The sequence below is a fragment of the Microcaecilia unicolor genome, chromosome 14 (assembly GCF_901765095.1).
Source record: "Microcaecilia unicolor chromosome 14, aMicUni1.1, whole genome shotgun sequence".
NCBI classification, from domain to species: domain Eukaryota; kingdom Metazoa; phylum Chordata; class Amphibia; order Gymnophiona; family Siphonopidae; genus Microcaecilia; species Microcaecilia unicolor.
The window spans coordinates 24,301,861-24,373,949 of NC_044044.1; the positions used below are offsets into that span (position 1 = coordinate 24,301,861).

The window sequence follows — 72,089 nt, forward strand, 5'->3', positions numbered from 1 at the left end:
AGGTCCATCACAGCAGTATGCAGGTACCTGGAGCAGTTGTAGTGGGTGCAGTGTACTTCAGGCAGGCGGACCCAGGTCCATCCCCCACCTGTTAAACTTGTGGTAGTAAATGTGATCCCTCCAAAACCCACCGGAAACCCACTGTACCCACATGTAGGTACCCCCTTCACCACTTAGGGCTATGAGAGTGGTGTACAGTTGTGGGTTTTGGGTTTTGGGGGGGGTTGGGGGGCAAAGCACCCAAGGTAAGGGAGCTATGCACCTGGGATCTTTTTCTGAAGTCCACTGCAGTGCCCCCTAGGGTGCCCGGTTGGTGTCCTGGCATGTCAGGGGGACCAATGCACTACGAATGCTGGCTTCTCCCATGACCAAATGGCTTGGATTTGGTCGTTTCAGAGATGGGCATCCTCGGTTTCCATTATCGCTGAAAACCGGGGATGACCATCTCAAAAAAGACCAAATCAAAAATGACCTAAGGACGACCATCTCTAAGGTCGCCCATCTTGTTTTGATAATACGGGTTGCCCCGCCCCTTTACAGGGCCGTCCTGCGAGGATGCCCTCATGAAAACATGGCGCCCCGTTCGATTATGCCCCTCTTTGTAAAAGGTCCCCTAAATGATTGACAAGAACTAGGACGATCAGGTAGCAATGACCAACTCAATGTGTCAGTGGTGGTGCCGAGTTTCACGATGTAGAACATCCATAACCAGGAGAGAGTACCAAATATATGGAAAGGAGAGGAGCATCCTCAGAAAATTAAACACCCACGTGGTGGTCACGGGTAAAACATTGCACTTCATTCATTGGGCCTCTCACTCACAGTGGTAATTTTTTATGTGCAAGCTTAGGGGAGGTTGGGTGACAGAGCCGGTGGTGGGGGGTGGGGCTAGTGTTGGGCAGACGTCTACGGTCTGTGCCGTGAAAATGGCGGATACTAATCAAGAAAAAATAAATAAGAATAGATCTATATTTTTATATCTGAAATTTCTATTTATTACTATAGTGTTTCTATCTAACTCATGTGAATGTTATCAAGCATTTCTTATGCATATACAAATTATTCTCCACAATACAATGGTAGATCCGTAGGCAAATAACAACTATTTAGGTTTAAGATTTATTAATAATTGTTATTTGCCTACGGATCTACCATTGTATTGTGGAGAATAATTTGTATATGCATAAGAAATGCTTGATAACATTCACATGAGTTAGATAGAAACACTGAAGTAATAAAGAGTGGAGGAGTGGCCTAGTGGTTAGGGTGGTGGACTTTGGTCCTGGGGAACTGAGGAACTGAGTTCGATTCCCAGCACAGGCAGCTCCTTGTGACTCTGGGCAAGTCACTTAACCCTCCATTGCCCGCCGCATTGAGCCTGCCATGAGTGGGAAAGTGCGTGGTACAAATATAATAAAAATAAATAGAAATTTCAGATATAAAAATATAGATCTATTCTTATTTATTTTTTGTTATATATCTCTGGAGGAATAGTGTAAAATAATTGTCCCTCTTCTTAGTTAATTTCTATCCAGATACAAATCAAGGTAAGGTATACACGAAAAGTAGCACATATGAGTTTATTTTGTTGGGCAGACTGGATGGACCATGCAGGTCTTTTTCTGCCGTCATCTACTATGTTACTATATAGTGAAACTGTGCCCCACTTGTGCAAATAATATAAATGCACTGCAAATAACCAACTGAGCCCTGCGCTGGTCGTAAAACCAAACGCTAAGGGCTCCGATGATAATATCGCTCAATTGTCATGGAGAAAAGACTGCTCTTCCCTGTAGATATAACAAAGCGCCCAACGCCGCGGGTTTCAGATAAACTTTCTTCAGGCCTAGGGCTGTCTCTCCTTTGGATTTGCCACCAGCCAGTTTCCAAGGGCAGGTTCTGCTCGCTGGACTGATTAAAGCTGGGGATACTGTGGAGACTAGGGATGGGCAAGTGGAAAATGTTCATCTTTTTTTTAGGGTTTTTTTTTTGGTCCATAAAGAATGTGGTTACGAATGTTCATGCTTCTTCAACAGTGTGCACCACCCCCTCAATTCTATATATGGCAATAAAAATGGCACACCCAATTAGTGTGTACAATTTAATTACATAGGGGGCCTTTTACTAAGGCATGTGGAGGGGCATAATCGAACGGGGCTGGCCATCTATATGGGCAGACATCTCTAAGGTTGGCCCCAGAAAGCAGCATACTCAACCGTATTATCGAAACAAGATGGCCGGCCATCTTTCATTTCGATAATACAGTTGGGGCTGGCCAAATTGGCCGGCATTAGAGATCACTGCCATTGGTTTTTGCCGATAATGGAAACTAATGGCGGCCATCTCAAACCCGGCCAAATCCAAGGCATTTGGTCGTGGGAGGAGCCAGCATTTGTAGTGCACTGGGCCCCCTCACATGCCAGGACACCAACCGGGCACCCTAGGGGGCACTGCAATGGACTTCAAAAATTGCTCCCAGGTGCATAGCTCCCTTACCTTGTGTGCTGAGCCCCGCAAATCCTCCCAAAAACCCACTCCCCACAACTATACACCATTACCATAGCCCTTATGGGTGAAGGGGGGCACCTACATGTGGGTACAGTGGGTTTGGGGGGGGGGTTGGAGGGCTCAACATTTACCACCACAAGTGTAACAGGTAGGGGGGGGGGTGGGCCTGGATCCACCTGCCTGAAGTGCACTGCACCCACTAAAAACTGTTCCAGGGACCTGCATACTGCTGTGATGGAGCTGGGTATGACATTTCAGGCTGGCATAGAGGCTGTAAAAAATAATTTTTAATTTTTTTGGGGTGGGAGGGGGTCGGTGACCACTGGGGGAGTAAGGGGAGGTGATCCCCTATTCCATCCGGTGGTCTTCTGGTCATTTGTGGCACTTTTTGGAGGCTTGGTCCTAAAAATAAATGGACCAAGTGAAGCCTGCCAAGTGCTCATTAGAGCCGGCCTTCTTTTTTCCATTATCCGCCGAAGCCGGCCATCTCGTAACCACGTCCCTGTCCCGCCTTCCATACCCTGCCGAAATGCCCCCTTTAACTTTGGCCAGCTCTGCGACGGAAAGCAGTAGAAGCCGGCCAAAATTCGCTTTCAATTATACCGATTTGGCCGGGTTCAGGAGATGGCCAGCCATCTCTCGATTTGTGTCGGAAGATGGCCGGCGATCTCCTTCGAAAATGAGCAGGGTAAGCACCTATGCGTATACATTGCATATCAAATTAGAGCTACTGCCCGGCTACCATGTGCCCTGGGTTGTAATTCTAATTTTGATGCATGCCCAAAACGCGCGGCAGAAAATAATTTCTATTTCTACTGTGTGGCGCTAACTGGGCAGTAATTGGCAATGTACACATGCTGACGATTGTCACCCAGTTAACAAGTGAGACCTTACCACTAAGTCAATGGGTGGCGGTAAGGTCTCAGGCCAAAAATGGACATGCTCTGGTTTTTATTTTGCCGCACGTCCATTTTTGGGAAAAAAGGCCTGTTTTGCAGGCGTGCTGAAAAATGGACCTGCGTGCATCCAATAAACACACCTACACCAGTGGAGGCCATTTTTTGGCGCACCTTAGTAAAATAACCCCATAATGAACCAATGAGCACAGATAATCGGTTGTGAAAATTTAATTATTGGTGCTAATTGGCAATCCAATAATGTAAATGGTGTGTCTATGGCAATGAGGGTACGTGAGGTGGGGTGACTGTTTGTGTCAGGACTAAGAAGGCGGATGTTGTGTACACAGCATTAGTGTGGGTGGAGGGGTCTGTTCTGAGGAGAGTATCTGGAGCAATGGAAAGGGGACGTCTGAGGTGGGTACACTAGGAATGTATGTTGGGTGAGCAGTTCAAGACCATCCATTCCCATCTCACCCATCATCCCTCCTCATTCCTTCCCCCCACTATGGGTAGATAAAGCCTTCCTTCAGAGCTGGGTACTAGGAAGAGGTGGACACGGCACCAGGAGTTGATGTTCTTAAGTGCTTCTCTTGGATAGGCTGATTGAAGAATGAGATTAGAGGAGCAGAGCTGATGTGGAAACACTATACTCTCCTCCATTTAACACCTCCCCATTCATATCCCACCCCCTAAAATTGGGCACAGACAATCCCTTCCAATGACTAGTATCTAGATCTTTGTCAAATTCTCTTTATATGAACAAGCCACTTTAAAACAAAATTAATAATAATTTAATTTCTAGCTTCGTTTTCTTTGCTTTATGTGGTCCACCGGTCTTATCAACCTCTGTAGTGATTGTGGTTTGAATAAAACTCAGCAAATCAGTACTTTCTGCTTTTGTTTTTAATAGGTATGAAGAAGAGCAGTAAGTATGGGGCCAGGAAATCAAACTAGAGTGACCGAGTTCGTTATCGTTGGATTTACCCTCGGCCCTCATCTACAGCTAGCGACGTTTGCGCTCTTCCTTCTCATCTACCTGCTGTCTCTTTTTGGGAACCTTGTTATTATTGCTCTGACATTGTTGGACTACAGATTTCATACACCCATGTATTTCTTCCTGAGTAATTTGGCCTTTCTGGACATTTGGTTCATTTCATCCACTGTCCCCAAAATGCTGGTTAACCTTGTGACCGAGGATAAGGCTATTTCTTTTAGTGGCTGCATTCTGCAAATGTATTTCTACTTAGCCATGGGCAGCATGGAGTTTTTTATGGTAGCCATCATGTCGGTTGACCGTTACGTTGCCATCTGCCAGCCATTGCGCTACAACAACATTATGAATCAGAAAAGCTGTGTCCTGATGATGTTGGGCTGCTGGATCGGAGGGTTTCTAGATTTTATTTTGCCCACATTCATGGTGCTCCGGTTAACGTTTTGCGGCCCCAATGCCATCAACCATTTTTTTTGTGATAACTCCGCTTTAGTTCGTCTTGCATGCTCCGAGACCCAGAAAGTTGAACTGATGTTTTTTGGCATTGCTTCCCTTGTGATCCTGAGCACCTTACTTTTAACCATCGTCTCATATGTTTATATTGTGATCACAATTTTGAGAATCCCTTCTGCCACGGGGAGAAGAAAAGCATTCTCCACGTGTGCCTCCCACTTTACCGTAGTTACCATCGTCTTTGGCAGCTGTATCTTCATTTACGTGAGGCCAGCTGAGAGCTCCTCATTGGATCTTACGAAAGGGGTGGCTCTGCTGAACAGCGTGATAACACCTTTCCTGAATCCCTTTATCTATACACTGAGGAACAAGAAAGTCATAAATGTTTTGAAGGAAACTATGAATAAGGCTGGGTCTGTTGACAGATAAGTTATGCAGAAAGTGCAAGGAATTATATCTCAATGTTATATGGATCATACGTGTTTTACATAGGAATAGATGGGTGTCTCTAATGTTTAGCGCATGCTTATTTCTGGCATTCGCTAATAACGCTAGCTTGCCTTTGTAAAAGGGACCCTTAGTTAGTCAGGGAAAGAGCGAAGTTAAATGATTTTTGCTTTCTATAAGATACATTATTCTCAAGAACATCCTATTTACATAGTAACATAATAAGTAACGGCAGATAAAGACCTGAACGGTCCAGCCAGTATCCCAACAATTCAACATTAAATCAACAATAAACATGATTATTCCATGGAATCTATGCAGGTTGCAAAGAACAAATTATAAAGAAACTTCGGACTGCTCAAAATACAGCAGCCAGGCTTATATTTGGAAAAACGTGTTTTGAAAGTGCCAAACCCCTCCGAGAAAAACTGCATTGGCTCCCAATCAAAGAACGTATAACTTTCAAAATCTGCATTCTGGTTCATAAAATTATCTACGGCAATGCCCCAGGCTACATGGTAGACCTCATAGACCTACCAACCAGAAACACAACAAGATCAGCGCGAACATACCTAAATCTTTACTACCCAAGGAGCAAAGGCCTCAAATACAAATCAACGTATGCATCCAGCTTTTCCTATTTAAGCGCACAACTATGGAACGCTCTGCCAAAAACAGTAAAAACAACGTTCGACCACCGCAATTTCCAGAAAGAACTAAAAACAAACCTGTTCTGGAAGACATATCCCACCGATCCAACATAAAAGACTTGAGTATCTGCAACACAACAAAACAAAGATCGTATTGGACACACCCAATTTCCCCCTTCCTCCCTAAGCTCCCCATTATATCAACCATACATGAACCCTATTCTAATGCAATAACACCTTGTATTTGTTCATACCGGAACTGGCGAACACCATTATGGTACTCTGTAAGCCACATTGAGCCTGCAAATAGGTGGGAAAATGTGGGATACAAATGTAACAAACAAATAAATAAATAAATAAAATATATACTTGATCATGGTCCTTCTTTGGTGTTTCTGGGATATAGACTGTAGACGTCCACCCGGCTCTGTCCTTATGTACCAATTACTCAAGTTGCCATCAAAGCTCACTCCAGCCTGTCCAAATCCATCTTATCATTTGCAGGACACAGACCATAAAAGCCTGCCCGGCATTGTCCTCACGTTCCAAATTACTGGAGTTTTTGTCGAAGCTCTTTCCAGCCCATCCTAAACTGGATTTCTATATGTTTATGAATATTGCATCCTGAGAGCAATCTACAGTAGGTAAGACAATATCCATGTGAAAGATAACACAATCTGTTAAACCTCTACAGTGATTCATTCTGAAAACTTAAAATGTTATGGTCATAATCTCTACTGTAGATGAATGTTTTTGGACAATTGTTAAGTTGATTCAATAAAAGCTAATACAACTTGTAAAGAATTCGTTAAAATGACATACCCACTTTAGCCTAAGGAATGGACAGATCTTTTTAACAAAACATGTTGTGTCTTGTCTTATATTTATCATAATGAAGACCATAAGCCTTGGATAAAATCTCACAAAATAAAATGACTGAAAATTTTACGTTACCGCAGAGAATATGTTTTGTAACCTGTTGGGCAAAACAAGCTAAATGTTGAATTAATTCTCCAGCACCATCTATTTCCTTGGGTACTGATTACAACTGCTCCCACATCCCTTTCTACCAATCCTACACTCCATTTTCTTGTCTTACGTGAACTCGGATCTTCTCAATTCTACTCCTTCTACTTCTCAAGGGCACAAAGTCCCAGAAGTTAATATTCAGTACGGTTTAAGCAGGTAATGCAATTCAATATTGACCCTGACCTCCCTGGCAGAATCACGGCAATGCCAGGACAGTCTGGGAGTCAGGGCAGACCCAGAACATTTTTGGGCACTGTCAATATTCAGTGCTAGTTCCCCCATACCTAACTGGGCAGGAGGGACCCACCTAATAATTTAATTTCTAGCTTTGTTTTCTTTGCTTTATGTGGTTCACCAGTCTTATCAACCTCTGTAGTAACCACTGGCAACCACATAACTTCCAAGCCTGCTGATTGCCTGGATATTCAAAGCTGCTGCCTGGACATGGCCTAGCATTAACTTTCCAGGTCAAATTCAGCTTCAAAATCACTGGGATGAATGTCTCCCAGCTAGATGTTTGATAACCAAATCATCCAAGCTAGCTTGGTTCTTAGACCTCATTCATCTGATAAATATTTATTGTGTATTATGCAAACAGGACCTGTTTGCATCCTTCACTGAGAATCAGTCCATAACCCTTATCATTCATTTTTTATTTCCCTTCCTCTTCTATCTTGAGCACTAACACTATTTCACTTGCTCTCCTTAAGAAGCAGGTTAAAAAGGGCATAAAATGTATCAAGAGAGTCTGATAGGTACGAACGGGGAGAGGGATCTTGGGGTGATAGTATCTGAGGATTTGAAGGTGACGAAACAGTGTGACAAGGTGGTGGCTGTATCTAGAAGGTTGTTGGGCTGTATAGAGAGAAGTGTGACCAGCAGAAGAAAGGGAGTGTTGATGCCCCTGTTGGTGAGGCCCCATCTGCAGTATTGTGTTCAGTTTTGGAGGCCGTATCTTGCTAAGGATGTAAAAAGAATCGAAGCGGTGCAAAGAAAAGCTACGAGAATGGTATGGGATTTGCGTTACAAGACGTACGAGGAGAGACTTGCTGACCTGAACATGTATACCCTGGAGGAAAGGAGAAACAGGGGTGATATGATACAGACGTTCAAATATTTGAAAGGTATTAATCCGCAAACGAACCTTTTCCGGAGATACGAAGGCGGTAGAACGAGAGGACATGAAATGAGATTGAAGGGGGGCAGACTCAAGAAAAATGTCAGGAAGTATTTTTTCACGGAGAGAGTGGTGGATGCTTGGAATGCCCTCCCGCAGGAGGTGGTGTTGATGAAAACGGTAACAGAATTCAAACATGTGTGGGATAAACATAAAGGAATCCTGTTCAGAAGAAATGGATCCTCAGGAGCTTAGCCAAGATTGGATAACAGAGCCGGTAGTGGGAGGCGAGGCTGGTGGTTGGGAGGCGGGGATAGTGCTGGGCAGACTTATATGGTCTGTGCCAGAGCCGATGGTGGGAGGCGGGGATAGTGCTGGGCAGACTTGTACGGTCTGTGCCCTGAAAATGACAGGTACAAATCAAGGTAAGGTATACACAAAAAAGTGGCACATTTCTTGGGCAGACTGGATGGACCGTGCAGGTCTTTTTCTGCCGTCATCTACTATGTTATATCTATATCTCTCTTATGACCTCCTCTGAACTTATCTCTACAGTTCATCTACTGGAACACTTCAGAACGTGCCCAGTCAGCTCAGCACCACTTTCTGATCCCGTCGTTCCTGAGGGAAAGATACTTGCTATTGGGTAATAAACAGATGACCTGATTGTGAGCCTTAGAGAGTATTGACCCAATTAGTTTCTGATAAGTGTTCATTCGAAAGTGTTTAAAGTTCATTCTAAGCTTACTTAGCTTTTATTCATGACCTTTAACTCTTGGTTATTTCCATTTTTTTTTATTTTTGGTTACAGCATTTTCTTGTAAATAAGAAAGCTTCATTGTTATTGTATTTAGCACTTGTGTTTCATTGTCTGACAGAATATCTGGGAGGGGTGAGAACTCGGATTGGCCCAAGTAGTGGGGATGTGAGACTAAGATCATCCCAGAGTGCTTCATCTAAATATTCTTTGCATGTCCCTACACTGTCCCATAGGAAAACAAAACAAGCATGATAAATACATTTTAATATACACAGTTACCAGATGTTCTTGCTTTAAATACAATATCTTATTTTAGTGGTGAATTTCTTCACACAACAAAGTACAAGATAATGTCCAGGGAGCTGGTATTCATTAGGAAGCAATTATGAAAAGCCTTCTTAAAAAAAAAACTACAACACTCCATTCCCTCATAGGATCTTAGAGCAGAAAACTCATGACCAAAATTGGTGCTGTGCGAATATGTAAACATAAGTATTGCCCTACTGGGACAAACCGAAAGTCCATCAAGCCCAGCATCCTGTTTCCAACAGTGGCCAATCCAGGTTACAAGTACCTGGCAAGATCCCCAAACAGTACAATACATTTTATGCAGCTTATCCTAGAAATAAGCAATTGATTCCCCCAAGTCCATTTTAATAATGGCATATGAACTTTTCTTTTAGGAAGCTATCCAAACCTTTTTTTAAACCCCGCTAAGCTAACTGCTTTTACTACATCATCTGGCAACAAATTCCAGAGTTTAATCACACATTGAGTGAAGAAATATTTTTTCTGATTTGTTTAAAATGTACTACTTTGTAGCTTCGTTGAGTGCCCCCTAGTCCTAAAATGTTTAGAAAGAGTAAACAAGCGATTCACGTCTACTCATTCCACTCCACTCATTATTTTATAGACCTCGATCATATCTCCACTCTTCCTCAACCCTCCAACACTGTAATATATTTTTTGGGTGGGAGGGAAGGGGAGGGGATGGAAGGAGGGCAGGAATTCCCTCACTTATCATCAATAGCTCTTCTAGAAACTGATTTAATCACAGGCAAGACATTTATCCTATTCTTGTCTATGAGCAAAGATACTTAAGGTGCCTCTGCCTTTCCAAAGCATGCTGTCAACTGTGAGACAGCACCTCCTTGATAGGTGAAGCAAAGAGGAAATTGCCTGTATGTTTCACATATCATCATGGATTGGTCCTCACCAGTCTCTCTCTCTACTCATACACCTGCCCCCAACTTCATCCAGTCTCATTCTCTCATACTTCCCTCCTGCAAGTTTTCACCCAGTCTGTCTCTCTCTCATACACCAGCCTTCACTCAATCTCTCTTTCTGTCATACCCCTCAGTCTTGACTCAGTCTTCTCAAATGTCCCAGCCTCTCTCCTAAGTCCCCTAGCCTTCACCTAGTGTCTCATATCTCCTCCCCCACCCCACCCCACCAGCCTTTCACCATATTTCTCTCTTGCTCTCATCCTCATAGCAGTCACTTCCAAGCAACTTACGCACTTGGGAATCTGCTACCTACTGTTTTATCTTTGATATTCACTCAGCTGTGTCTCTCAGCTCTGCACCATGATTTGACTCTCCATAAACTGGAGCCACGTGATGTAGGAAGTTCAGGAAGTCTCACGGTTTCAAGTCCCATGAGACCTGAAAGAGTAAGACTTACTGAACTTCCTGCACCGTGTGGCTCAAGTTTATAGAGAGACAAATTGCAGTGAAGGGCTAGAAGCAGTGGCGTTCCTAGGGGGGGGGGGGCGGTGGATGCGGTCCGCCCTGGGTGCACGCCGCCGGGGGGGGGGGGGGGGGTGCCACGCACGCCTGTCCTCCGTTGTTCCATGCTTCTTCTCTGCCCCGGAACAGGTTATTTCCTGTTCCGGGGCAGAGAAGAAGCATGGAACAACGGAGGACAGGCGCGCGGCACCCCCCCCCCCCCCCGGTGGCGTCCACCCGGCGGGGTGGTTCCTTCCCGGGGGTGTCCTTTCGCCGGGGGGGGGGGGATCCACGCTGCATCGGGGGGGGGGGGGAGCTGTACCCGGGGGAGGGCGGGGTGCATCGGCGATCCGCCCCGGGTGCCAACCCCCCTAGGAACGCCACTGGCTAGAAGACACAGTTTGTGAGGTACCATTGGAAAAGAAGCAAAATAAAAAATAGATTTGGGGGTATGAAATCCTAGGCACCAGAGTGCAATTTATTGGCATCTTAGTGATCTGGCACCTTTGATTTATTGAGCCCTTATGTAAGAGAAGAAAATGGAGAATAGGATGGGGAAAAAAAATCTAGTTGGATTTTAGGTGGGGAGCAAAGTTATATATGTAAATTATAGAATATTATAAGTTGCACATTTCTTTTAACAATTTAGATGTGACCGTTTAACTACTTCTATAGTTGGTGTAAGTTCTCATGCCTAAATATAGGCCTGTTATACTCGTATTTTATAAAATAGACCCTACATTTTTTTTTTAAATAAATTTGGTGCCTAAATATAGGTGCACTGCCAGGATCATGGAATTCTTGCACAGATGATGTGTTTTTATGAGGTGCTTGGAGTGGAGGAGTGGCCTAGTGGTTAGGGTGGTGGACTTTGGTCTTGGGGAACTGAGGAACTGAGTTCGATTCCCGGCACAGGCAGCTCCTTGTGACTCTGGGCAAGTCACTTAACCCTCCATTGCCCCATGTAAGCCGCATTGAGCCTGCCATGAGTGGGAAAGCACAGGGTACAAATGTAACAAAAATAAAATAGATACTATTGGAGATTCTACATGGAATGTTGCTACTCTTTGAGATTCTACATATTCCACTAGCAACATTCCATGTAGAAGGCTGCGCAGGCTTCTGTTTCTGTGAGTCTGACGTCCTGCACGTACGTGCAGGACGTCAGACTCACAGAAGCAGAAGCCTGCGCGGCCACATTGGTGATCTGCAAGGGCCGACTTCTACATGGAATGTTGCTAGTGGAATAGCAACATCCCATGTAGAATCTCAAATAGTAGCAACAGTGGAGGTGTGGCCTAGTGGTTAGGGTGGTGGACGCTGGTCCTGGGGAACTGAGAAACTGAGTTCAATTCCCACTTCAGGCACAGGCAGCTCCTTGTGACTCTGGGCAAGTCACTTAACCCTCCATTGCCCCATGTAAGCCACACTGAGCCTGTCATGAGTGGGAAAGCGCGGGGTACAAATGTAACAAACAAACAAAAAAAAGCTATTTGGAAGTGGGTCTAGAGTTTCTAGGAGTAACTTGGGTATGACAGTGAGGTGATCATTTAGGTACCCTTGGACTTTTGTCTACTCCTTGGTTAATGAGGGTTCTACTTTTCTCTCTCACACAGTACTGGGATCTGCTAGGCTTAGGCACAAGATCACAACAGTGTACAGTAAAAATGTATAACATTGGCACGCTCATATCCCATTTGCCTCCTTCCATTGCATTCCAACTTATACAAGTGGCAAAAAGATTGGCTGTAACTTTATTTTACATAACTTTAAACAATAGCAGTAATACAACATCAGCAACTACATTCAAATTTTCCCTGTCCACACAGCTAGATGGTACCGTACTAACTGCCTCTTTTATCCCACCACTTATTTAGCTCTCTATCCACCCCCCATAGACACGTCCTACGGTGCTGTTGGGTCGTACTCCTTCTTGTGATGGAGCAAAAAAACTTTCTTGACTAGTTCAATCACATCTTTGCCTTCAAGTCTATGAAATGGACTATTTGACATGATGTGGACCAATACATCAAGAAGGCATTTCAACTTATTAGAATGATTATTTTCATTCAACTCAGTTGCTGACATAACACCTCTAACCATTCATGATAAGTTGTCCTTCGACCTGTGTCTCTAGTTCCATGCTGTCTTCTTGGTTGTAATCAATAAGTTTTCTTGCATCTTTAAGAATATCTTTGTCACTGTTTCTCTCAAGATAACCTTGATGTTATTGTTCCTTAGAGTATAGATTAATGGATTTAGGAGAGGAGTTATCACACTATTCAAGATGGCCACCACTTTGGTGAGATCCAATAATGAGCTCTGTGGTGGTCTCACATAGATGAAAATGCAGCTTCCATAGATTATACTCACAACTGTAAAGTGCGAGGCACATGTGGAGAATGCCTTTCTCCTCCCTGAGGCTGAAGGGATCCTTAGAATAGAAGTGATAATATAAGCATAAGAGATAACAGTTATAAGTAAGGAGCTTAGGATTACAGTGGAAGCAATGCTGGAAAACAGGAGTTCAAACCACCGGGAGGTGGAACACATGAGCTTAATCACTGCAGAGTAGTCACAGAAAAAATGGTTGATGCTATTGGAACCGCAGAATGGTATCATAGGAATCAATGACACAGGAATAAGAAAGCATGAAAACCCCCCGATCCAACAACCCAATGCGAATTGGATGCAGCGCCTTTGTGTCATTATGACATTGTAGTGTAGCGGGTGACAAATGGCTACATAACGATCTACTGACATGGCACCCAAAAGAAGGAATTCTGTGCTACCTAGGGACAAGTAGAAATACATTTGGAGAATGCAGCCGGTGAAGAATATAATATTATTACCTTCTGCAAGGCAGATCAGCATTTTTAGAACAGTGGAGGAAATAAACCAGATGTCCTGAAAGGCCAAGTTACTAAGGAGCACATACATCGGTGTATGCAGTCTATGGTCTAGATATACTATTAATATAATGATAATGTTGAACACTAGTGATGATATGTAAATTATTAGAATGATTGTAAGTAATAATGATACTTGTAGTCTAGAGCGAAGAGCGAATCCTTGAATAATGAAGTAACTCACTGTACTCTGATTTCCCATCTCCATGCCTGCTTTGACCTTGATGCCTAGAGGAAAGTAATACAATAGAAAAAAAAAGGTGATATCATGAAATAATGGACTGCACTACGTAGAAGATTGTTTTCTGTTATACCTTCTTTTGAAGAACATCAAAAGTAACTGAGGATTAATGTAAGACTGATGTCTGAATAAGAAGTCTTTGAATCAGTACTTCTAGTCTTATGAGTGGTTTTCTCTACTACTACTTATCACTTCTATAGTGCTACAAGGCATACGCAGTGCTGTACACCAAACAAGAAAAAGACAGTCCCTGCTCAAAGAGCTTATAATCTAAATAGGACAGGCAAACAGACAGAACAACTAAGAGGTAAGGGAATTAAAGAGGTGGGGGATAAAAGGGTACAGGGCAAGTGAGTAGTGGTTAGGAGTCAAAAGCAGCGTTAAAGAGGTGGGCTTTTAGCCTGGATTTGAAAACGGCCATGGACGGGGCTAGACGTACAAGCTCGGGAATTCTAGTCCAGGCGTGAGGTGTCCGTGAAGGACTATCTGGTGCATTTTACAACACTGCAAAACACACAAATAAATATAAAATCATTCAAATAATAAATAAAAATATATTATAAATACTGTATATAAAAATAGTACAAAAACAATAATAATAAGTTCCAACCCAGTATTATTAAACAAAAAGCTGCAAAGCTGTTCGTCAGAAATCACAAAACGAAGGGCTCTTTTATTAAAATGTGTTAACAAATGGGATTTGCACATTTTAACGCTGGACTGTCCCTCATGCTATGGCCATTTGTAAAAGGGCCCCCAATGTTTCGTTTGAGTCCTAAAAACATGTTGATTATTTGAAAGTACTAGTGAAGCATAGATAATAAAGATTAAAGAGAAGGTTTTGTAGTTATCATAATGCTCCCGTAGCAATAATGTGAGAAAGCTGTCGGTCCTCCTGAGCTACAATTAATCTGCAAGAAACCTACCTAGGTTGGACAAAATGGGGCTCATATACCCAATTCTGCCAGTAGCAGCAAATCACCCACCCTAATGCCAAAATCCCAAGCACTCCAAACACAGAGAGAAGGTGGGCAACGGCTGCCAATGCAAGCCAAGGAAGCACAGATGTATTCCTACCCTCAGTACTCCTTCCGAATTAGCCAACAACTACCAGCAAGAGCTACCACAGCATAAAGCTAAGATGTTCTGTTCAGCCCCATTATTCATCCTCAGCTGAATCTGGGGCTTCAATTTATAGAATATTGTAAGTTACATGCACCCCTGCTGCACTTAAGGGTTCAGACCAGCTCTATGACTGGTGTAAGTATGAGTCCCTAAATGTTATATCTATAACCAGTTATGCTTGTATTCTGTAACCTAACCTAGACACCTAGGTATTTTTTATCAAAGAGATGTTCCTATCTTGCAAAAGTGAAAAATATGGTACCAGTATAAGAAGCAGGGTATTTTGTTAAGGAGTGTACCAAATACTGTAGCTTTCCATTTAGGTGACCCAAGGCAGCGTGATTTATAATATTTGTCCACGATTATAAGATGAAATCAAATATAAGCCACACCTACTTTCCATGCGCTTTAGAATGAGTAAAAGTGTGTGTCTTAGAATCAAGGAACTATGGTAATATAATCTTTGTAACAGAGGTAACATAACCACATACTTGACCTTATTAAACAGTTGAGTCTGCCTCAAAAAACACATTGATCATAAATGTTTTGATATGCGACAACATAGTAAACCACAAATATTATTCGTGTTTATGTCTACTCACCAAGTGCAAGCTTAAATCAAGTTTACTTTTCAATCAAAGCTTATCAATGTCAATTTTCTTCGAGATTCTTTGGGATTTATCGAAGGAGGCAGACCTGAAAGCAGCATTCCAAAACGATGAACATTTGCATTATTTCAGGAACGAAATAAAAGTCAATACTAACAAGAAAAGGGAACCTGTCATCCTGAATGGTTTGACCAAAAAATTGATTTGCCTACAAATATTACTTCTACATGGACTATATTCTTCCAAACTCTTCATTTTGGAGGAACTTTGTACATGTTCTTTGGAGTCAAAACATGTTTTTGCTGTTTCCTTGCTCCAGTATTTCTCCCAAACTTTAGCAAGAAAACTTCGAGTCAAACAGATTCCACCAAGAAGTGGCATCTATGGAAGTGTGGGTGGGATGTGCAGAGAGAGGTGAAGATTGAAATGGATAATGGTTTATGAGACCTTTCTCTGAAAACATGTATTCTCTAGGAACAAATTATCAAAGGACTAACCTTCTGAAAGACTGCAACACTCCATCACCTCTTGGAAGACGCCAACTCATGGCCAAAAGTGAGAGTGAAAATATAAACATGCACTTCCCTTTGGTGCTCCTTGGAGGATCAACTCAGATTTGCCAAATGTACTTAACATTTCACTATTATTATCAAAAAATAATTGGATTGATATTCAAAGTGATGTAACCAGGCAGGGGAAGCTCTTGCTTGGTTAAGTGTCAGTAGTCAGCCCAGAAGTAGATTTTTAAGGATTGTGCTGATGAATAGCACTAGTGTAGCAGTAGAAGCTGAGACCTGGAAGTTATCCAGGCATCACTGATATTCATAAGAACATAAAAGTAGCCATACTAGGTCATAGTAACACAGTAACATAGTAGATGACGGCAGAAGAAGACCTGCACGGTCCATCCAGCCTGCCCAAGAAGATAAATTAATATGTGTTACTTTTTTATTTGTACTGTCCTCTTCAGGGCACAGACCGTATAAGTCTGGCCAGCCCTATCCCCGCCTCCCAACCACAAACCCCGCCTCCCACCTCCAGCTCTGGCACAGACTGTATAAGTCTGCCCAGCACTATCCTCGCCTCCCAACTACCAGTCCCGCCTCCCACCACCAGCTCTGGCACAGATCGTACAAGTCTGCCCAGCACTATCCTCGCCTCCCAACTACCAGTCCCGCCTCCCACCACCAGCTCTGGCACAGACCGTATAAGTCTGGCCAGCCCTATCCCCGCCTCCCAACCACCAACCCTGCCTCCCACCACCAGCTCTGGCACAGACCGTATAAATCTGCCCAGCACTATCCCTACCTCCCACCACCGGCTCTGGCACAGACCGTATAAGTCTGCCCAGCACTATCCCCACCGCCCAACCACCAGCCCCGGCACAGACCGTATAAGTCTGCCCAGCACTAGCCCCGCCTCCCAACCACCAGCTCTGCCACCCATTCTAGGCTAAGCTCCTGAGGATCCCTTTCTTCTGCACAGGATTCCTTTATGTTTATCCCACGCATGTTTAAATTCACACCAAAGGCCCATCTAGCCCAGTATCCCGTTTTCCAGACAGTGGCCAAACCAGGTCACAGTATGTTGGTGCTTGGATAGCTAATTGGGCATGTTGGACTTCACCAATAATTCCCACCAAATGAAAATGAATTGTTGGATTGTTGTGATCTAGGAGCTCTATGAAGCCTTTTTCCTTCCAGAATTTTAGGGGATTGCATTAAGTTTGCCCCTTGCCTTACGCAGAACTACATTTGTGTATAAGACATTTTCATTTGGTGGGAATTTTTTTTGGAGTGAAGAATCTAGCGATTTTACATTTCCACACTCTATTGATTTTTTGCTTTAGTGGACTTCACAAAAAGTCATCCCAACTAACCATGATTAACTATTTAGGTAGATCAATGAGTGTTAGTTGTACTTATATAATATCTGGGAACCACCAGAGACCTGGATATTCTGTGACAATGCCTAGATAATTTCTAGAACTGAATTCTGAGGCCTGATTCTGCCTACTATGGTCAATGTTGTCAAAAAAGCTGACTGCTGCGGGGATTTCTCCCACTGGAAAGAATATCTAACCGAATGGGTGTTTGCCAAATCTCTAGAACTCACAGTGTGAACTGCTTAGCATGTACATTCCTTGAGGACAAGACCGTAAATGATCTTTGTAGAACATAGCACACCTTTTATATGTTATGGGGCTCATTTTCAAAATAACGACAACAACAAAAAAACATTCAAAAAGCATCATAAGGTGGCAGAAGGATGTTTTTCTCTCAAAACCATCCAAGTTGTAATTTTTGACACCCCAGTTTTGGGTGTTTTGCTCCACAGTTTGTCCAGATTTTAACTGGGCATGTTTTAGGTGAGCCAGTTGATACAGTGTATCTAGATTTTCAGATAACTTTTGATATAGTTCCTCATGAGAGACTCCTGAGAAAATTAAAGAGTTGCAGAATAGGAGGCAAGGTTCTGGTGTGGATTACGAAATGGTTATTGGACAGAAAACACAGGGTAGGGTTAAATGGTCATTTCTCTCAATGGAGGAGGGTGAACAATGGAGTGATGAAGGGATCTGTACTGGGTCCAGTGCTGTTTAACATATTTATAAACGATATGAAAATCAGAACGTCGAGTGAGGTGATTAAATCTGAAGATGACACAAAACTATTCAAGGTTGTTAAAACACATGCAGACTGTGAAATATGGCAGGAAGACCTTGGGAAATTGGAAGACTGGCAGCTGAAATTTAATGTGGACAAATGCAAGGTGATGCACATTTGGAAAGAATAATCCAAATCATTGTTATCCAATGCTAGAGTCCACCTTGGGGGGTCAGCAACCAAGAAAAAAGATCTAGATGTTGATAATACACTGAAATCGTCTGTTCAATGTGTGGTGGTGGCCAAAAGAGCAAACAGGATGCTAGGAATTATTAGGAAAGGGATAGTGAATAAGACCAAACATACTATAATTCCTTTGCATTGCTCCATGGTGCAACCTCACCTTCAGTACTGCGTTCAGTTCTGGTCACCGTATCTCAAAAAAGATATAGCAGAATTAGAAAAGGTTCAAAGAAGAGCAACCAAAATGATAAAGGGGATGGAACGCCTCTCAGACGAGGAGAGGCTAAAGAGGTTAGGGTTTTTCATCTTGGAAAAGAGATGGATGAAGGGAAATATGATTGAGGTCTGCAAAATCCTGAGTGGTGTAGAACAAGGAGAAGTAAATTGATTTTTTACTTGTTCCAGAAGTACAAAGACTAGGGGACACTCGAAGAAGTTACATGGAAATACTTTTAAAACAAATAGGTGGAAATATTTTTTCACTCAATGGAAAGTTAAGCTCTGGAACTCTTTGACGGAAGATATAGTAACAGCGGTTAGCGTATCTGGGTTTAAAAAAAAGGTTTGGACACATTCCTGGAGGAAAAGGTCATAGCCTGCTATTGAGATAGACATGGGGAAGCAACTGCTTGGCGTGAGATTGGTAGCATGGAGTGTTGCCATGATTTGGGTTTCTGCCAGGTACTTGAGACCTGGCTTAGCCACTATTGGAAACAGGATACTGGGCTAGATGAACCATTGGTCTGACCCATTATGGCTACTCTTATGTTCTTATGGGACATGGGTGGCACCAAAATACAGATTTTTTCTACAGTATCTGAACAAAAAAATAAAAATAAAAATGTATCATTATAATACTATAACATATGTGCTAATGGGCTATTTACATTGTAGAAATCCTATTAGAAAACCTCCACACATGAAAATAGTGATCTTTATTTGTGTAAAGAACACCCATCCTACTCCCCTTTTACAAAGCCACGCTAGTGGCTGCCGAACGGCAATGCTGACATAGTTCATTCATTTTGAATGGGCTGTGACTATATTACTGCACCGGCAGCCGACAGCCACTAGCATGGCTTTGTAAAAGGCAGTGGGGGGGGGGGGGGGGGGGGGGGGGAGGGGTTTAATAAACTAATACAACAGTTGAAAAAAGTTTTTTTGATCCCCTTCCTACTCCTAGATCCTGTCACACCTTATTACTCCCTGTCTCCCAGATCCATACGGAACCCCAAATATTACCCTAGGCTTATAGTAAATATTCCCTCTAAGTTATAAAGGAGCCTTCAACCCAGATTACTACCATCGGAAGGAGTGCATGAATATTGTGTTTTTACATTTTTGCAGGTTATCTGCAAATACTGCTGAACTTGCCCCGCTGCTCATAAATGAAATCATAATGTCGATGGAACGACTTCCCTATGAGGAAAGGCTAAAGCGGCTAGGGCTCTTCAACCTGGAGAAGAGTCGACTGAGGGGAGATATGATAGAGGTTTATAAAATAATGAGTAGAGTGGAATGGGTAGACATGAATCGCTTGTTTACTCTTTCCAAAAATACTAGGGCATGCAAAGAAGCTAATAAGGAGTAAATTTAAAATTAACTGGAGAAATATATTTCTTCACTCAACAAATAATTCAGAAGCCCTTTTACAAAGGTATGTAAGGGCCTACGCACATCCAGCATGCAGCAAATCAGCATTACCGCCCAGTTACCGTGTGGTCTGGGCGGTAATTCTGAATTTGGCGTGTACTGAAAACAAACAGTAGAAAATAATTTTCTACTTTCTACCATGGGGGCATTCTCAGTGGTAATCAGTAGTTGACATGCACTGGATGATTACCGTTTGGATAAAGTGAATGGGTGGTGTTAAGGGCTCAGGCCATAAATAGATGCACGCTGGTTTTCATTTTGCCGCATATCCATTTCCAGGCCCCAAAAAAGCCCTCTTTTTTCCAGACATGCTGGAGAAATGGTCCAGTGCATGTCCAATACAAGTACTGTGAGAGGGTAGGTGAAAGGGGATCCAGGAAGGCACGCAGAAGGGGGGTGCAGGCAGCAACGGGGCAGACTTCATGTGCACAACACCCACATTCAGAAAACTGCACTACCGGAGGCAGAGAGGTTGGCCGGGTTAAGGAAGAAGAGGAGGAACTACCAGTCCCAGAATCCCTCTCTGCCCCACCCGGCTGTGCAAGAGTTAGGGGAGGAGATAGAAGATTGGGAAATGGTCTCTGAGGAAGGTGATGAGTGCCAGCTGGAGAGGTTGGGGGCGGGGGAAGTTGAAGAGGAGGATAAAATGGAGGTTACTGAAGGACTAGAGGAGGAACAGATGGAGATTGGAGCTCTGGCTCAAACCCAAAAAGCTGCTGTAAGAGGGTGGTTAGCTGTGCCTTGGAGAGACTGGTGGAAGACCAGAGGAGAGAGACTGAGGCGCTGGGAGAGATCTCTACTAAAGAGGAAACAGGTGCAGCCCCTGGGAGAGAAAGAGGGCTGGGCACAATTGAAACCCCAGTCTGAACCAGGTGGGACCAAAGCTGTGTAGCTGTGCTGTAAAAAGACTATGTAAAGTGTTTCATACTGAAAAGGTCTGGGCCTGCAACCTACCAAGCTATTGTGTTTTCTTTCTGATAATGTACTGTTCCCTAAAAGAAGTAATTTTGGCTAAAGTGAAGTTATATGGACTGTTTAAAACCCTGAATGAGACTTTGGCAGCAAACCTTAACAACCTGAGAGTAAGGTGTTTTCCTTTTGTGTCTATGCTGAATGGAAGCAAGAAAATAAAGGTGTTTTTTTTTTTTTATAAAGGTTTTGCCTTGATTGAGCCTCTGTGGAAACAATAGAGAGAGGAGGAAGTCCTGCAAGCTCTCGGGGGGGGGGGGGGGGTCTGGCGCTGAGTTCCCAGAGCAGGCCAAGGTGGTGTGGAGCGAGGCAACAGTCGGGTGAAGAAGGCAGCTAAGCAGGGTTGAGCCCGGCTGGGTCCTGGAAGGGGGACCCAGCTACAGTACCCACACTACCACAGATATAGATATATAAATATGTCTACATAACAGCTCTAAAATGGTGCAATAGGATAGACATACAGACAGATAGATAATACATCCTCATGTACCATTTTAGACTTGTTTTATATAAATAAAATACATCCTATCTCCTGCGGTGCTGGTTATTAATGCAATCAAAATAATCACCCAATGGGATATTCTTATATAACTAACCATCATCATGAGAATTAATTTAGAATTCAAATGTTGAGCAGCACAAGGCTCCATGTAGCACCTTCCTTATAAAAACCATTCTAAATGTATAGATATTCTTCAGAGCTGCTACATTCATATGTCGATAATTTGAATGCTGGACCTCTCTATACGAGGGGTAGAACTCCAGATTCTGAGATATTGGCCCATAAAGAGGATCAACATAAGTGTTTTGCTGAAGAAAATATGCGTGTGGTTTATCTACTGATTCTGGGTCTTAACTGTCCAAAGATATTTCTGATTCTTGCAATAGACAGGTTACATTGGCGCCATTCGAGTTTGGCGTACACCTATTTTTAACGCGTGCTAAAAACGCCAGCGCCTTAGTAAAAGACCAAATAGATCGTTAGAGAGAGCTATAAAGAGTGGAATCAGCATAGATATATACTAGCAGAAATAGCTTGATCTTCACCTGGGTTTGAACACCCATGTTATAAAGAAGTACGTCTCCAATCTACCAACAATGGAAGATGTATTAAATTATACTGTTTCTACTGCAAGGACTATAACACTTCACTGATGAACTCAATTACCTTAAAAAAAAGAGGAAAAGTCTTCAGAAGCTCAGACTATCTGTCCCCACGTTTGATATAGGATTGAAGCCGAGCAGACTTCTTCCTAAGTCCAAAACACCTCTATCCTTTTTATTTTGTAATTGTTATTTCTCGCTATTTGTCACGACTTAAATTATATCAGCATTGATTTTGGAAAAAGGTTACTTATCTGGAGTGGTGCTTGGCGTGTGATATAATTTAGGTAGTGAAAAATAGCGAGAAATAACAATTTAAAAAAAATGAGAGAGAGAGGCTTTTTGGACTTGTGAGGAAGTCTTCTCAGCTTCAGTCCTGTATCAAAAGTGGGGACATGTGGAGGGGCATTTTCGATATGACGCCTAAGTCTGACTGTGGACGTTATGCTGAAAACGTCCAAAAATCGAGTCGTGAAAATAAACAGTAGGTTTTTGGTGATTTTTGAAGGGCTCACACTTTCCACCAGAAGTGGAACATTTAGAATGGATTATGGGCCTGGGTCTCCTTCTTCACAGTGCACTGCCCTGACCACTAGGCTACTCCAGGGACTTGCTTGCTGCTGTAGTAGAACTGGCCATAACCTCTGAAGCTGTCTTAGAGGCTATTATGTACTGTTCCTTTTACATTTTGAGGGTGGGTGGGTGGGGGGTCACCGACCACTAGGGTGTGGTCATTTGATCATTTAGGGCACTTTGTTGTGACTTATTCATTCTAAAAACAGGTCTAGCTGAAAACATCTTAGTTTTAGCCATGGACATTTTTGTTTCATTCCATTATGAATGAAAAACATCCAAGCTTTAGGAGCACCAAAATCCCACCCTTAACACCCCCTCCCCCAGGATGACCCCTTGAGATTTGGACATACTGCAGACAAACTGCATAAAGAATATCTAAAAAAAAATTGGTTTCAAAAATGCTGATTTGGAAGTATTTTGGTGAGAAAAATATCCAAATGCTGATGTATGTCATTTTCTAGATGGGTTTTTTTTTCTCTTTTGAAAATGAGCCCCCAGGTCTGAGCTTCTGAAGTCTTTCCCTCTCTTTAAGGTAATTGAGTTCATCAATGAAGTTTTACAGTCCTTGCAGTAGAAACTGGAGGCCCAAGTTGATAACTAACCACTAATATTGGAACTCCAGCGGCTTTTTCACTTTTATGGTTTTCTCACTACTAAGCATTCACATTTCACAAATCCATAAAATCACATGCATTTAACTCATAGGGCTCTGTTTACTAAGGTGCGCTAGAGTTTTTAACACGTGTTAACCATGTATGTGCGTTAACCTTGTACACGCCTCCAATTTCCCTATAGACGCCTACACGGTTAGCACACGCGCTAATTGTAGGCGTGTTGAAAATGCTAACGTGCCTTGGTAAACAGGGCCCTTAGCTTTGCAGTTTCATCCATTCATCCAATATGAATTCATGATTTGATATAAATCTGCTTCAGGGGTGAACAACAACAATCACAGTGCAATAGTGATGATTTATGTTGGTTCATAGCCCCAACAAGTGCAATTTGCTTGTTTTTAGCAGTAGGTTTTTTCTCTAGAGTTTTTTTTTTCCTCTGCTCTCTTTTCTTTGTGCTTTCTGAGAACAGTGATAAGAATGGACTCCTGGTTGGCGCTATGAGCTATGTCCGTAGGTGCTCTATGGAAACCTTAGGTCTCGTTTAATTTCTAATTTTTGTTGTGGGCTGATCATAATTTCCCTCAGTCTGTTAAAGCAAAAATTAGTATTTTGGATCAAATGTTTTGACATTTTTGCTCCCTTATTTGGTAGTTGTTCATTTATACTATATTTGCTTACATTTCAGTGGCTACTACTACTACTATTTATCATTTCTATAGCGCTACAAGGTATACGCAGTGCTGTACACCATACACAAAAAAGACAGTCCCTGCTCAAAGAGCTTACAATCTAGATAAGACAGGTAAACAGACAGAACAATTAAGGGTAAGGGAGTAATAGATGAGGTTGAAGGACAGGGCAAGTGAGTAGTGGTTAGGAGTCAAAAGCAGTGGTAAAGAGGTGGGGGCTTTAAGTTTGGACTTGAAGACGGCCAAAGACGGGGCTATACGCACAGGCTCTGGAAGTCTATTCCAAGCGTGGGGTGCAGCAAGGCAAAAGGAACAGAGTCTAGAATTAGCAGTAGAGGAGAAGGGGATGGATAAGAGAGATTTATCTGCAGAACGGAGTACTCGCGGGGGGGGGGGGGCGTAGGGAGAGACGAGAGTGGAGAGATACTGGGGAGCAGCAGAGTGAATACACTATCTATATCAACAATAATTTAATTTGACCACTTTCTTGTGGGTTGGGAAAGCACATTAAAAACATATAACAACATTCATCCATTCATTCATTTAACATAGAAAACATGATGAACCAACACTGTACCATGGGCTTTGCTTTCCTCGAATATCATCATTCTCTTTCAACAGCATGAACTGCAATACAGAGATGGAGATTTTCAGATTCCTTGTTTCACTGCTATTAATCTGTGCTTGTTATATCAATAGGTAGGCCATGAATCAACCATGGAACCTCAAAAATCACACAGACTTGACCCATCTCCTACTGCTTGGATTTCCCAGTACCCGAAAGTTGGAAGTTCTGCTCTTTGTCATCTTTTCCTTAATCTACACCTTGACCCTGTTGGCCAACTTTCTGATTATTTTGACAGTGGGATTGGATTGGCATCTACACAAGCCTATGTACTTCTTCATCAGTAATTTGGCATTCTTGGAAGTGTGGTACACAACGGTAGTTACACCCAAGATGCTGGCAGGCCTTCTCACACATAGCAAATCCATTTCTGTCACCAGCTGCATCATCCAATTGTATTTCTTCTTTTCTCTAGGGTCTACGGAATGTCTTCTTCTTGCTGCCATGGCTTTTGATCGTTACCTAGCTATATGCAATCCCTTACGTTATGCAATGATTTTGAACAGTGAAGTCTGCTGCAAATTAGCTTCTACCTGTTGGTTGGTAGGTTTTCTGACTATGCTATTCCCAGTAACACTGATGTTTAGGTTATCCTTCTGTGGCCCCAGTGTCCTCAATCACTTCTTTTGTGATGCCGACCCCTTGCTAAGACTCTCTTGTACTGATACAAAGATCATTGAGTTGATAAACTTTATATTAGCAGTAGCAATAGTAATAAGTTCATTCAGCTTGACAATGGTGTCATACTTCTACATCATACTAACTATACTGAGCATCTCTTCTGCTACTGGAAGACAAAAAGCCTTCTCTACTTGTACGTCCCACCTCTTGATAGTCAGTTTATTTTATGTTACAGTTAGTGTCATGTACGTTAGACCCTCTGCACGCTACTCAGTTGAGATGGATAAAATGGTGTCTATGTGGTATGCGATTGTCACTCCATTGATAAATCCCTTTATATATACCCTACGAAACAGAGATGTGAAAGATGCGTTAAGACATATGTTGACTGGGAAAACACATTGTAGGTTTCAGTGAACTTGATCAGCCAAATTAAAGATGGTATTACTTATTTCAGAAGCAAATGAGTTTTGAACTATTTAGGTTCCATATCCTAAATGATCTGCCAAACTATTATCTGTAAATTACAAATTTATAAATTACAAATTATAAATCTATAAATTACTCTCCTACCTATCTATATGTTCCATCTTTGTTTATACCTTTTACTGTCAATTAAAATGTTCTATTACATATTGTGTTGACATTGTAAGTTGTGTATTATGCCATACTTTGTATTATTTGAATATTTTTACTGCTGTAGTTACGTATTGCTCATGTTTGATTTACTCTTACTGTACACTGCCTTGAATGAATTCCTTCAAAAAGGGGGTAAATAAATCCTAATAAATAAATAAAATTATATTGAAATTTACATCTAAATAAATGGAACAAGAGATCATTTGGAAAAGGAAAAATACACTTTAAATGAAATAATTACATTTCTTATCCTATAGAACATGATCAGTATACAAAGAGGGGCATAATCGAATGGCGCCGGCCATCTATGCGGCCGGCGCCGTAAAGGGGCGGAGCAAACCGTATTATCGAAAAAGATGGCCGGCTATCTTTTTCTTCGATAATACGGTTGGTGCCGGCTAAATCTCAACATTTAGGTCAAAAGTTGAGATTGCTGGGTTTAGAGATGGCCGAGTTCGGTTTTTGGCCATAATGGAAACGGGCCCGGCCATCTCAAACCTGGTGAAATGCAAGCCTTTTGCTCATGGGAGGAGCCAGCATTTGTAGTGCACTGGTCCCCCTGACACCAACAGGGTACCCTAGGGGGCACTGCAGTGGACTTCACAAATTGCTCCCAGGTGCATAGCTCCCTTTCCTTGTGTGCTGAACCCAACCCCCCCAAAACCCACTCCCCACAACTCTACACCACTACCATAGCCCTAAGGGGTGAAGGGGGGCACCTACATGTGGGTACAGTGGGTTTTGGGGGGGGGGGGTTTGGAGGGCTGAACATATACCACCACAAGTCTAACAGGTAGGGGGGATGGGCCTGAGTCCACCTGCCTGAAGTCCACTGCACCCACTAAAAGTGCTCCAGGAACCTGCATACTGCTGTCATGGAACTGGGTATGACATTTGAGGCTGGCAAAAAATGTTATTTTAAATTTATTTTGGGTGGGAGGGGGTTGGTGACCACTGAGGGAGTAAGGGGAGGTGATCCCCGATTCCCTTCAGTGGTCATCTGGTCAATTGGGGCACTTTTCTGACACTTGGTCCTAAAAATAAATGGACCAAGTGCAGCTGGCGAAATACTCGTCTGAGTCGACCATTTTTTTCCATTATGGGGTGAAGCCAGCCATCTCGTAACCACACCCCTGTCCCGCCCCACCCCACCTTCAGTAGCCTACCTTGAAGTTTGCCTGGCTCCGCGACCGAAAGCAGTTGGCGGCAGCCAAAATTGGTTTTCGATTATACCGATTTGGCCAGGTTCAGGAGATGGCCAGCCATCTCCCAATTTGTGTCGGAAGATGGCCGGCAATCTCCTTCGAAAATGAGCTGGAAAGTCACTGCTGACCAGATTATTACCAGCCTACTGCTAGATGGACAACTTGTTTTCAGTTTACTGTTACTTGCTCAATTTTTATGATTTTACTTCTTTTCTGCAATTAGGACGCTTTTTACTAAACCACGCTGTAGATGTGCTAATGTTTTTTAGCACACGTTAGTGCTAGAAACACCCATATATGGGTGTCTCTAGCACTAGTGAGAGCTAATTTTTATTGTACGATAAAAAGGCTAGCGCATCTTAGTAAACAGCAGGGGTGTAGCCAGACCTCACGGTGGGAGGGGGCCAGATCCTGAGGTGGTGGGGCACATTTTGGTCTGCCACCCCGCCACTGCCCCCTCGCCACCTCCCGCAACCCTGCTACTCCCCATCACTGCCGCAGCAAATACCTAGTTTTGCTGGAGGGGGTCCCCAACCCCCACCAGCTGAAGCATTGTCTAGTGCCGATCTTTGGCACCACTGTGTTGGACAACACTTCAGCTGGAGGGGATTGTGGACCCCCTCCAGCAAAACTAGGGGTCCAGAGGAAATTTGGGGGGCCCAGGCCCCCATGGCCCCATGTAGCTACGCCACTGGTAAACAGGACCCTTAGATTTTGTTTGCTTGTGGCATATCAAATAAATATGAATGAATAACCTCCATCTCAATATTCAGCCAGTAGTATTTAGGTATGGTAGTGTCGTCATATTGCCAAAAATAAACGAGGAGATCCAAAATGTAAAAAAGATAACAGAGAAGGATAATTGGAGTTGATAATGGAGGGTGGGTAGGGGAGTCCGTGGATGGAGAACCTAATACAAGACTAATGGTTGTAAGTAGTATCAGGTGATGGTGATGGAGGGGAGAGAACAAACAGAGGGGAAAGAACCATCATAGACAAATATATTTACAGATGTTAGATAAGAATTAGCATAGGAAATAATGAAAAAAAAAACCTGGATGGTATCCATGTTTATTATTTCCAACTGCTAGTGGGAATTATGCCGAAGGAGTCTGGGAAGAAGATTAGATGAGCAGACTATAATCTAGAAAGGTCTTATTTCTAGGTTCAATTATACCTGATAACATAGAAAAATCAATGATATTCCTGCATGACGATTGATCCCAGTACTTTGAAAACTGAGTAGATTTATAAATTGAAGACATTTATTTCCCCTTCTTGTGTAGTTTGAAAAGTTTGTTCAAGCAATTCAATGTGCAGTCATAGAATGAGATTGCCGGCTAGAAAAAGTACTGCCTACGAGAAATTCCGAGCATAAAAATGTCTAGAAAATAGACATTTCTGTTTCGAAAATTGCTATGTTCACCACTCAGTTTTTGAACATTTTCCGCAAACGGTTTTACCCGTCAAACATTTGATACGCTGGAGCTCTCGGAATCTGAAAAACACTTTCCTAGTTAGCCGTGAGATTTGAGCTTTTATAGTTAAATGAGCATCCAAAAGAATCCCTAATTCTTTTAGTGAAGGTTCCAAAGAAGAATCCAAACCCAGAATTATCAAAGTTGAACAAAAGGAACCCTAGTTGGAAGTGATAAACACAAAATCTTAAGTTTTCTCAGCATGTAAGCTTATAACATGAAGCCTACTGTTCCATGGTCTCCAAATAAGTAGCTATTTCACTAATACTATTTTCAACTGTTTTTGCTAATGGAATTAGAATTGTATCATTTGCATAAAAATAAACATTGTATTGATCAAAACATTCTGTCATTAAAATATTAAACAAAATAGGGGACAAGGGAGAGCCCTGTGGACACCCCCTCCTCCCCAAGGTAGGACTCCAAGGCTGAGATTTAATCCCTATCAAACTGTTTTCCAAAAAAACCCCTTAAACCATCATATGGAGGAGTGGCCTAGTGGTTAGAGCACTGGTCTTGAAATCCAGAAGTGGTCAGTTCAAATCCCACTGCTGCTCCTTGTAGGCAAGTCACTTAACCCTCCATTGCCTCAGGTACAAACTTAGATTGTGAGACCTTCTGGGACAGAGAAATATCCAGAGTACCTGAATGTAATTTACCTTGAGCTACTACTGAAAAAGGTGTGAGCAAAATCTAAATAAATAAGATTCTGGAATCTTAAAGAGTGACAAGATTCCATGCAGAATCTCAAAGAGTAGTGACATTCCATGTAGAACCCCAAAGAACAGCAAGATTCCGGAGTGGAGGAGTGGCCTAGTGGTTAGAGCACTGGTCTTGAAATCCAGAAGTGGTCAGTTCAAATCCCACTGCTGCTCCTTGTGGGCAAATCACTTAACCCTCCATTGCCTCAGGTACAAACTTAGATTGTGAGCCCTTCTGGGACAGAGAAATATCCAGAGTACCTGAATGTAATTCACCCTGAACTACTACTGAAAAAGGTGTGAGCAAAATCTAAATAAATAAATACTAGTTTTAGATTCTGTTGCTACTTTTTGAGATTCTACGTGGAATGTTACTAGTATTTGAGATTCTACATGGAGGAGTGGCCTAGTGGTTAGAGCACCAGTCTTGACATCCAGAGGTGGCCGGTTAAAATCCCACTGCTGCTCCTTGTGGCCTTGGGCAAGTCACTTAAACCTCCATTGCCTCAGCTACAAAATTAAGATTGTGAGCCCTCCTGGATCAGAAAAATATCCAAAATACCTGAATGTAACTCACCTTGAGCTACTATTGAAAAAGGTGTGAGCAAAATCCAATTAAATAAAAACAACCTAAATTGGGCTTAGACCTAATGGGACATTCATCAATGACTATAGCACCAAAAGGGTTCATTTGCAATCCATAAGGAGCCACAGGGCTTTCAGGGCATCCTTCCACATAAAAAGCTCTGCACATTAAGCATTTCACTTACAACTCAAGTTGCTGCATTCGCAAACTGATTGGGAGAGATATATTCAGTGTAATTTAAACTCTGAACCTCTTAGGGATTGGGTAGATCTCAGTTTCCCAAGTTCTAAAGAAACAAAGAGATCATGGTAAGCATTTTTCCTAAGGTTGATCAAAGAGTTTATAATGCTGTAAGAGCTTCTGGGGTTGATCTTCCAATTCTAGGTTTTGATCATAAAATTATATAGTGGAGGATAAAATGTGTATTATGTGGATACAGAAATATAAGTAGAAAGAAATTAATATACTAGCAGAAATGTCATCCTTTGTATAGGTTAGAGGACCCGAAACAGCTTCAAGTGCAGCAGGAAAACTTGACTCAAGCACATGAAGACATTTCATGCTTGGTTAATTATGAGTATCTTTTTTTCTCTGTAATTCTTACAAGTAAAGATATGCTATAGATTACTTTTTTTTTTTTTTTTACACCTTGGCTATCTTTGGAAACAAAGTCTGAATACAAATGAAAGCTGGTTTGTCTTGTTCAGACAGCTAGGAGTTTGGATACTTCCAGATTTATTGCATATAATTTTATAAGAAACAGAAAGATCAACATAATTTATTTGAATATTAATAAAACAAGTATATTTGATTTATATATATTGTGTGTACATTTGTGCAGATGTCTACATGCATTCTGAGTGAAAAATAACTTGCACAAAGTTCCATTGATGTATAGGCTGAAGATGTTTGATAAGATTAGTTAGTGTGGTAATGATGATTGTGGTGAGGATACGTAACCAAGAATTTTTATTTAGGGTTTTTTTTTTACCAAGCTGTGGTAAAAAGGGTCCTACGGTAGCAGCGGGGGTCATTTTTGTTGTGCACCAGGGCCCTTTTTACCGCAGTGGGTAAAAGTCTCCTAAAATGGACACAGCCATGCAGTAAGATTATTCTTACTATGTGGCCATGCAGGGGGAGCACCACCTCAGGGAAGAGATCCCACGGTAACCCAGTGGTACCCGGGCAGCGTGTGGCACTGCCCGATGACCACTGAGTTAGCACTGTGCTAGAAATTATGAAATAATTTTCCATAGTGCTAGAAATGGAATGTGTTTGAGGTAGGACTACCACCAGTGGCTGCTTTGGGCCAGTGGTAGTTCTGGGTTGCCAAGCAGAAAGCCTGTTCTGCACGGTAATCCTGTAGTAAAAGGACCCCTTAGAGAAGTATTCACAGGTGAAGTTATAGCATCAGCTGAAAGATAGTGAGTGGAAAATTAAAACAAACAGCTTGGCAGAGTTTAAAAAGGGGTTAGACGGTTTCCTAAAGGACAAGTCCATAAACCGCTACTAAATGGACTTGGGAAAAATCTACAATTCCAGGAATAACATGTATAGAATGTTTGTACGTTTGGGAAGCTTGCCGGGTGCCCTTGGCCTGGATTGGCCGCTGTCATGGACAGGATGCTGGGCTCGATGGACCCTTGGTCTTTTCCCGGTGTGGCATTACTTATGTACTTAAACAAAAGAAGCCTATTGATTTCAAGCCAAGGATTGACTCTAAGATCAGCAGGAAAGGTAGATGGAAAGGAAAAAAAATGAAAGATATCAAACAGATGAAAGTATGGTTGACATTCTGGATGGGATGAATTTTCTGAGAGAGCAGAGAAGGAACCAGCAGCAAAGAAGGAAAAGAGAAAAAGACATGAATGAGGAAAGAGGAAATGAGTGATCAAAATGGAAGGAAGGTAGATACAGCAAAAGACAAAGGAGGCTTAGAAATGGAGGGGGGGTGAGGGAGAGGATATTTGCCTTACATGGATGATGTTAGTGGACATAGAAAGAAGGAGAAATCATTTGGTTAAAGTGGAGAGCATAACTGTAAGTAAAACTGCTTGAAGAGAAAGTGGGGGAGAAGACAATGCAGATAATAAAACGAGGAAGCAAAATCTGGACAAGAAATTCTAAAGATTATATGTGTGCACCTGCTCAATATATGAAATATCAGTTTCAATGATTTGTAAACCGAGTACAAAATACGAAATAGGGATGTACAATCGATTTTTTAAAAACTGTCTTTTAAAACATTTCCACAAAATTGAATTGCCGTGATTTAATCTACAAATTAATCTGTACCATTTCTAAACATTGGGAGGGCAATTTAATAAAGTGCATGCCCTCACCTAGGTGTGAATTATGTGTGCTGTTATAGAATAAGGACTCCTTAAATGCTTATAAATGGTCCTTATGCTGCAACCATCCAAATACCAAACTTTTGAAGAATGAATGGACTGGTGTCTTCTTTAATGCACTTTGACCACAGAATAATGCAACAGAGATGGTTGGTTTCCTCTGTTCTAGCTTAATTGCTATTCATCATGTTTTGTTTTTTCAGATCTGCAAGTATGTCATCAAATAGCCATGGAACCTCACAATTACACAGAAATGACAGAGCTCATACTGCTTGGATTTCCCAGTGATCGGAAGCTGGAGGTTCTGCTTTTCCTCATTTTTTCCATAGTCTACATCTTGACCCTATTGGCCAACTCTCTGATCATTCTAACAGTAGGGTTGGATTGTCATCTACACAAGCCCATGTACTTCTTCATCAGTAATTTGGCATTCTTGGAAGTGTGGTACACAACAGTAGTTACACCCAAAATGCTGGCAGGTCTTCTGATACATAATAAGTCTATTTCTGTCACCAACTGTGTTATCCAATTATATTACTTTTTTGCTTTGGGGTCAACAGAATGTCTATTGCTAGGTGTCATGGCATTTGATCGTTACCTAGCTATATGCAATCCATTGCGTTACGCAATTATTATGAACATTGAAGCTTGTTGCAAGTTAGCCTCGACATGTTGGTCACTGTCTTTTCTGCTTGTGCTATGGCCTGTTATATTGATGTTCAGACTATCCTTCTGCCGCAACAATGTAATAACTCATTTCTACTGTGATACAAATCCCTTGTTAAGACTCTCCTGCACTGATACTAAGATAATTGAGCTGATAATCTTTTTTGTAGCAATGGTAGTCATAATTAGCTCATTCAGCTTGACTATGATATCATACTTCTACATCATCCTAACAATATTGAGCATCTCCTCTTCCACGGGCAAGCAAAAGGCCTTCTCTACCTGTACATCCCACCTTTTGGTTGTCAGTATATTTTTTGTAACAGTTAGCGCCATGTATGTCAGGCCATCTGTACACCACTCAGACATGAATAAATGGGTGTCCCTCTGGTATGTGATTGTCACTCCATTGTTAAATCCTTTCATATATACGCTACGAAATTCAGACGTAAAAAGTTCCATAGCCCTTTTACTGACTGGGAAAATGCATTTTAGATTTTAGCAGGAATAACCGCACAATAGCAGATGCAAATACATCATTAACCAATTAGGTGTATCTTAGTGAGGAGAATAAGAATGGCCACTAAATTGCATTGAAGTTTAATGATGAATAAATGGAACAAGGGCTTACCCTGGAACGAATCCCAAATCCTCATTGTATGATGAAAAGAACTGCAGACTGGGTCATTGTCAATTTACTGAAAAATGCATTACTTTTGGCCAGTGAGCTTTGTTATTGGCCTAAGATTGTCAGTAACCAAAGGCTTGGAATTCTACCATGATGCTCCAGCTTTATGGAACAAATGTCTTTAAGAGATTTTTTGTTGTTGTTACATTTGTTCCCTGCTCTTTCCCACTCATGGCAGGCTTAATGCGGCTTACATGGGGCAATGGAGTGTTAAGTGACTTGCCCAGAGTCACAAGGAGCTGTCTGTGCCTGAAGTGGGAATCGAACTCAGTTCCTCAGCTCCCCAGGACCAAAGTCCACCACCCTAACCACTAAGCCACTCCTCCACTCATTTGCTCAGTACCTTCTTTAACATTTTATAGACAGGCCAGGCCAGGCCAACCATTAAGCAGGACCAGGCAATTGCTTAAGGCTTCTTTTTATTTTTATTTTTTTGAGGGGGGGGGGGGGGGGGGAAAGACTAACTCCAGTCAACACAAAATAAGAAGTAAAGGGGTGGTGTAGGGTGATCATGATTCTTGGGGTCCCTAGGATTCTATATATGGCACCCTAATTTTTACACGGACATCAAAGCATATTCTATAACAATACACATAACTTAATTGGCTAACTAGCTAATCAGTGCCGTTAATTGGACATTAACAAGCAATCAGCACTAATTGGCATTAATTGAGATTGACATGGACAGATCTCTAAGGGCCCTGTTTACTAAGCCGCACTGTAGGCTTGCTAACATTTTCGTGCACGCTAAAAATTAGCACGTGCTAAAGACAGAGACACCCATTATATTCCTATGGGTGTCTCTAGCAGTAGCGTGTGCTAATTTTAAGTGCGTGTTAAAACGTTTGTGCGCCTACAGTGCGGCTTAGTAAACAGGGCCCTGTGTGTATTTTGTATTGTGCTGTGCCTAAATTTTAAGTCGCAAAGTTGAAAAGGGGGCATGGCCATGGGCAGGGTGAGGGCGTTTCTAAAATCTATTCACATTATTATAGAATGTACTCCCTCTGTGCCTAATTTAGGCAATGGGGATTTATGCCAAGTAAAATGTGGCCTAAATGGATGCGATCAAATTTGGTCATGAGGAGAGGATCTTGGTGTATTCTATATACCATGAGGAAATTTAAGCCTATTCTATAAAATGTAGATGTACTTTAGAGAATATGCCTACTGCAAAACCCCTTAACACAGTCACATGCTAGCTTGTTTTGCACTTAACCACTCATTTGGGACTCAATTCTGTAAATGGTGCCCAAACTTGGGTGCAAAAAATGTGGGCTAAGCATTATTTGATAAACAATGTTCGACGTTGGGTGGTGTCTATAGAACAACACTTAGCACTGGGCTCCATGTCCAATTTTGGGTGTGAGGATTTCCACCAACTGAACCCTGATGTTGATCCCCAGGCCTACATTATTTCTTTATTGTATTTATTTGTTGCATTTGTACCCCACATTTTCCCACCTATTTGCAGGCTCAATGTGGCTTACATAGTACCGTCAAAGGCGTTTGCCCAGTCGGTGGATAACAAATACAAAGTTAGTGATCGTATGAGGTATAAGTGGAGGGTCGGAACGGATGAAGATTGCATGATGTCCTGTTCGATCATAGTCATGCTGTGTTGGTAGGTGAAGAGGGTTACGTGGGGTCGTTTGGGTAGGCCTTTTTGAAGAGGTAGGTTTTTAGTGATTTCCTGAAGTTCAAGTGGTCGTTAAGCCCGGATCCCCCAAATTCTATAACACTGTGTGCAAATTCAAGAAATGTCCCTGATCCGCCCATGCCTTTCCCATGGCAACACCCTTTTTTCAGATCCATGCAGAAAAATTTACATGGACATCTTTATAGATCTGCAACTATAAAATTCCAATTAGGGTCAATGATTGCTCATTACGCACTTCAATTGTGTGCAAAATTTGGGCACATGCCCAAATCTGTACATGCAATTTTGAGCATGCAAAATTCATCTGTTCTGAAATATGAATGAATGCACATAAAACTGATTTGTGCTTGTTAAATCTTGTTTAAATATTTTATTAAAATAGACATATGAAATAAACAAACATTTTTGCAATGCATGTCCCTGATACTGAGGTATTTTTTGTACTATTATTATAGTTATATGTAATCCACTTTACAACTTACTCCTATGTTTACTAAGGGGTGCCATGGGCGTGTTAGCAGTTTTAACGCACATAAATGGTTTACTCACATTAAACGCTAATACACCCATAGAAATGTCTAGGCGTGTTAGTGTTTAATGTGCGTAAACTTTACAGGTGCATTCAAATCGCTAACGCACCTTAGTGAACATACCCCTTCGTTTGTAAATGGGATATTTTAATATATATATGTGATTGCTATATTTGTATTCATGTACTATAGTTATGGTCATGTTTTTATACATGCGATTACAGTTTGGTTTATTGTTTGTTATTTTAGAGCCCCTGATGCAGCCCTTGTGGGCGAAACACAGCCTGTGTCGGGCACTTATTTTACAATAAAGTTTGAATTGCACTACTGACTGATCTGTTTTGTTTGGCTCCACCCAAAAAGGAAGAGGCCAGAGATGCCAAAAGGTAGATACATGCATTCATGAATGTGCATTTGGTTTGTACGAACACCTAAACTTTTGTTGTGCGCTTGTATACCTAGAGATCTATTTGCAAGCTAAGTCATTTATTAAATATCATCATTGATTGAGTTTTGGACAATGACAATTGAGGATTAAATATTATCAGGCTTATTTTCGAAAGTGATCGCCGGCATCTTCCGACATAAATCAGGAGATGGCCGGCGATCTCTCAAGAGCGGCAAAATCGGTATAATCGAAAGCTGCTTTTTTGACACCATCGCCACTTTTCCGGTCGCCGAGCCGGTGAAAGTTCAAGGGGGCGTGTTGGCGGCGTAGCGAAGGTGGGACATGGGCAGGCATGGGCGTGGCTACCAGATGGCCGGCTTTTGCGGGTAATGGAAAAAAAAGCGGCGTTAGAAGGACCAAGTAAACCGGCGAAATACTGATTATTTTCACGACCAAGCCTCAAAAAGGTGCCCCAACAGACCAGATGACCACTGGAGGGAATGGGGGATGACCTCCCTGAACTCCCCCAGTGGTCACCAACCCCCTCCCATACTAAAAAAATTAAAATAAAAACCTTTTTTGCCAGCCTCAAATGTCACACCCAGCTCCCTGACAGCAGTATGCAAGTCCCTGGAGCAGTTTTTAATGGGTGCAGTGCACTTCAGGCAGGCAGACCCAGGTCCATCCCCCACCTGTTACACTTGTGGTAGTTAATGTTGAACCCTCTAAACCCCTCCAAAACCCACTGTACCCACATGTAGGTGCCCCCTTCACCCATAAGGGCTATGGTAATGGTGTAGAGTTGTGGGGAGTAGGTTTAGGGGGGATTTGGGGGGCTCAGCACCCAAGGTAAGGGAGGTATGCACCTGGGAGCTAGCTATTTGTATATATATTTTTTTAATTTTTAGAAGTGCCCCTTAGGGTGCCCGGTTGGTGTCCTGGCATGTCAGGGGGACCAGTGCACTACAAATGCTGGCTCCTCCCAGGATTTAGCCGGGTTTGAGATCGCCGTCATTTTTCCCATTATTGCTGAAAAACAAAACCGGCCATCTCAAACCCGGCAAACACTGGTATTTGGCCGGGCCAAACCGTATTACTGAAAGAAAAGAAGGACGGCCATCTTTTTAGATAATACGGTTACGGCCAGCTGTTGCGCTGCCGGCGATCTATTTCGCCGGCGACGTTCGATTATGCCCCTCCACGGTATACCAGTAAAGTTTCTAACACTTTACCTCATTATGTTTGGTTTTTTTCTTTAATTTTGCATTGAGAATTTTTTTTTTTTGGGGGGGGGGGGGGGGTTAGCCTATGATGAGGAGTGGGTCCTCTTAAGACTGAGTAACTGGTCACCAGGATCAATTGACACATGTAAGATAGCATAGATCCTAAGCACCTTGAGGCTTCCCCCCCCCCCCTTACATTTCTAATGTGCAGTCACATTTTTGTGGCTTTTTCAGTGTTCCCTTTCTACACGTAGCAGTGGGAGATATTGATTTTGTATAGGATTTTAGTGGTTACTCCTTCAACCACTATTCATTGTGTTTAGAGGTACCTATAAATTAATACTACTACTTAACATTTCTAGAGCGCTACTAGGGTTACGCAGCGCTGTACAAATTAACGAATAAGGACGGTCCCTGCTCGGAAGAGCTTACAATCTAAAGGACGAAATGTCAAGTTGGGGTAGATGAGATTTCCTGAGAAGAGATGAAGTGATTAGGTGCCGAAGGCGACATTGAAGAGGTGGGCTTTGAGCAATGATTTGAAGATGGGTAGGGAGGGGGCCCGGCGTATGGGCTCAGGGAGTTTGTTCCAAGCATGGGGTGAGGCGAGGCAGAAAGGGCGGAGCCTAGAGCTGGCGGTGGTGGAGAAGGGTACTGAAAGGAGGGATTTGTCTTGAGAGCGGAGGTTACGGGTAGGGACGTAAGGGGAGATGAGGGTACAGAGGTAAGGAGGGGCTGCAGATCGAGTGCATTTGTAGGTGAGTAGGAGAAGCTTGAACTGTATACGGTATCTGATCGGAAGCCAGTGAAGTGACTTGAGGAGAGGGGTGATATTGCTGCAAGCTGAATATCAGTTTACATATGTATGAGTTTTTATTTTTAATGCCCACCACTGCTGCTGAAATCAGACCCATATAATCAACGTCAGATCACCAGCATTGACTATCTAGAGGAGCTGTGATTCTTGGAAATTATGTAGATATGGTGGATATTACACAGTTGTACCTATATAGTTCAACTAGGTAAAGGTTAGATTCATATTTAAGAAGTCCAACTTGCTGATTCAGGTGTCCTTATATGAATCTGCATTGGGTGGTAATGTACACCTACCACAGCAAAAAGAAAAATAAATGGAGTACCGCTTGACACACTCAGACATCCTGCAGCAACTTGGCCACTGGCGGTAGACCCATCCCGAGCATGCACCATTTCCAGGGGAAAAAAAGAAACCCTGGAAATGTCTTGCATGGCGATAACCTGGCAGTAATCAGGTATCACTGAACGCTGCCCAGTTACTGCTGGGTTACTGTGGGAGCCCATATCGTCACCTCTTACCGCATGGCCATGTTTGCCTGGGGTCTTTTTACCCGCTGAGGGAAAAATGGTCCCCTGTCACAAGTGCAGGGCCCTTTTTTTTCCGCAGCTTGGTAAAAGGGCTCCTCAGTTATTCTTTCATTCATATAAAGCTAGATTGTATAATTGGCGCCAAAAAAAGCCACATTTAAAGTTAAGCATGCTTTCCAGAATAGCGCTTATTCCCAGGAATCACGCCAACCAAAATGCGCAATTGTACACACCTACATTAGGCAAATATCCCTATTAGTCTATAACATTTGATTTTGGCGGCTTCATAGGCCTGCCTGGTGCTCACCACAGGTTGGTGTTCCAGGGAGCTCTTCCCCTGATGAAGCCCTAGTCGGTGAAACGGGACCGTTGGGGAGCCCCTGTTTGGAGCAGCAACAAGCAACAAGCTAAGTAGCTGTGGTGTTAGATTTTTATTGTTGATACAGCACCGTTATGAAGTATAGACACACTGTTAAGGGAGGAGGAAGGTAGGGGATCAATGATTATGTTATCGTTACCACATAATGATCACTTTATTGATTAAAAAGGTGGTACTGGTCTGAGGTCCCCTCTTCCTCAGTTCTCATTCAATGTTTCATGATTGACTTATTAAACCTCTGGTTGTGAGTTGGGATACAAATGTAAGAAATAAATTAAATAAATAAATAGATATTTATGCATGCTAAAATTTTAGATCAGGAGTCACTTACATAGTAACATAGTAGATGACGACAGAAAAAGACCCGCACAGCCCATCCAGTCTGCTGGTGTTTTCAGAGAGGTCATTATATAAAGACACATAGGTGCTACATATGTGCCTATATACCTCACCTCCCATTCCCCATAATAGATAACAACTGCTCTTTGGAAGACAAAAAACAAATTTGACATTTTGAAGTAACATAGCAGCCTGTGACTGTGGAGTGCTGATTCATGCTAGTATTCTGTAATGTCTTCTGAGCACACAGAGGCCACTACAAAATTAATACTCAGCACTTGGATCGGCGTATTTCATCAAGGCACCCAGTTACTGACTCTATAGATTTTAGCTCTCTAGGAGCAGGGACATAATTCCTGTAGTTGAATTTAACTCACTTTGAGCTATAACCAAAAAAAGATGTGAACCAAATAAATCTACTATAATAAAATGCAGCCTCAACGTTCTGAGGACACTGACGTCACTGAAGTCACTCACACACCGGTTCGTGGTTTCATGGTGGTGAAGCCACACAACATCTTCATGCCCCGCCCTCGCGTCACACGTGATGACATCGAGGGCGGAACACCAAAACAAATTAACGCATGGCGAGAAGTAGTTTCCCTACTCCTCCCCTTCCAACAAATCCCAGCCACCGCCGACGTGCAGATGAACCCGGCCCCTTTCGCCACATAGCCCCGCCCCTTACAACTTACCGCCCCGCCCACAGTAGCACACGCTTAACCTCACCAACCTCCCTCCCCCCCGTCACCTCCCCTCCCCTTACGCGTGTCTCCCTGGTGGTCTAGAGGTACCTGTTCGGTCGGGCCAGGAAAGAAAGAGCCCCCTCTTTCCTCCATAGCGGTGGCTTCCTTGCTGCATCATGTGGGAGTCCGGCTCTCGGCGTTTGAAAATGGCTGCCGAGACTTCAAGCTGCCTCGCGAGACTTCAACTCTCGGCAGCCATTTTGAAACACCGAGAGCCGGACTCCCACACGATGCAAGCTACCACCACCACTACGGGCAGGAAAGAGGGGGCTCTTTCTTTCCTGCCCCGAACGAACAGGTACCGTAAGGGGAGGGGAAGTGAGTCCCCGTGCGCCAGAAACGGGCCATTTTTAATAGTAAATAATAAATTTAGAAGCTTATGATGAACTTGTTTTAACATACATTAAACTTGATTGAAAAACTGCTTTTAGTTACGTATCTTAAAAAAAAAAAAAAAAGACAAGAAAGAACCTAGGAAAAATGTTCCACAAATAAATCCAAAACAAGCAAAGAAAGGACAACTGGATGTTTCGAGGTCTTCAAATGACTGGACAGAGACCGTGTTTCAGCTATAGGGCCTGCATCAAAAGTCTAATGAATTTCTCATGTGATATGTGGTTGTGTGGAGCGATGGAAGAAAACATCTCACCACAATGTGGTCATCTCAACTGAAGAGAATTGAAGTTGCCACATAGCACATCATCTTAGTATATGGCTTTACTGTAGATGACATTTAACATTTTCAGGGGAACACATTTTCAACTTTTTGTTTGCTCATTTGATATTGTATTGGGGACGTTGTATAATATTGACAAAAACTGCTAACATAAACACATTCAAGTCTTATGAGCAGTTGGTGAACACCTCAGAATCTTACAGGCGATGCCTTTCATGATCTGTTGAACTTTCTCATTTCTTAAAGTATAGATGAAGGGATTCAGCAAGGGGGTCACCACAGTATTTAATATTGCCACCATTTTGTTCAACCCTATGCTGGGTATGACATACATGAAAATGCAACTTCCATAGATCAATACAACAACGATGAGATGGGAGGCACAGGTGGAGAAAGCCTTTCGACGACTTCCAGTGGATGGAATTCGCAGGATGGTGGAAATGATACACATATAGGAAAACAGGGTAATAAGCAAAGAACCTAATAATGTAAACGAGGCAATAATGAAATTTGCCAATTTAAGGGGTCGGGTATCAGAACAAGCAAGTTCAAGTAAAGGAGTTGTGTCACAGAAAAAGTGGTCCATGATGTTAGGACCACAGAATGACATCTGCATGATAAAAGCGACAGGAAAAGTAATAATTAGAAAAGATCCTCCCCAACAGATGATGACAAGACAAAAGCAAACTCTACTGTTCATAATGGTCTCATAGCGCAGGGGGAGGCAGATTGCCACATAACGATCAAAGGACATGACTGCCAGAAGAATAAATTCTGCTGTCCCCAGGACAAAATAAAAATATAATTGTGAAAAGCAAGCAGCAGTGGAAATTAATTTCGTTTCCGACAATGAGTCTAGCATCATCCTGGGAACAATGGAGGTGGTGAACCAAATCTCCAGGAAAGAGAAGTTGCCGAGGAAGAAGTACATGGGAGTTTGAAGGTGAGAATTGGTGCATATCAAGGCGATAATCAAGGTGTTCCCTGTTAGGATTAGCATATATACCAGGAGAAGAAGTATAAAAGACATTATCTGAAGAACTGGAGAGACAGGAAACCCAAATCCCAGCAAAATGAATTCAGTCACCCTACTTTTATTTCCAAGTTCTAGGCTTGATATAACGCCCATCTGCAGAAACAAATGCAAAAGTGAAGATCAGGTCAGTTAATTGAGCTACCTACAGAAAGAAAATCATCGATGAGTATTTTTTCCACTTTGTTTTTAGGGTTTTGATTTCATTTCTTTGTTATGTATTGGTTTTTACTACTTACTACTACTACTTATCATTTCTAAAGCGCTACTAGACGTACACAGTGCTGTACACTTGAACATGAAGAGACAGTCCCTGCTCGACAGAGCTTACAATCTAATTAGGACAGACAAACAGGACAAACAAGAGATAAGTTTTTAAACTTCGCTATCTTGGTAGAAGGGATGGATGAATCCCAAATAATGGCTCAGTCTGGGTGTTTCCTATAGATAGAGTTTTTAAAATATACCATGATAAGATTTTAGGATTTCTACAAGATCAATGCTTCTCAACCCATTGCTTGAGGAGTTAAGTACCCAGTCATTCAGGTTTCAGGATATACACAACAAATATACATGAGAGAGATTTGCATACTGAGAAAGCAGTGCATGGAAATCTACCTCATGCACATTCTTGGTGGATACCTTGAAAACCTGACTAGATGGGTGTGTCCAGAGGGCTGGGTTAAGAAGCACTGAACTAGGTGAGAACATATCTGTTTTAAGTCTACTACTACTACTTAGCATTTCTATAGCGCTACAATGGTTATGCAGCGCTGTACAAGTTAAAACATGGGGAAGGACAGTCCCTGCTCAAGAGAGCTTACAATCTAAAGGTAACAAGCTATGTAGTCAGTGTAGGTATCATGACTGGGGAAGGTGATTAGGCGCCAAAAGCAAGGGAGAAGAGATGGGCTTTGAGTAAGGACTTGAAGATGGGCAGGGAGGGCGCATGGCGTATGGGCTCGGGGAGTCTGTTCCAGGCATAAGGTGATGCGAGGCAGAAGGGGCGGAGTCTGGAGTTAGCGGTGGTGTTGAAGGGTACAGATAGGAGTGATTTGTCTTGAGAGCGGAGGTTACGGGTTAAGTCTGGTTATGGTCCCATAACAACATTGCCACATTCCTGACTTTATAACCATCTCCATTAAAAAATCAAATTAAAAATGGAAAAAAAAAACAAAAAACAAATTACTCTCCTAGGAGACAGTATTCAGCTGACAGCAATCATAGTTTTGCTGACTGCTACTGATGTTAAAGCAGAAATTCAATGCCGAACCACATCAGAGCTTTGTCATCGAATCTCTGGGATTGCCGATCCAGCTAACACATCTGGTTGAGTACAATATTCAACATTTAACCGGATATGGGTTACTGCATAAAGATAGGACCGACATTTCTACGGTCCTATTTATGCAGTAATCCTGGCCGGTTAAGTTCTGAATATTGGCGCTTAACTGGTCATATGGTGACTCCATCCCCAGAATGCCCCCCCAAAATAGCTAGTCTAGAATTTTCAGTAGCGTTAACTAGTTAAATGCTGCTGAAAATGATCAATAGTGTTTAATCAGCCAGGAGCCATTTCTGGCCAGTTAAAATCACTTTGAATACTGATCCTCATGTGCCCAATCTAATTCTACTACTACTTATCATTTCTATAGTGCTACTAGACGTACACAGCATTGTACACTTGAAGAGACAGTCCTTGCTCGACAGAATTTACAATCTATTCAGGACAAATAAGGGATAAGGGAATTACAAATGTGGGAATGATAAAACAGACATGGGTACTGAACACGTGAATAGGATTTTAGGAGCTAAAAACAGCATCAAAAAGGTGGACTTTTAGCCTAAATTTGAACACAGCCAGAGATGGAGCTTGATGTACTGTCGTAGGAAGTCTATTCCAGGCATATGGTGCAGCAACATAAAAGGAACAGAGTCTGGAGTTGACAGTGGAGGAGAAGGGTACAGATAAGTGGAGGAGTGGCCTAGTGGTTAGGGTGGTGGACTTTGGTCCTGGGGAACTGAGTTCGATTCCCACTTCAGGCACGGGCAGCTCCTTGTGACTCTGGGCAAGTCACTTAACCCTCCATTGCCCCATGTAAGCCGCATTGAGCCTGCCATGAGTGGGAAAGCGCAGGGTACAAATGTAACAAAAATAAAATAGATACTACTGGAGATTCTACATGGAATGTTGCTACTATTGGAGATTCTACATGGAATGTTGCTATTCCACTAGCAACATTCCATGTAGAAGCCTGTGCGGCCACATTGATGATCTGCAAGGGCCGACTTCTACACGGAATGTTGCTAGTGGAATAGCAGAATCTCAAATAGTAGCAACAGTGGAGGAGTGGCCTAGTGGTTAGGGTGGTGGACTTTGGTCCTGGGGAACCGAGGAACTGAGTTTGATTCCCACTTCAGGCACAGGCAGCTCCTTGTGACTCTGGGCAAGTCACTTAACCCACCATTGCCCCATGTAAGCCGCATTGAGCCTGCCATGAGTGGGAAGTGCTGGGTACAAATGTCACAAAAATAAATAAGAGAGATTTACCTGATGAAAGAAGTTCCCGGGGAGCAGTATAGGGAGAGTTAAAAGTGGAAAAGTACTGAGGAGCTGCAGAGCAAATGCACTTGTAAGTCAATAAAAAGAGTTTGAAATGTATGTGGAAATGGATAAGGAGACAATGAAGTGACTTGAGGAGAGGGCTAATATGAACATTGTGACACTGGTGGAATATAAATCATGCAGCAGAATTTTGAACAGATCGAAGGGGAGAAAGATGGCTTAGCGGGTGACCCATGAGAAGCAAGCTGCAATAGTCAAAGCGAGAGGTTATTGGAGTGTGGATAAGGGTTGACCTATTTTACTTTTAGGTTCCTAAATGATGAGCTGAATGGGGGGAGGGGCAAGGGGATTTTAATTTAGCTTTATAAGGTGCTTAGATCTTTTGAATATCAGCCCCTAAACAGAAATGCTAGATATCTCTCTAAGTGCTGGTGAGCATAGGAATAGGTAGCTTGAGAGAGAGAAAAGTATAAAGTCTCATGCCAAAGGTTGCCTTAAAAACATTACTTCAGTGCTCAACCACGCTCTGATTGCATCCATAAAAAACGAAAGGAGAAAGATTAGAGGGAAAAACAGAAAAGTTCTGAGTGAGGCTGGCAAGAAAACAATTTTATGTACATAAGTACATAAGTAATGCCACACTGGGAAAAGACCAAGGGTCCATCGAGCCCAGCATCCTGTCCACGACAGCGGCCAATCCAGGCCAAGGGCACCTGGCGAGCTTCCCAAACGTACAAACATTCTATACATGTTATTCCTGGAATTGTGGATTTTTCCCAAGTCCATTTAGCAGTGGTTTATGGACTTGTCTTTTAGGAAACCGTCTAACCCCTTTTTAAACTCTGCTAAGCTAACCGCCTTCACCATGTTCTCCGGCAACGAATTCCAGAGTTTAATTATGCAATGGGTGAAGAAACATTTTCTCCGATTTGTTTTAAATTTACTACACTATAGTTTCATCGCATGCCTCCTAGTCCTAGTATTTTTGGAAAGCGTGAACAGACACTTCACATCCACCTGTTCCACTCCACTCATTATTTTATATACCTCTATCATGTCTCCCCTCAGCCATCTCTTCTCCAAGCTGAAAAGCCCTAGCCTCCTTAGTCTTTCTTCTTAGGGAAGTCGTCCCATCCCCGCTATCATTTTAGTCGCCCTTCGCTGCACCTTTTCCAGTTCTACTATATCTTTCTTGAGATGCGGCGATCAGAATTAAACACAATACTCAAGGTGCGGTCGCACCATGGAGCGATACAATGGCATTATAACATCCTCACACCTGTTTTCCATACCTTTCCTAATAATACCCAACGATGCACATTCCCAAGAGGCTACCACAGATACCTTCAAACATCTACTTAATGGTGTGCCACAAAACTGCTGAAAACATTCTACTGGAGTTGAATAATATATGACAATATAACTGCTACAAATTAAAGTGCATTAAGCTAAAAAAAATAGTTCCAACATAAGAAAGAGGCCATCCAGATGAGCGTTAATTATTGTATAAAATTATTATTTGCTGCTCTTTTTTTTAGTGGACAAAACAGTTCATTGTCGAAATAGAATCATGAATGTATCACATTGTCCTTCACTGGTAGAGTTACAAATAACGTTCAAGGCAACGCCTACCAATGTGTACAAATAATGACAATGTAACACATCTTTTATTTAACAGGCCCTCAAATGTAATAAAATGTCTGGTCAGCCGAGTGTCAAAGGCATCTGATATGGCCTGAATGATTCAATCTAGAATTTCCAGGCTGGACAATTCTGACCTTCTACAAGATTCTACCAGATGATGTGTCACATTTTTGGTCAGTGATTCACTCTCAATTTGCCATCAGTTTCAACCTTGATTAAATTAGATGCTCACCTTCACAGCAGGTCAGCAGAGTTCAGAGAAATCACTTCAGAAGTGAAGTTATTACCACAGCATTGCTGAACGAAGCAGTTGTCCTCGTGTATACAGTATGAAATGCAGACTAAGGGCCTGAATTATCAGGAACTTTTCACAGAGAGAGAGAGAGAGAGAGAAACCCTTTTCAAATCAGCTCCTAAGTCTGAAAGAGCAGTATCTTTGTAGGCAAACCATCTGCTGTTCTTTATTAAGATAATTTGTTGTCCTGCAGTTCTGATGTGTCCTCTGCTTAGCCCGCTGTTGACTCTTGATGAGTGGAAACGGAAGAATAAAAAATTCTAAGTATGATTGAGAGGGAGAGCAGATAGAACATCTCATGACTGGATTCACTGAGACTTTGTTCTCATTTTTAATCTAGGGTAAAATATTTTGATGAATTGGGCTGCTAGATGTGGTGGCTGTAATTTTTAAATATAAAATTGCAGACCTGGGGTAGCACTCACAATAAATAGTTGATGTTGAAAGCACAGCTGACTTGCTTAGAATGAATAAAACCTTTAGCATTTATTCCGTCTCAGGATCATCAGGGATTTTCATGCAAAGACGTCCCACTGAGATATCACAGCCTGACAGTTAAAATTCAATGTAAAACAAAGCACAAGGTAAACAAAGATGGCTGGTGAAGATGAAAGGCAGTAGAAGGCAAAACAGGTCAGATGTGAAGACCAAGGGGAGAAGAATTATTCTACTCAGGGAACAGCAGGCTGTTAGAGTCTAATGCAGCTTAGAAAAAGGGTCCATTAGTTTTTCTCTGTTGTGAAAAACTGTTCATCACTTTTATATGAGCACGTACACTAGCAATATCGAAAAGAGAAAAAAAGAAGTTGATGATGCCAGCAGACTAGCAGCCTATTCATCCACAGAAACACACCAGACATATAAGCTGAGTACCATTATTATATTCTCAGATCATACATTTTTCTGATTGGTTCTCACTTATAGGTAGGGAGGAAGGATTGTGCTATGATGGTGGGTCCCACTGGTATGTCATAAGCTATTTTATGGCTGAGCTACCTGCATGGCAATCTGAGCACAACTATTCACTACTAGACACCATTTTACGAGGAATATGATCTAAAAGTGTACATAGTCAAGAAGGGAAGTTTCTAAATTGATATACTTTGTAAGACAATAAGAAACTGGTCGATTTTATCCCCAGCTTATCTGAAGTTTACTTTTCCATGCCTAGTCACCAGCATTAATTGTGTGGTCACTGCATGACTATTGACTTACATCCTCTGCTAAGCCTACCAGATGCACTTTGCTACACAGTAACCTGCTTCCCACCACACCTGCCAGCGTGAGGGTATGAGCAGTAGCAGTATGAAAACCAGGGGAAGTCCAGTTCAAATCTCACTGTAGCTTCTTGTAGCTTTGGCCAAATCACTTAACCCTCCATTGCCTCAAGTACACATTTTTTTTGTTACATTTGTACCCCGCGCTTTCCCACTCATGGCAGGCTCAATGCGGCTTACATATACAGGTACTTATTTGTACCTGGGGCAATGGAGGGTTAAGTGACTTGCCCAGAGTCACAAGGAGCTGCCCGTGCCTGAAGTGGGAATCGAACTCAGTTCCCCAGGACCAGAGTCCACCACCCTAACCACTAGGCCATTCCTCCACATTCCTCCACATTCAGAGGCTCTTTTACATGTTAAGCCCTAACATGTACTTAGTATGTGGGGAAAATGCTTACTGTAAAATCCATTTAAGCATTTTGTGGTAATTGTGCATTTATGGTGTGCTAACTCTCGGATTCTATATATAGCATTGAAAGATCAGCACCTAAATTTAGATGCAGATACAAAATGCCAATGTATCTAAGGCCCTCATTTACAAAGCCGTGCTAGGGGTTGGTTGCGCGTTAATGCCGATACAGCCCGTTCAAAGTGAACGGGCTGTGTCAGCATTGCAGAGCGGCAACCGCTAGTGCGGCTTTGTAAAAGAGGGCCTAAATTAGTTAATTACTTATCAACAATGAATCAATAGGTCTTAATTATTTATTTATTTATTAGGATTTATTTACCGCCTTTTTGAAGAAATTCACCCAAGGCGGTGTACAGTAAGAATAGATCAAACACGAGCAATAGGCAATTACAGCAGTAAAAACATTCAAACAATAAAAAGTATGGCATGGTATACTGCCCAAAATACAAGACAGGAAAAATCCTCTACGATGACGAAACACAGAAGGCAAAAGTAGAGGCTGACCAAAGACGAATGACCACTGGAGATAAGAATCCAACAGTCTTTATTGTTTTACTTAAAAGAAGGACCCGATATGGGCCGTGTTTCGACCCACGCAAGCATCTACATCAGGGGTCATACAGTAAACTCAAGATCGAAGCACAGGACCGCAGCCCTGCTCGTGTCTAAAGCTGTAGACCTTACCAAAAGGTCCTGTGCTTCAATCTTGAGTTTACTGTATGACCCCTGATGTAGATGCTTGCGTGTGTCGAAACACGGCCCGTGTTGGATCCTTCTTTTAAGTATAACAATAAAGACTGTTGGATTCTTATCTCCAGTGGTCATTCGTCTTTGGTCAGCCTCTGCCTTTGCCTTCTATGGCATACTACCCACAATGTCAACACAGTACACAATAGAACACTTGAATTGACAGTGAAGGGTAAAGCAAAGAGGGAACATATAGACAGGTAAGAGAGCAAGAAGAGTCAGAAAGCAAGGTGACCGACTCAAAGAAAGTAATAGCACTTAATTGGCATTAATGTGGATTTGCGTGTGCATCTTCCTGTGCACTGTTTCGTAACACCCCGTGCCTAACTGGTGTTATAGAACAGCGCACAGGAAGATGCAGGAAGTTAGTGCATAACTGAAAAGGAGGCCATAGAAGGGGCATGGGCATTCCTAAAAAGTTGCACACGGTTTTATAAAATAGTGCCATTTGCACACTAAAATGCTATGAGTTCCTCTCCCAGAAAACGAGTTCACAATATCAATGTCTCTGGTAACATTCAACTGCTAATAACCACAAACCAGGACTCAAAAGCCACCTACTGCGAGTAAGTGTAGTAATAAACAGTTATTTCACCCGTATGTTTTGTGGATTGCTTGAGACAGAATAAAGAAGAAGAAGCGATTTATGTAGCCTTAACCCTTTGTCCCTGAGGAAATTGTTTTGAAACCCCGCGGAGTCGGGCGGATCCAGGGGAAGGCAATTGCTAATTGTTTCAGCAAGGCAACACAGTTCTGCCAGAGAGGCAAGAACTCACGAGATAAGTGTACAGTTTTTTTCACCTAGTATATGTAATCTTTTAAACAAATGAATAAGCGATTTTATAGCACTGTGGTGATTGGGATGCAAAAAAATATGAGCAGAGGTTGCTCTTTACCCAAAAAAATATAGTAGGAGTTACCCAATGAAAGAAGTGCTATGCCACGCTGTAGCAGCATTATTGACTGCAGTCACGGTGGTTTATATCTGAGGGTACTCTACACATAAAAATTAATGATCACATACGGGTGAAATAACTGTTTATTACTACACTTACTCGCAGTAGGTGGCTTTTGAGTCCTGGTTTGTGGTTATTATGAGTTCCTCTCCAGCATTTACACCAGGTTTCAGCTGGTATAAATTCTGATACTTAATGTTAGAATGAGTTTCTAAGCGCGTTCATCTTGGAGAACCATTTATAGAATAATGCAATGATCTTTTAGCGACCATTTTTAAGCGCCATGTTCTGAATTCTAGCCCTAATCGAATGGGTATTAAAGTGTTATCCAGCTAGTGCATGTCGCATTCTGGGACTGAACATGTGGCTGCGTGGGTACTCAAGGAAATTGGAGAAGTTCTTACAGCTCTGCTGTCTAATCCAATGGCGTAGCTACATGGGGCCACAGGGGGCCTGGGCCCCTGGATTGGCTGGCAGGGGTCCTGCTTTGGTGTCCGGTGCAGCCGCATTGCCTGCCCTGCTCTCTCTTCCCCACACATCCGGCACGCTCCTTTTCATGAAATTGAGCATGCTCAGTTTCACTAAAACAAGCGTGCCGGACATGAGGGGAAGAGAGACCAGTGCAGGAAAGGTGGCGTGGTGCCGGAGACCAGTGCTGGATGAAGGCTTCATCTGGAGGGGTTGAGGATCCCCACCACCCAAGGTGTATTGTGGCAGTGGTGCGTTAGCTAGCAGGGGTTGGGGACCCCCACCATCCAAGATGTACAACGGTGGCAGTGTGTGGGGAGCGGCAGGGCAGCGAGGCAGTGGAGAGGAGTGGCGAGGTGTCGGAAGGGATGGTGGTGGGGCGGTGAACCAAAATGTGCCCCCCACCTTGGGCTGTGGCTCCCTTCTACCTCAAGGTCTGGCTACGCCCCTGGTCTAATCTCTTCAATGCTTCCTTAGCGTCTGGAGTGGTTCCAGAGGACTGGAGAAGGGCGGATGTGGTCCCTCTGCACAAGAGCAGAAACAAGGAGGAGGTTGGGAATTACAGACTGGTCAGCCTGACCTCGGTGGTGAGTAAACTAATGGAAATGCTTCTAAATCAGAGGATTGTGAGGTTTCTAGAATCAAATGGACTGCAGGACTCGAAACAGCATGGTTTCACTAAAGGCAGGTCTTGCCAAACAAATCTGATTGATTTCTTTGACTGAGTGGCCAAACAGTTGGATATAAGTGTGGTGTACTTGGAGTTTAGCAAAGCCTTTGACGTGGTTCTGCACAGGTGACTGATAAATAAACTGAGTGCCCTTGGCATATATCCTAAAGTAACTGACTGGGTTAAAACTGGTTAAGTGGAAAGAGACAGAGGGTAGTGGTAAATGGAGCCTGCTTTGAGGGAAAGGATATTATTAGTGGTGTACCACAGTAATCAGTCCTCAGACCAGCACTTTTTAACATCTTTGTGAGTGATATTACAGAAGGATGACTGCACCCTACGCCTGGAATAAACTTCCTGAGACCCTACGTCTTGCCCCATCCTTGGCCACCTTTAAATCTAGACTGAAAGCCCACCTCTTTAACATTGCTTTCGACTCGTAACCACTTGTAACCACTCGCCTCCACCTACCCTCCTCTCCTCCACTGATGCTACGGTGGCATGCATTTATTTGCTGCATTTGTATCCCACGTTTTCCCACCTTTTTGCAGGCTCAATGTGGCTTACATTATGCCTCAACGGCGATCGCCATTATCGGAATGAGAAATACAGAATATTATTGCGTTTAAGGTACAGAAAATGTAGTCGAAATTAGAAATGAGTAGATATACAATACATTTCAGACATTTGAGAACAAGGATAAAGTGTAACGTTCAATAATATCAATGAGATTAAAGTAAACAAGTAAAGAGTTCAATGTTATCTTGCTCTGGTAAAGTTGTGACGATAGTTCATTGAGACGGGCCCAAATGATAAGTCTCTTTGAACAGGTTAGTCTTTAATAGTTTCCGGAAGGCTACCAAATCGCGCGTCACTTTTATGGAACTTGGTAATGCATTCCAAAGTTGCGTGCAGATATAGGAGAAGCTAGATGCATACATTGATTTATATTCGAGGCCTTTGCAGTTGGGGTAATGGAGATTCAAGAATGTTACGTGATGATTTTTTTTTTAATTCCTTGCTGGTAGGAACTTTTCTTTGAACTTTAAAGGTGGTCTAAGCACCAACCCTTCATCTTGGGTTGGCTGAACATCAGTGTGCTCTGCGGAATCAGGGCTAGACATTAATGACATCACATCATCCACAACACACCTCATTCTGCTCCGGATAAGCTCCTGGCAGTCCTAGCTTAAATATTGTGACAGCAAAAATAACTAAGTGCTGGGATATCGGCATTTAAAGCACAAATAGCACTTGTAAAATGACCACACTAAATCAAAAGTTTCTTGCTGCTTAACACTCTTTGAATTCACATCTCACTCTCAAAGATCAATTCCCCAGTGAACCTACAAGGAGTACAGATATAGTCCTGCAGGGTGTTACCAGATCACAGACAATGCAAACCCTTCTGTCATTAGAAAGGTAAGAAAATAAGCAAACCATTACTATTCCCACTGTTATTAGGGAACTTCAAGCAGCATCACTGTCTGCTGGGTTTTTCATCATGAGAATATTGAATACAGGATTCAAAAGTCATATTGCAGTCACCGAAATGAAAAACACAGTGTTGCAGGAGAATTTCAGAGAAGACGGTCTTCGGTGATTTACAAATTCCATGCAATTAACCCAAAGGAAGACATTTTCAAAAGGTAATATAATAAACCTGGATTGATATCAACCACGTAAATTAATGTTTTGCTAATTACATTTCAGTGAGCAGCAGATGTGACGGACTCATTGCTCGCAAATTAGATGGGTAACTAAAGAATTCTCGATTGTCCTCATATTTCACATTCCAATGGAAGAGAAGAATTTTTCCACAGCGACAGAATTTCTCATTCTGGGGTTTCCCGAATTTCCAGAACTGCAGATACCTCTCTTCTTCCTCTTTTTATTGATTTACCTAGTTATCCTGATGGGGAACCTCACTATTATCACCATTGTGTTCCTGGACTCTCACCTGCACACCCCTATGTACTTTTTCCTCGGTAATTTGTCCTTCCTCGATATCTCTTATACCACGGTCACTATTCCCAAGCTGCTGGACATCTTTCTAAGAAAAAGCCATCGTATTTCCGTGAATGGGTGTTTTATACAGATGTATTTTTTTCTGTCTCTAGCCTGCATGGAATTTATACTTCTCTCAGTCATGGCCTATGACCGCTATGTTGCAGTATGTCAACCTCTGTCGTACCATTTAGTAATGAATCAGAAAGTCTGCACTCTGATGAGCACAGCAACATGGATCTTAGGGTTTCTGATACCTGCATCTTATCTTATTTTTATTCCTCGGTTCTCTTTCTGTGGCTCCAATGAGATAAATCATTTCTTTTGTGATATCGCTGCACTGTTAAAGCTTTCTTGCACTAGCATCACAACTATTCAAAGCATAATTTACGTCCTGGGTGTGTTTATAGGGCTGCCTTGCCTTTTCTCAACTGTCACGTCTTACATCTACATCATCTCTGCCATCCTGAGGATTCGTTCTACAGAGGGGAAACGCAAAGCCTTCTCCACCTGTTCCTCCCATCTTTCTGCAGTAATTCTTTTCTATTCGATTTTTTTAAGCTCATATTTGAAACCACCATCCGTACAATCACTAGATCAGAACAAAATTACCACCATGTTGCATAACGTTTTATTTCCTCTCGTAAATCCTTTGATTTACAGCCTGAAAAACAAAGATGTAAAAAACTCCGTCAGAAAAGTTTTCTTCCGAAATACTCATATCTAAGAATCCCAACAGTTTATATCAAAAGCGATGATGCCCTACTATTCAAAAGACGTAGGTCCATCACTTTTAGAGTCAGATGCCAAATGTGTTCTACTAAAACATCAGCTTAACCAGTTAAGTTGCTGTGGTTGAAAACAAAGCCAGATATTTTAATGCTGGTTGCCGGAAATGTTCCGGCTTTGAATATCCAAGTTTGATGCCGGAGGACAGCAAAAGTGCTGTCCACCGCAGGCTGAATAAAAATTATTTCACATGCGCACTGAAAATGAAATTACCGCAAGAGCCACACGGTAGCAAGGCGGTAACTCCATTTTGGTGCATTTTGGGCGTACATAGACGCTTACGCAGCTCAGTAAAAGGACCCCTGAAACTGTGATATTGATACATCACCACTAATGACAGGAACACAGGTAGATGAGTGGAGAATGCTCGCATACCTATGAGAAAATCATTGTTATCAACTCTTTGAATATTGCAATTCTCTTTCTTTATTTGTATCAATGTGTTTGCTGTGGTTTATGCAAAATAAATAAATAATTCTAAACTGCTGGGTTTTCAATTGTAACAAATATGGTTTGTGGCAGACTAAATTCAAGACGATCATTTTTAGAAGTGGCACTTTTTAACGTGTACGTTAGGAATATCATGGATGGATTTGCATCTCTGCATGCTTATGGTAAAGTTCTGCTGCTCATCGAGGGCCCCTTTTACCAGGTTAGGGCAAAACGGAACCTGCCCTGGCGTTGAAGTATGTTTTTCACGCGTGCCGAGGGCCCCTATTACCGCAGCAGGTAAAAGGGAAATCTCTCTCTTTCCTACACAAAATAGCTGTGTGGCAGGTAAAGCACTTGTTATGTGACCATTTTTTTTTTTTTTGGGGGGGGGGAGCTGTTACTGTCGCCCAATGGGGTGGTGGTAAGGGCTCCTGCACTAACCTGTTGGTAACCAGGAAGGGAAAGGGAAATGGGACTTGATATACCGCCTTTCTGAGGTTTTTTTGCAACTACATTCGAAGCGGTTTACATATATTCAGGTACTTATTTTGTACCAGGGGCAATGGAGGGTTAAGTGACTTGCCCAGAGTCACAAGGAGCTGCAGTGGGAATCGAACTCAGTTCCCCAGGATCAAGGTCCACTGCACTAACCAATAGGCTACACTCATTCCACCAATAAGAGCCAACCTCATCAGTGATGTCACAATGGCTTGATTGCCCGATACTCGGGCAATCAAGCCATTGTGACATCCCCCTTTCCCCTATGACATCACAATATCAGAAGTGAGCCGATACTTGGCTCACTTCTGATATTGTGATGTCATAAGGGAAAGGGAAATGGGACTTGATATACCGCCTTTCTGTGTTTTTTGCAACTACATTCAAAGTGGTTTACATATATTCAGGTACTTATTTTGTACCAGGGGCAATGGAGGGTTCAGTGACTTGCCCAGAGTCACAAGGAGCTGCAGTGGGAATCGAACTCAGTTCCCCAGGATTAAGGTCCACTGCACTAACCAATAGGCTACTCCTCCACTCATTCCACCAATAAGAGCCAACCTCATCAGTGATGTCACAATGGCTTGATTGCCCGATACTCGGGCAATCAAGCCATTGTGACATCCCCCTTTCCCCTATGACATCACAATATCAGAAGTGAGCCGATACTTGGCTCACTTCTGATATTGTGATGTCATAAGGGAAAGGGAAATGGGACTTGATATACCGCCTTTCTGTGTTTTTTGCAACTACATTCAAAGCGGTTTACATATATTCAGGTACTTATTTTGTACCAGGGGCAATGGAGGGTTAAGTGACTTGCCCAGAGTCAGAAGGAGCTGCAGTGGGAATCAAACTCAGTTCTCCAGAATCAAGGTCCACTGCACTAACCACTATGCTACTCCTCCACTCCTCCTCCTCCTCAGCAAGCACATGGCACTGCCTGATTACCACCAGGTATACTCCGGTACTACAAAAATAAATATATTTTTGTAGCGCCAGATATGATGGTGCACTAGGGGTGGGAAGCACTGCTGGGCTGCTGCGGTAGCCCGGCAGCACTTCCTATTTAGCAAGCAGTAATCCCACATTGTGCTTACCGCCGCTTAGTACAAGGGGCCCACAGTTAGTCAAGGAAGTTTATTTTGATTTTTGCATAACTGCATTACATAGTTTGCTAGTCCTGGGCTGTGGAGTTATTATACATGGATATTTGGGTTGCACCAGATTGTATTTCTGCCGAAATTAAACACCTGCTTGTCTGGCCTTGCCTTTGATTTTGCTGTGCTTTATGTATGTATGTAGTTTTAATTGAGCCTGCAAAAATGTGGGAAAATGTGGGATACAAATGTAACAAATAAAATAAATTTAATTAATTAATTACACTGTACATAATGCGTAGCTTTGCTAATAACTAACCTTGAAACATCACTAAGGGCGTCTTTTACAAAGGCACTAGAGTTTTTAGTGTGCGCTAAACACTAGAGACAGCTAAGTATTCTCTAGCATTTAGCGTATCCTTATTTTTAACACTAGTGCACCTTTGTAAAAGGACCCATAAAATATAAAAAAAAAAAAAGAGGAGAAAGGGACCTCAGAAACGAAGGCTTATGGAGTCAATTTCTCCAGGTTAATCTTTTATTCTGCTCTTTTGAGCTCTTCCAGTGGCGTACCAAGGGGGGGGGGGGGCGGTGGGGGCGGTCCACCCCAGGTGCAAGTCACTGGGGGGAGGGGGGGTTGTTTCCATGCTCCCTCTGCCCCGGAACAGGAAGTAACCTGTTCCGAGGCAAAGGGAGCATGGAAACGAACGAAGCAGGACGTCAGACTCACAGAAACAGAAGCCTGCGCGGCCGCGTTGCTGATCTGCAAGGGCAGGCTTCTACATTACTACTACTACTACTTATCACTTCTATAGCGCTACAAGGCATACGCAGCGCTGTACACCAAACATGAAAAGACAGTCCCTGCTCAAAGAGCTCACAATCTAAATAGGACAGGCAAACAGACAGAATAACTAAGAGGTAAGGGAATTAAAGAGGTGGGGAAAAGGGTACAGGGCAAGAGTACCAAAGAGGTGACCAAACTGACCAGATGACCACTGGAGAGATAAAAGCTTGACCCTCTTAATCCCCTAATGGTCACTGACCCAACACCCCCAAAGGTGAAAATGACAGTACATACCAGCCTCTATGACAGAAACAGATACAATGGCCATTCCTCTTAGAGAAGCAAACAGGTCCCTGGAATAGCCTAGTGGTCAGTGCAGTGGTTTCTAGACAAAGGGAACCAGGCCCATATCCCACACTAACTGGTAGTGGAAAGTATGAGTGCCCCAAAAACCACTCAATGCCTACTGAACCCACATATAAGTGACCTGTTGACTAAGGAGCGGTAGTGATTTTAGCATGTGCTAAATGCTAGAGACGCCCATAGGAAAATTATGGGCTTCTACACAGCATGCACTAATGCGTGCTAAAAACACTAGACATCTCTAGTTCAGCTTAGCAAACAGGGCCCCAAAATGTGTTAAACCAAAGCTGATAAATATTGTTTTCATATGGATCAGTGAAGGTTATATCACTGACCTCGCACTATCTTTATAGTACATTCCTATGTTGGCTGGCCCCGACCGTATTATCGAAACGAAAGATGGCCGGCCATCTTGTTTCGATAATACAGTCGGGTACGCCGCTTTACGGGGCCGTCATTAGAGATGGCCGCCCTTATAGATGGACGCCTCCGTTTGATTATGCCCCTCTATACGGCTTAGTAAAAGAGCCCCTTGAGGTGTTTTCTCCCACTGTCGATGCGATATTCATATTAAGTAATACTGGGGGCTGCCGAGCAGGGACTGTTTCTTCAAATGCAGAGAAGGGCGACAAAGATGATTAAGGGGATGGGACGACTTCCTATGAAGAAAGACTAAGGAGGCTAGGGCTCTTCAGCTTGGAGAAAAGGCGGCTGAGGGGAGATATGATAGAGGTCTATAAAATAATGAGTGGAGTGGAAAAGATAGATATGGAGCGTCTATTTACGCTTTCCAAAAATACTAGGACAAGGGGGCATGCGATGAAGCTGGAGGGCAGTAAGTTTAAAACTAAAGAAAATTTTTCTCTTATTTCTCAGCGCGTAATTCGACTCTGGAATTTGTTGCCGCAGAATATGGTTAAGGCGGTTAGCTTAGCAGAGTTTAAGAAAGGTTTGGACGGCTTCCTGGAGGAAAAGGCCATAGAATGTTATTAAATGAACGTAGGAAAAATCCACTATTCCTGGGACAAGCAGTACAAAATGCTTTGCTCCATGGATCTTGTCGGGTGATTGTGACCTGGATTGGCCACTGTCAGAAACAGGGTGCTGGGCTAGATGGACCTTTGGTCTGTCCCAGTGTGGCGATGCTTATGTCTTATCTTTTCTATAGCACTACTAGACATATGCAGCACTGTACATTTAACACAAATAGAGATTCTTTCCAACCAGTCCAAACTTAATTTATATGTTATATTCAATACCCCACATTCCTCAAATCTTCAATACAGTAGCTTTCAGTATACCAATATATCTTTCCCATAAACCTCAGTGATGTGCAATCACCAGCAATTACTCAGTCTGGCGATACTCGCAAACATCAGCCTCGTCATTGGTTTATTAAAATGATTTTATAATTTTACTATTTTCTTTCAATTTATTAAAGCCCATAATTTAAATTGAACTTATCTTCTTTTCTTTAATTTTATCAGACCCGGGGGTTAGGTTGCCCGACATGCACGTTTCGCTCCGAAATGAGCTGTCTCAAGGACATCCCCCCATGATCTTACTAGCGCCCGCTCAGCAAAAGTGTAGAAGAAGTTTTGATCCCCCTTAACAACTCTCCCTAACAGAGCCATCTTAACTCGATTATTACCAAAGATGATCTGCTTTGTTCATTGCTATAATCTACTTTTATCAGAACAATATTTGGTTACTTAAGTTGTTTACTCTTTACTATGAATCTTGTGACTAATTAATTTTATAGCTTTCTTATATTGTATTATATGTTCCTAGTTATGTTAGATAATTGTGCTGTAAAGCGCTCTGAGCCAGTTATATGGCATTTCAAAGGCTAGAATATGATTTTAAGACAAGGTAATAAGAGTTAAAAAGTAGACGGGGCATTGGATTAGGTATTGGTATTCCCAGGAACTCCGTTCACTAGGTAAATCTCTCCTAACTGCACCCTTCTCCTCCATCGCTAACTCCAGACTCAGTTCCTTTTGTCTTGCCGCACCTTATGCCTGGAATAGACTTCCTGAGCCGTTACGTCAAGCTCCATCCCTGGCCGCCTTCAAATCTGGGCTAAAGGCCTATCTGTTTGATGCTGCTTTTGACTCCTAACTTGTCACTTGTTCGTAACCTTTATCTTGTCTTCCTCTCTTCAATAGTCCCTTATCCCTATGTGTCCTATCTGTCTGTCCTACCCTTATCCCTTATTTGTCCTGTCTGTCTGTCTTGACTTAGATTGTAAGCTCTTTTGAGCAGGGACTGCCTTTTCTTCATGTTCAATTGTGAAGCGCTGCGTACGACTGGTAGCGCTATAGAAATGATTTGTAGTAGTAGTAGTATTGGTCTTCTAGGAAGCAAAGCTATATAAGCAAAACTTGAAATTGGCTACTCGTGAGTGTGAAAGAAGTCTTCCAAATAAATGTTGGACATTGTAATCAATACATGCTTGGGTGCATAAGGAGAGGGACAACCAGCAGAAAAAAAAGCGGTGATACTGCCCTTGTACAAGTCTCTGGTAAGGCCCCATTAAGAATACTGTGTTCAATTCTGGAGACCACACTTACGGAATGATATAAACTGAGGATGGCCATACGGTCCTTATTTCCCATCATGTTTCTATGTTTCTAAATGTTAGGATGTTTGGGAAGGGTATGGAAGGCAGAGGCCACAAAATGTCCAAGAGGTCTGATAAAAGACATGGGGAATGTGTGTGTGTGGGGGGGGGGGGGGGGGGGGGGGGGGGGGGTTGTCATTGGGTTGACTATGAAAATTTTTATTTACCTCTCTCTAAATTAAATGAATCCCCACTGGACATGCTAGTGCGGTCTTAATAGGCAACCAAACAAAGAAAACGCAATTACCTTACCACCTTGCTCTTTGATTTCATAATTCAGCATCAGGGACCAATTTACAAATAGACCTACAGAGAGTATGAATATTCAGGTCCTATAGGGTTTAGCCAGATCACAGATAATGCAAACCCTTCTGTTATTAGAAACGCAAGAAAATATGCAACCCCATTGCTATTACCACTGTTATTAGATGACTTCAAGCAACTCTTCTGTGCCTGCTGTGCTTTTCCAAAATGTGAATACAGGATACAGGATGCAAAAGTCATACTCTGATCACCGAACTGGAAACAAAATATTGCAGGAGAATCTCAGAGAAGAGGGGAAATTAATTTATTCAGTGATTTCCCAAGTTATTTGTAAATAACCCAAAGTAAGACATTTTAAAAAGGGAAAATAATAAGAATGGATTTATTTTTAACCCAGCAAATTGTATAATTGTACTACTTACATTTCGGTGAGCGGATGATATGACAGCCTCGTTACTCGTGTAAACTGGACCGAAATGCAACAAATACTTGACTGACCTTCCATTTCACATTCCGATGGAAGATGCAAATATTACTACAGTAACAGAATTTATCATTCTGGGGTTTCCCGAATTTCCAGAACTGCAGATACCTCTCTTCTTCCTCTTTTTATTGATTTACCTAGTTATCCTGATGGGGAACCTCACCATTATCACCATTGTGTTCCTGGACTCTCACCTGCACACCCCTATGTACTTTTTCCTCGGTAATTTGTCCTTCCTCGATATCTCTTATACCACGGTCACTATTCCCAAGCTGCTGGACATCCTTCTAAGAAAAAGCCATCGTATTTCCGTGAATGGGTGTTTTATACAGATGTATTTTTTTCTGTCACTAGCGTGCATGGAATTTGTACTTCTTACAGTCATGGCCTATGACCGCTATGTTGCAGTATGTCAACCTCTGTCTTACCATTTAGTTATGAATCAGAAAATCTGTATCCTGATGAGCACAGGAACATGGATTTTTGGGTCTTTGGTACCAGTATCTTACGTTATTCTTGTTTCTCAATTCTCATTTTGTAGATCCAATGAGATAAATCATTTCTTATGCGATATTTCTGCATTGCTAAAGCTTTCTTGCACTAAAATCACAATTGTCCAAAGTATAGTTTATATTGTGGGTGTGTTTGTAGGGCTGCCTTGTTTTTTCTCAACTGTCACGTCTTACATCTACATCAGCTCTGCCATCCTGAGGATTCGTTCTACCGAGGGGAAACGCAAAGCCATCTCCACCTGCTCCTCCCATCTCACGGCAGTAATTCTTTTCTATTCAATTTTTTTCTGTTTGTATATGAGACCTCCATCCATACAGTCACTAGATCAAAACAAAATTGTCACCATGCTGCATAATGTTTTAATTCCTCTTTTTAATCCTCTGATTTACAGCCTGAAAAACAAAGATGTAAAAAACTCCATCAGAAAAGTTCTCCATCAAAAGTCGATACTTAAAATCCCAACATTTAATTTGAAAAGCTACTACTTATCATTTCTATAGCGCTACTAGACGTACGCAGCGCTGTACACTTGAACATGAAGAGACAGTCCCTGCTCGACAGAGCTTACAATCTAATTAGGACAGACAAGCAGGACAAACAAGAGATAAGGGAATATTAAAGTGAGGATGATAAAATAAGGGTTCTGAACAAGTGAATAAGGGTTAGGAGTTAAAAGCAGCATCAAAAAGGTGGGCTTTTAGCTTACATTTGAAGATGACCAGAGATGGAGCTTGCCGTACCAGCTCAGGAAGTCTATTCCAGGCATATGGTGCAGCAAGATAAAAGGAACGGAGTCTGGAGTTAGCGGTGGAGGAGAAGGGTGCAGATAAGAGAGATTTACCCAGTGAACGGAGTTCCCGGAGAGGAATGTAGGGAGAGATGAGAGTGGAGAGGTACTGAGGAGCTGCAGAGTGAATGCACTTATAAGTCAATAAGAGGAGTTTGAACTGTATGCGGAAATGGATAGGAAGCCAGTGAAGTGACTTGAGGAGAGGGCTAATATGAGCATAATGACACTGGCGGAATATTAGTCGTGCAGCAAAATTTTGAACAGATTGAAGCGATAAACCTTTTATTCAAAAGATGTAAGTGTTTTATTTTTAAACTCAGGAATCAAGTATTTCCTAAGGAGACATCTTCAACACCCTGTTGCAAAATGTTGACACTTAGTTGCAACATGCCTCTTAATTTAGGAATGTTAAGGGGTTTAGATTAGAGGCCCTACTTTCCTAGATTAAGGATCTCAGCCTAAGGCAACTAAAGGTAGTGTCTGGTCCCCTATGATCATTTCAGAATGATGTTGCCATCGATCTGTTGATCATAGATGCCTATCCTTAGTATTTCAGTTAGATGCTTAGACCGAGACACTCTTTGTGAGTAAATACCAGGATATAGTTGCTTATTTTAGAAGTGTTATTTAAGTTTATTTATGTATATTCTGACATTTAGATGTTTATATTGCCTAAGCATCTAAACCTCAAGTTTACAAAGCTGGAATGTACACATTTTAAATACAAAACATGTATGTCTGGCAAGAGGCATGGTCTACATGTATTTTGCAAAAAGAACCAAGGGTGGAAGAGTACCAAATGCAAATGACCAGTCCAAACAAGGGAACAAAAGCTTCAGAATAAGTTTATTAGGACCCAACATGGCCCGTGTTTTGGCAAAAAGCCTTCCTCAGTAGCATGAAACTTCAGCTCAACGCAGGCCGGTCTAGAGCAGGCCGAAAAAATCGAATGTACGTTCCCTGTTTCAGAAGAGGAATTGCACGTACATGTTCATTAAGATCAACATCAGAAGTTTTAACTGCCACCGTAAATGAGTAGGTTTCAGAGAAGTGCTACTATTAGTCAACACTTCACTGGAGGGATTACGGGAGTCCACCCCCTCCATCCCTCAATGGTGGATGTTCCACCCGAAAGTGAATCTGCAATGGATATTGGGATCTTTAACAGCTTTGGGGAAAAAATTTTATGTTTCTAACCTCCTCCCCCTTTTACAAAGCTGCGCTAGCGGGTAATGTCGATGCAACCCATTCACTTTGAAAGAGCTGTGTTGGAATTGCTACATGGCAGCCGCTAGCTCAGCTTTGTAAAACGGGAGGGGGGTTAATTGGCTGATATAAATGTTTATGTTAAAGCACATAAAGGCTTATGTTGGTATTTCATAACATAGTCGTTTATGTGACTGTTTTAACCCCTTGATATTGTAGACGTTTCTAAAATGGACGCTTTTGCCATAGGTAACCAGGTCATGATTTACATAAAGCTGAAGATCATATACATTTCTTGTCTCTTCTTGACCCTTTCCCAATACCATCATTTATCTCCAGCCATAGAGATATAGAATTTAGCTACAGCCTACTTAACTTCCAAATCTCTATTTTGGCAGAATTCGAAGTCAAACCATTCTTTTTAAACCATAAGAAATGCTGATGTGCTTATGCTGAGGGCCTTTTTGAACCTTTTCCTCTTGGAGTCAGTCATATACTAAAATCATGTGTACATGCTCGTTTTTAAATAAAGTTTTAGAATGATCACTGTGGTTGTCTTGTTTGCATTATTTAGTGTTTGCACCTGGCAGGATTTGGATATCTATGAGTGATATAGCTGACCTTACTCTACGATCATTACGGACAATCACAGACTCTGAAAACATGACCTTTAGATATGTATTAAAAAGAAATTCTTGTTATGACAAAGTCAGAAAATCCCACAGCAATTCTGAAGCATTTGAAAAGTTCAGAGGTCCATTTACTTAGCAGTGTTAAGCAGTTAAATCATGTGATAGACAGTACTGCAGACCCATGCTACTATCTTATGCATGAGACATAAATGCCTGATCCTATGAGGAAAGGCTGAAGCGGCTAGGGCTCTTCAGCTTGGAGAAAAGGCGGCTGAGGGGAGATATGATAGAGGTCTATAAAATAATGAGTGGAGTTGAACAGGTAGATGTGAAGCGTCTGTTCACCCTTTCCAAAAATACTAGGGCTAGGGGGCATGCGATGAAGCTACAATGTAGTAAATTTAAAACAAATCGGAGAAAGTTTTTCTTTACTCAATGTGTAATTAAACTCTGGAATTCGCTGCCAGAGAATGTGGTAAAGGCGGTTAACTTAGCGGAGTTTAAAAAAGGTTTGGACGGCTTCCTAAAGGAAAAATCCATAGACCGTTATTAAATGGACTTGGGGAAAATCCACTATTTCTGGGATAAGCAGTATAAAATGTTTTGCACATATTTGGGATCTTGCTGGGTATCAGTGACCTGGATTGGCCACTGTTGGAAACAGGATGCTGAGCTCGATGGACCTTTGGTCTTTCCCAGTATGGCAATACTTATGTACTTATCCCTGCAACACAACAAAACTAAAGTACGTAATGGACAAAACTCAACTCTTCCGATGTACGTTTCCCCAGTGTGGCCATGCCACATGAACTTTACCTTACCATATCATCACCGGAGTCTGCAAACGCCTCTCCGGTACTATGTAAGCCACATTGAGCCTACAAGTAGGTGGGAAAATGTGGGATACAATTGTAACAAATAAATAAATAAATGAGGACGGGCTCTAGATGTAACATAAGTAGGTGGATGAGTGACTGGCAGTGACTGCTAACACATGGACGATTACTGTGCACTAGCTGTCAGGACTGTCAATACTGCAGTCAAGCTTAACCACCACCTCAGAAGAGGTAGTAAGTGCAGTTGGTTCCTGTTACCCTCCCCAACCATATTCTGACTCCCGATGCCTCCTCCTTAACAGTCCACTGGCTCCCAATCTCCCATTTCAAAATCCAGGCACTCTCTATGAAAAAGCCCTACACCTATGATAAAGCCACACCCCTTGAGCCCTAACATCCCCCAACTCCCAACACCTACCAGGGGTCTCAATGCAGGAAGACGGGTACCTGGGTAGAAAGGAAGACCCTGTGTTGCTGCCCAGGATTATGTTGGGAGCCCAACCTGCTTATTTTCGAAGGAGATCGTCGGCCATATTCCGACACAAATCGGGAGATGGCTGGCCATCTCCTAAACCCGGCCAAATCGGTATAATCGAAAGCCAATTTTGGCCAGCTCCAACTGCTTTCCATCGCTGAGCCGGCCAAAGTTCAAGGGGCGTGTAGGCAGGGTATGGAAGGCGGGATGGGTCGGGACAGGCTGTGGTTAAGACGTGGCCGGCTTTGGCCGATAATGGAAAAAAGAAGGCCGGTTCAGAAGAGCATTTGGCCAGCTTCACTTGGTCCATTTATTTTTAGGACCAAGCCTCAAAGAAGTGCCCCAATTGACCAGATGACCACCGGAGGGAATCAGGGATCACCTCCCCTTATTCCCCCAGTGGTCACCAACCCCCTCCCACACCCCCAAAAAAACTTTTTTGCCAGCCTCTATGCCAGGCTGAAATGTCATACCCAGCTCCCTGACAGCAGTATGCAGGTCCCTGGAGTAGTTTTTTGTGGGTGCAGTGCACTTCAAGCAGGTGGACCCAGGCCCATCCCCCCTACCTGTTACACTTGTGGTGGTAAATGGGAGCCCTCCAAACCCCCACAAAACCCACTATACCCACATGTAGGTGCCCCCCTTCACCCCTTAGGGCTATGGTAGTGGTGTAGAGTTGTGGAGAGTGGGTTTGGGGGGGATTTGGGAGGCTCAACACCCAAGGTAAGGGAGCTATGCACCTGGGATCAATTTTTGAAGTCCACTGCAGTGCCCTCTAGGGTGCCCGGTTGGTGTCCTGGCATGTGAGGGGGACCAGTGCACTACAAATGCTGGCTCCTCCCATGACCAAATTCCTTGGTTTTGGCGGGGCTTGTGATGGCTGGCATTAGTTTCCATTATCGCCGGAAACCAATGCCAGCCATCTCTAAAGCCGGACCAAATGCGGAAATTTGGCCGGCTCCGACCGTATTATAAAAACGAAAGATAGCCGGCTATCTTATTTCGATAATACGTTCAGGACGCCGCTTTGCGGGGCCGGCCATATAGATGGCCAGCGCTGTTCGATTATGACCCTCCAAAAGCCCACCATGACCTCTAGTGGTCACCTTGTGGTATGACCACAGAGGACCGTCGGGGGGGGGGGGGGGGGGGATCCAAAGCCAGAGAACTGCTGCAGGGGGTGGACTATTTGTAACTAACCTTGATTGATGGACAGTCATCGTTCCAATCTGTTCACCACAAGGATGCTCTATCTGTACTTTGATCCCATGGTCAGGACAACACTCTAATTTTCTATCCTTTCCTTAACATTGGTGTGCAATTTGATAATATGCTAATATCACAAGGGTGCAGCCGCTGGATAATAACTGGACTTCAGTCAAGCATATGGTTCCTAGTTTGTGTGAACAGACACCCTTTCATTTCCGGTATGAACCTCATCAGTTTAAAGTGGCTGACAGCTCCCGCTGGAACAAATCTTCCTTCTGCTCCCTGACTGCCAAACTCTCATACTCACCGACTGCCTCACACATTTTGTACTACCTCGGAGCGGGACACTTTTGTTTTCCATTTCAATTGCTTCCTAAGAACACTGTGCTGTACAGTTCGAACTATTTACTGAACAATACCTGGTGTGGTCATACACCTCTGGTCTCCATCACTATTAATGGGACAATATATTCCACACCTATGGTCACCAGTGACTCTATGGAAATTCCAAACTTTATATCATAAGCTGTGCATCCAATACCCCTTGGCATGCAAGAAGAGACTTTACATAAACTGCTGAACTTTACTTTATATGGACACGTGGAGGGACATTTTCGATAGAACATCTAAATCAGAATTTGGAAGTGTTACACAAAACATCCAAATTCTGAACAGGAAAGAAGGTCATTTTCGAAAAAAGATAAACGTCTATCTTTTGTTTTCAAAAATACTATGGACATTTTTTTTGAGGGGGGGGGGGGCATTTTTGAAAAAAAAAAATGTCCAAGTGCAAAACGTCCAAAATCAAGCCATCGGGATGTAGGAGGAGCCAGCATTTTAAATAGACTTGTCCCCCTGACATCCCAGGACATCAATAGGGCACCCTAGGGGGCATTGCAGTGGACTTCATAAACTGCTCCCAGATACACATCTGACCATTGCTCCCTTACCTTGTGTGCTGAGCCCCCCCAAACCCATCCCAAACACACTACCCCCAACTGTACACCACTATCATAGCCCTTAGGGGTGAATGGGGCACCTATATGTGGGTACAGTGGGTTTCTGGTGAGTTTTGGAGGGTTCACAGTTCCCTCCACAAGTGTAACAGGTAGGGGAAGGTAGGAGCTTGGGTCCATCTGTCTGAAGTGCACTGCGCCTACTACTAAAATACTTCAGGGACCTGCATGCTACTGTAAAGGACCTGAGTATGACATCTGATGCTGGCAAGAAATGTTCTTAATCACAATTTTGGGGGGTGGAAGGGGGTTAGTGACCACTGGGGGAGTAAAGGGAGGTCATCCCTGATTCCCTCCAGTGATCATCTGATCATTTAGGGCACCTTTTCATGCCTTATGTGTAATAAAACCAGGTCTAGCTCAAAACGTCTTAGTCCTGGACGTTTTTGTTTTGTTCCATTATGGCTGAAAAACATCTAAGGAACGCCCAAGTCCTGCCTTGAACATGCCCATGGCACGCCCCCATTGAGTTTTAGAAGTCCTTCTGACGGACTTCAGAGGAAAACGTCTAAAAAGAGGTTTCGAAAGTACTGATTTGGACGTTTTTGTGAGATAAACATCCAAATGCAGACTTATTTCACTTTTTGGACATTTTTCTCTTTTGAAAATGAGATCCTGTCATGGCAGTCAGATGACATATTGTGGTCAATTAAGCACAGAAAACAAAATTGTCTTTCCTAACCTGCTCTTTGACTTCACATCTCAGCCTGAGGGATCAATTCTCAAATGGACCTAAAAGGTGTATAAACATTAAGGTTTTGCAGGGGAGCTGCTATCAGATCACAGAAAATGCAAAGCACTTCTGTTATCAGAAAGGTAAGAAAATAAGCAGACCATTACTAGTACCGCTGTTATTAGAAAATGTGTCTGCTATACTTTCCATAACGTGAATATTGAATAGAGGTTGCAAAAGATATAGAGACAAGTCCCTGAAATGAAAAGAAAATACTGCAGAAGAATCTCAGCCATTTCCTAAGCTCCATTTAACTAAACTTTTTTGAAAAGATGAAACATTAACCTGGATTTCTTTCAACTAAGCAAATTGTACATGCTTTTGCTAAATGCATTTCAGTGAGCAGGAGATGTGACAGTCTCATCACTCAAGCAAACTAGATGAACATCTAATGAAGATTTGCTTGTTTTTGAATTTTACTTATCAATGGAAAAGGAGAATTTTACCACAGTGACAGAATTTGTCATCTTGGGGTTTCCTGGATTTCCAGAGATTCCTCTCTTCTGTCTGTTTTTATCAATTTACCTGATGATCCTGATGGGGAACCTCACTATTATCACCGTCACGTGCCTGGACTCTCGCCTGCACACCCCCATGTACTTTTTCCTCAGTAACCTGTCCTTCTTTGATATCTCTTATAGCTCAGTCACTCTCCCCAAGCTTCTGGATATCCTTCTAAGAAAGAATTATCATATATCTTACAGTGGATGTTTGACTCAAATGTATATCTTTCTATGTCTGGTCTCAATGGAAATTGTAATTCTTTCAGCTATGGGATATGACCGCTATGTTGCAGTATGTCACCCTCTGTCTTATCATTTGATTATGACTAAGAAAGTATGCATCCTAATGATCATCGGGTCATGGATCTTAGGGTTTCTGATACCATTAGCTTATATTATTCTTTTTCCTCTGTTCTCGTTTTGCGGCTCCAACGTGATTAATCATTTCTTTTGTGATTTTTCAGCATTGTTGAAGCTTTCTTGCACTGGTACCTTCACTATTGAATGTATAGTTTATATTTTATGCGTCTTTGTAGGGTTCCCCTTCTTTTTCTTAACCCTGACGTCTTACGTCTACATCATCTCCACCATCCTGAGGATCCGTTCCACAGAGGGGAGACGTAAAGCCTTCTCCAACTGCTCCTCTCACCTCACGGTCGTAATTCTGTTCTATTTTACTATACTCTGTTTGTATATTAGACCATCATCTGTGCAATCATTGGATCAAAACAAAGTCATTACTTTACTGCATAATACTTTAATTCCTATGTTTAACCCTCTGATTTACAGCCTGAAAAACAAAGATGTAAAAAATGCCGTCAGAAAACATTTCTACCGAAGGCTGTGTAATTCCTTACAAAATACCTCCTAAATTTTGACATTTAGTTTTAAGGGACCCCTACATTTTGGGATATTAAATAACATAGGCATGAGCAATGGAAGCAGAAAGTTGGGGGGGAAGCGGATGAAAAGCTCAGCTGACCTAATTTGTGGACTTCTGTCTAAACCAACTAAAGTTAGAATCTGACCCCTATAATCAACTCAAAGTGAAGGTGTCTTAAATCAGCCGGATATAGATGGATATCATTCAAGTTAGGCATCTAGACTGAGGTACTCATTCCCTGTAATTCTATAAAAGTCACCAAAAATGCGTGCACAATGCATACCCAATTTGTACTAATTTAATTGAATAAGGCAATTAGTGCCAATAATTGGTTTTTAACAAGCAATTTTGACACTAATTAGAATTACATGGAATGTATGTGTGTGGTCCAAAAAAGGGGCATGGGAATGGGATGACCATGGACGTTTAGTATTTTGGGGAAATGCAAATTTAGGTCACGGGCACTTGCAATACATTTTCGTGGTGGCACCTAAATTTAGATGTCACCCTTGCCTATCTTTAAACCCAGCATATAGAATAGCGCTTTTGTCAGCGTCGTTTTTTTAGGCACCATAAATAAAATTCACCCCATTGTGATTACTCATAGGCTAAATGAGCAGTTCTATAACTGGGCATCCCAATAACCAAAAAAAACACCACTTTTAAACTCTCTAAAATAAACTATATAGATAACGTTTTTAAGGACCATCACTATACTGTCAACACTGTTCCTATCATCAGTACATTTTTTTGTCTGTATAGTCTGGCATTAAAAATTCATTGTTTTGCTCTGAAACTATTTATAATTGTCCGTATTGGACTAGATTCTGTAACTGGCACCCATATTTGGGCGCCAATAAATGAGCAATTTTGGCTGTTCTATATTGTTCTGTGTCGGCCTTATATTATTCTGCCGTGTTTCATTTGTGTTTCTTGTTTTCATTACACACTATACAATACAAAACTTTACTAATAACTAGCCTTGAAACACCAGCAAAATAGAACGTAGTTCAAAAAAAGGAGAAGAAATTGGTTCTCAGAAATTTAAGGGGTCTTTTACAAAGGTGTGCTAGCATTTTTAATTCATGCTACAAATCAACTGACACTAAACCCTGAGACGCCCATTTTATTCCTATGGTCGTCTCGGCGTTTAGCACCAGCGGATTTATTTATGACATTTGTCCCCCACGCTTGCCCACACATAGCAGGTTCAATGCGGCTTGCATAGTAAATAGAATTACAAGTTTTGAATAAGAATATTACAAATTGTAGTAAACATGGTAATGGTGGGCTTTTAAGGATATGTAAAATTGAACATGGAGAGGTAAACAAAGATGTGCAGAAGGAAAGGAGATTGGGAGAGGTAAGGAGTAGGAAGAATGGAGAAGACAGGATTGGGGGATGAGCGTAAGGAGATTGGGAGACATGGTCTAAGGTCTAATAATCGTCAGGATAGGAATCATGTGGGTGGGCTTAAAAAGCACACAACCCAAAAGGGAGGAGCATGGGTAGGTCAGGGGCTTTATGACTTTTCGGGCACAGTATTATAGAATAGAGGGGATGCACACCCAATATGGACACTGGGATATACATCAGGTTTCAGTTGGTGTAAGTCCTCACGCCCAAAAATGTTTGCAAGAATCCATGCTAAGCAGTAGTCTATAAAGAGCATTCAGCCCATAGGGCCCTTTATAGAATGGTGCTGAACACCAATTTTTCCCAGCACCTATTTTCAATGCCATATACTGAATCTGTCCCTATGTCTGTAAATCGTTTTCTAAAATGTCACCAACATTGGCATCTCAATTACGATCTCTATGTTCGTCTAGCAGCTGATGACGCACGTTCTCCCATGTGATTCGCCATTGCAGGTATTGCATTGCCTGAGCAGTTACACCCGGACTCTATATAGTGTGCTAAAATCCAAGCATATTCCATAACTTAATTGGCTTAACAAGCTAATCAGCGTTGATAACAGCTCTTAACGAGCAATAATGAACACTAATTTGAACTAATTAGAATTTGTATACACAACTCACTAAGCACATTCTGTAATGCAGTGCACCTAACTTCTAACATGAGCATGCAAAAAGAAGTGTGGTTATGGGTAGGGAAATGTTTTTTTATGGGCATTCTGAAATTTAGGGGCAACGCAGGGGATCCCTGTACAACAAAGAATCAAAGCAGACAAAATTAGAGGCTGAAGAAAGATGAATCCACGACTGGAGATATGGTCCAACAGTCTTTAATTGATTCAAATAAAGGAAGGACCCGACAGGGTCCATGTTTTGGCGCACGCAAGCGCCTACATCAGGAGTCAAATAGTAAACTCTGGACGAAAGCACAGGTTTTCAACTCTGCACATATGTAAGAATGTAGAGTGTAAATGAATCAGAGCACTGACGCGGGTAAACCAACACTAGCAAAGGCTGTTGGGTCCTTCCTTTTTTGCATCATTTAAAGACTGTTGGACCATATCTCCATTCTGAAATTTACACACTTAGTTTAAGACGCACTGGGCATTATTCTATAACTATGTGCTGGGATTTACTCCATGTTTTGTTGGTGTTAGTAGATGCACATAGTTTTAGGCGATAGGATGCCATCTAAGCGTATTCTATATACCACGCCTAACTCTAGCCGCCACTTATAGAATACAATTAGTCGACACTGATTTCTGTACCAATTTTTGTTAGGCACCATATATAGAATCTCTCCCTAAGTGTCTTCCCTGTATGGTAAATATAACGCTGATTCTGACCACAACCCATACATTTAAATTCAGAGGCTTTGAGGTTACCACATGTCAATTTTCATGTTGAACCTACCACATTTTAGTAAAAGGGTCCCCAGGTTAAGTATTTATCAACTTAAAAGACATTGGTGTGTTATTTCCTTCTACAAGACCTATTCACTACACTCCAGTTTCAGAAAGCAGCTATTTACACTTGGACATCTGCACATGGTATAGATGGCAAGGGGGCGTGGTTTGGGTGGAACCTAAATTACAAATGAGTTCTCCATGTTATGAAGGGAATACACATGTATAGGATAATGTTACAAGTCAGCTATTAGGGATGCTCAACGCCATGTATGGATTTAGCAAAAGTGATTGTTT

At 42.3% G+C, this 72,089-nt stretch overlaps 4 protein-coding genes across 4 annotated transcripts; 2 read left to right on the top strand and 2 right to left on the bottom strand.

Moving 5' to 3' along the window:
* Positions 1 to 4,338: 4,338 nt before the first annotated feature.
* LOC115457101 (olfactory receptor 6F1-like) lies at positions 4,339 to 10,571 on the top strand. Its single transcript, XM_030186525.1, has 3 exons — positions 4,339 to 5,229; positions 6,023 to 6,071; positions 10,432 to 10,571. The coding sequence occupies exons 1-3, from the start codon at positions 4,339 to 4,341 to the stop codon at positions 10,569 to 10,571; spliced, it is 1,080 nt and encodes a 359-aa protein (XP_030042385.1).
* A 2,143-nt stretch (positions 10,572 to 12,714) lies between these two features.
* On the bottom strand, positions 12,715 to 13,698 carry LOC115457102 (olfactory receptor 6M1-like). The gene has a single exon (XM_030186526.1). It carries the CDS (start codon positions 13,696 to 13,698, stop codon positions 12,715 to 12,717), a length of 984 nt encoding a protein of 327 aa, XP_030042386.1.
* A 10,926-nt stretch (positions 13,699 to 24,624) lies between these two features.
* LOC115457103 (olfactory receptor 6F1-like) lies at positions 24,625 to 25,581 on the top strand. The gene has a single exon (XM_030186527.1). It carries the CDS (start codon positions 24,625 to 24,627, stop codon positions 25,579 to 25,581), a length of 957 nt encoding a protein of 318 aa, XP_030042387.1.
* A 15,339-nt stretch (positions 25,582 to 40,920) lies between these two features.
* LOC115457104 (olfactory receptor 49-like) lies at positions 40,921 to 41,889 on the bottom strand. Its single transcript, XM_030186528.1, has one exon. It carries the CDS (start codon positions 41,887 to 41,889, stop codon positions 40,921 to 40,923), a length of 969 nt encoding a protein of 322 aa, XP_030042388.1.
* Between the last annotated feature and the right edge of the window lie 30,200 nt (positions 41,890 to 72,089).

Excerpts from the sequence above, each read along its gene's own strand:
- LOC115457103 (XM_030186527.1), top strand. The coding sequence starts at position 24,625 with ATGAATCAACCATGGAACCTCAAAAATCACACAGACTTGACCCATCTC.
- LOC115457104 (XM_030186528.1), bottom strand. The coding sequence starts at position 41,889 with ATGGGCGTTATATCAAGCCTAGAACTTGGAAATAAAAGTAGGGTGACT.
- LOC115457102 (XM_030186526.1), bottom strand. The coding sequence starts at position 13,698 with ATGGAGATGGGAAATCAGAGTACAGTGAGTTACTTCATTATTCAAGGA.
- LOC115457101 (XM_030186525.1), top strand. The coding sequence starts at position 4,339 with ATGGGGCCAGGAAATCAAACTAGAGTGACCGAGTTCGTTATCGTTGGA. Across the intron at positions 5,230-6,022 it reads CACTGAGGAACAAGAAAGTC|AAACCTGTTCTGGAAGACAT; the intron begins ATAAATGTTTTG and ends AGAACTAAAAAC. Across the intron at positions 6,072-10,431 it reads ATCCAACATAAAAGACTTGA|CTCTGCACCATGATTTGACT; the intron begins GTATCTGCAACA and ends TGTGTCTCTCAG.